This window comes from Ipomoea nil, unplaced genomic scaffold (genome assembly GCF_001879475.1).
Source record: "Ipomoea nil cultivar Tokyo-kokei standard unplaced genomic scaffold, Asagao_1.1 scaffold3054, whole genome shotgun sequence".
NCBI lineage: Eukaryota > Viridiplantae > Streptophyta > Magnoliopsida > Solanales > Convolvulaceae > Ipomoea > Ipomoea nil.
The window spans coordinates 862,238-934,326 of record NW_017619482.1 but is presented as its reverse complement, the minus strand read 5'-3'; the positions used below and the strand labels follow the sequence as shown (position 1 = coordinate 934,326).

At 42.5% G+C, this 72,089-nt stretch overlaps 2 protein-coding genes and 1 long non-coding RNA gene across 3 annotated transcripts; 2 read left to right on the top strand and 1 right to left on the bottom strand.

Moving 5' to 3' along the window:
* Positions 1-25,452: 25,452 nt before the first annotated feature.
* On the top strand, positions 25,453-33,131 carry LOC109164009 (3-hydroxyisobutyryl-CoA hydrolase 1-like). Its single transcript, XM_019312753.1, has 14 exons — positions 25,453-25,588; positions 25,953-26,033; positions 26,717-26,785; positions 27,273-27,336; positions 27,613-27,692; positions 27,785-27,868; positions 29,843-29,927; positions 30,155-30,240; positions 30,736-30,857; positions 31,450-31,510; positions 31,628-31,726; positions 32,459-32,560; positions 32,637-32,678; positions 32,768-33,131. Exons 1-14 carry the CDS (start codon positions 25,553-25,555, stop codon positions 32,903-32,905), a joined length of 1,149 nt encoding a protein of 382 aa, XP_019168298.1. The 5' UTR covers positions 25,453-25,552; the 3' UTR covers positions 32,906-33,131.
* A 20,579-nt stretch (positions 33,132-53,710) lies between these two features.
* On the bottom strand, positions 53,711-56,166 carry LOC109163954 (ent-kaurenoic acid oxidase 2-like). Its single transcript, XM_019312686.1, has 7 exons — positions 55,674-56,166; positions 55,124-55,601; positions 54,746-55,021; positions 54,551-54,640; positions 54,277-54,462; positions 54,050-54,171; positions 53,711-53,966 (listed from the first exon to the last, which is right to left on the bottom strand). Exons 1-7 carry the CDS (start codon positions 55,904-55,906, stop codon positions 53,855-53,857), a joined length of 1,497 nt encoding a protein of 498 aa, XP_019168231.1. The 5' UTR covers positions 55,907-56,166; the 3' UTR covers positions 53,711-53,854.
* Positions 56,167-61,788: 5,622 nt separating this feature from the next.
* Positions 61,789-63,288, top strand: LOC109163953. The gene is made up of 2 exons (XR_002051364.1): positions 61,789-61,976; positions 62,891-63,288. It is a non-coding gene; the product is annotated as an uncharacterized LOC109163953 (long non-coding RNA).
* The last annotated feature ends 8,801 nt before the right edge of the window (positions 63,289-72,089 follow it).

Here is a 72,089-nt window from a genome sequence, read left to right as displayed (position 1 = left end):
CGGAACATCTAGATCAAAATATTTTGGGAAATGACGATGATCTGGTTGATGTCAATATAGAAACGGTCATAAATTTTGTTGATACAGGAGAAACATATAATAGAGATTTAATAGTCGCCGACGACACTTTTGCCTATGCAGTTGCCTGTAATATTCCACAAAATAATCTGGATCCAGAACCAAAGTCAATAACCGAGTGCCGGAAGCGCTCTGACTGGTTGAAGTGGAAACAGGCAATTGAGGCAGAGCTCAAGTGGCTTAATCAAAGAAAAGTTTTTGGTCCCACCGTACTTACCCCAAAAGATGTGATCCCAGTAGGATCCAGATGGGTATTCGTACTGAAGAGGAATGAAAATAATGAGGTGGTTAGATACAAAGCGAGATTGGTAGCTCAGGGGTTCACGCATAGACCCGGAATTGATTTTGATCAAACATACTCTCCTGTTATTGATGGCATCTCATTCCGCTATTTAATATCATTGGCAGTAAGTATGAAATTAGATATGCAATTGATGGATGTAGTGACAGCTTACCTTTATGGGTCACTAGATGCTGATATATACATGAAAATACCCGAAGGTATTCAAAATTCCAATATGAGGGATAAAGATCGAAACATGTATAGCATCAAAATTCAAAGGTCATTATATGGCTTGAAGCAATCTGGTAGAATGTGGTATAACCATTTGAGTGAATTCCTCCTGAAGAAGGGATACGTTAAAAATGATATTTGCCCTTGTATATTCATTAAGAAGTCATCTAATGGCTTCTGCATTATATCTGTCTATGTCGATGACATGAACATTATTGGGACAAAGAAAGACCTTATAGAAGCATGTTCATGCTTAAAAGCAGAATTCGGAATGAAAGACTTGGGAAAAACCAAGTTCTGCCTCGGCCTACAGATCGAGCATCTTCCAAATGGAATTTTCATTCACCAAGCCAACTACATTAATAAATTATTGGAGAAATTCTATATGGATAAATCTCATCCCCTTAGCACCCCAATGGTGGTTCGATCCCTTGAAGCGGAAAATGACCCATTTAGACCTAAGGAGGATAATGAGGAGGTTCTAGGACCTGAAGTTCCTTACCTAAGTGCTATTGGAGCCTTGCTTTACCTGGCTAATTGCATAAGGCCTGATATTGCATTTTCAGTGAATTTACTTGCTAGATTTAGTGGCTCTCCAACCAGAAGACATTGGAGTGGAATAAAGCATATCTTTAGATATCTCCAAGGGACAAAAGACCTTGGTCTTTATTTTGAAAACAACCAGGACATTACTTTGACAGGGTATTTAGACGCTGGTTATATGTCTGACCCTCATATTGCTAAATCGCAAACTGGTTATGTTTTTGTTTGTGGAGGTACAGTTATATCTTGGAGGTCCATTAAACAGACCTTAGTTGCTACCTCATCTAATCACTCGGAGATAATTGCTTTATATGAAACCGCACGCGAATGCGTATGGTTGAGATCACTAATACAACATATCCATCGCTCATGCGGAACAATGAGCAATGTTGATTCCCCAACAGTCCTATATGAGGACAATGCAGCATGTGTTGCACAAATGAGTAATGGGTACGTTAAAGGAGGCCTTACTAAATATATCGCTCCTAAATTCTTTTACCCACATGAACTCCAGAAGAGTGGTGAAATACTCATTGAAAAGGTTCGCTCTAGTGAAAATCTGGCAAATCTGTTCACTAAGTCCCTGCCTACATCCACTTTTGAGAAGTATGTTTATAAAATTGGGATGCGGAGGCTAGGAAAACTGTTGTCTTCAGGGGGGAGCGATAAACTCGGTCTAGGAGACTTTTAAATCATGAAGATGATGCCCGGAAGGCTTATGGTTGTACTCTTTTTCCCTTGGCTAAGTTTTTTTCCCACTGGGTTTTCTTAGGCTAAGGTTTTTAACGAGGCAACTGATGCAACACATGATTGATACTACATGTTCTCTTTTCCTCGACTAGGTTTTTCCCACAAGGTTTTTCTAGCGAGGTTTTTAACGAGGCATGAGTATAATTATTTAATGGCCAAGGGGGAGTGTTGTAAATATTTATATTTATGGCCATTAAACTATTTAGACTTTTCACTTGCTTAGCCTTTCATCATGTATTGATGTTGTGTATTTGAAAGGTTGTATATGACCACTATATAAAGTGAGTGAAGATGAATGAAAGGGACACACTTACATGATTGTTATGCTATAGCTTGGTGTTATTATTCTCCTTCCTTTTCCCCCTCTATGCACCTACAAACACACATACATATACATACGCAATTCCGGGTGTATAACCGTGCAAGCATCACGCTAGAACCAACGAGCGAATAGGCCAAAACTTAACAGTAATGTAATTATAATAAAATAAGACTTCATAAATAATCGTGGCCCCAACATGTATCATTGTCATTATCAATCCAATATAAAAACTTTAATCACAAACATATGTGCTGCTCTGAAATCCAACCATTAAAAATAAACAGCACATTAAAAGAATGTTTTCAATGAAAAAAAAAATCAAACTAATTTCTAGAATAATAAGCTAGTAACAATAAGCAAATGAATCCAAGGTTCAGGTGAAGCACCATGCTTCAATACATAGGATCAATCTATATCCCCAACTACCTGAACCTAAAAATATAGCACCATGAAATTATAGAAGCTATAAATAGAGCCATTAGCACATATGGGTATTGAATTCACCAAAAATGTTATGATCCCATATACTATCATTATTAATACATAAACCAGGTAATGTAAGTATAATAAAATAAGGCTTCCTAAATAATCATGGCCCCAAGCATCTATCATGCACTTGAAAACACAAAACTGTGCACTTGAAGGCACAAAAGTGTGCACTCGAAGGTTAAATTTTTACACTCAATGGCACAAAGATATGCATTCAAAAGAGAAACTATGTACTAAAACAAAACAGATGCACTCGAAGAAAAGAAATATGTGCTTGAAGAAGGAAACATGTGCACTTGAACAAAAAAAATTGTACACTCATCAAAGACAATCTATTTTACTTAATCAAAATTACAATAATGCCACTGCGCGTTTTTAATTTATCTTCAATTTAGTCCAATTGGACTATATCTGTGGTTGTGATTTATCCCTTTTTTTTTTTTTTTTTACCTAAACACTTTCTTTTCATTTGAACCTAAGAAAATTAATTCTTAAATTACCATAATAATATTTAAATAATTATATTAATATTATGCTATTATACATACATGCATACATATACATATACATATATACATAGAGTTAATTCTAGCAATGGTCCTCTGACTATGCTGATTTTTCACAATTGGTCCTTAACTTTTAATTTGGACAATTTATACACTTGACTTTCGCAATCTTTTCAATATTAGTCATTCCGTCAGTTAAATGTTAAGTAGATGTTAGTTTGAGGGATAAAATAGTCATTTGATCTGCTTAGTATAATCCACCGTCTGTCTCCCTTATTCATTCTCTACCGAAAAACCAGGCAAAAATTACAGGAAAAAATATTTGCACCGACATTCCAAGCTGTGATTCTTAAGTATTTGAACTTAAAGTCCCTTACAGAAGTATCAAAATTTTTTATCTCTGGTAATCTGGTATTGAGGCTAATTTGCCAATGTCACACAGTCATGCTCCAACCTTAAAGCTTGAAGGAATCTCAGTCAAAGTTGCAGTCCCAGAAGCTCGAGGAATTTGTTTGAAAACATACACTTTTATACTGGATTTAGTTGACAAGGTAATTTTTGAAAGTGTTAGCTGCTTTGTTAATGATGATTCCTTGTATGTTTTTTTCATTACAGTAGAAACTGAAGGACGGATTGCCGTCATTATTGGAAGTGAGTGGTGCAAAAGTTTCTTCTGTAGTGGAAGATTTCTGTCCCAATATCCAGGTACATGCTTCCTTATCTGCCCATTCATTCCTCTATTATGTCTCCTAGGATTCTAACTATGGTGGGTTGCCCTTTTGCTTGCATTTGAATAAGAACAAAAAATGAGAAGTAAGGCTATTTCCGGCCACAAATTCCGCTACGTTCATCAGCTTCTCGTACGCGTAGAATTGGAAGTTCACGTAGTCAATCATGGCGCCGTAATTCCTCCACATCGCCCGGTAATTTTCGGCCACTTCGCCGCCGTCCTCGAACGGCGCGATTGACGCGAAGGAAATCGCGCCGCTCTCCTTCTAGATCAACTACATGACGAGTTTTCCGATGCATTCTGCAAACTCCTCCGGCGTCGATTTGAAGTGTTCGTAGTCGATGTCGATCTCGTTCGCTTTGTACTCCTCAATCACGGCGGTCGGGGATGAGACAACGTTTTTCACTTCGCCTAGTAATTTTCGGCCACTTCGCCGCCGTCCTCGAACGGCGCGATCGACGCGAAAGCCAAGACAAATAAAAAGGGTAATTGAACCCAGTTCTTGCCTAGAAAAAGAAAAATCTTATTCCATAAATGGACTCACCGTCTCATCAGCGTTCCATCCTCGTTAAAAGTAATGCTTTTATAACTAAATATTTGTTATATGAGTACTTTACCCCTCAAACTAACGTCAACTTAACTTTCAACTAACGGAATGACCAACATTGGAAAGATTTCGAAAGTCAAGTGTCTAAATTGTCCAAATTAAAAGTCGAGGACTAATTGTGGAAAATCAATATAGTCGGAGGACCATTGTTGGAATTAACTCTATATACATACATACATACATACATACATACATACATACATACATACATACATACATACATACATACATACATACATATATATATATATATATATATATATATATATATATATATATATATATATGTAGAATTAGGTTCTGGTGCGGTTAGGGTGCCCAGGTTCGGTTGTGCGGTTTAATCTGGGCTATTCATCTCGCTTAAATCAACGTCCAGGATTATCAAAAATTTTTTAAAAAAAAACGCGGTGGCAATTTTGTAATTTTTGCATCTAAGTCAAACTTAAGGTGAGCGGATCTGTGATTAATGTGCATGAGTTTTGTATATAAGATGCGTGAGTTTTGTGCATAAGGTGCGTGAGGTTTGTGCTTAATGTGCGCGGGGTTGTGCTTAACGTGAGTAGTTGTTAAAACTTAAAGTCTGTGAGTTAATACTTAAAATGCATGGGTTTTGTGCTTAATGTGCGTGAGGTTGTGCTTAATGTGCATGGGTTTTGTACTTAATGTGCGTGAGTTTGTGCGTAATATCAGTAGTTGTTGAAACTTAAAGTCTGTGAGTTAATATTTAAAGTGCGTGAGTTTTGTGCTTAATGTGCGTGAGGTTGTGCTTAATGTGTGTGGGTTTTGTACTTAATGTGCGTGAGTTTGTGCTTAAGATCTAACACTTAAGGTGTGTGTTTCTATCACTTAAGGTGCGCCATTTTTAGCTTATGCTTCTTTCTTCTAGACACAAATTTTTTTTTTTTTTAAATTTTCATTGATTTGAGCCGTTGATCTAAATTTGATCAACGGCTCAGATCTAACCACACGAGAAGCTATACCCGCACCTGAACCTTTCCCTATGCATGACATTTGTCCACGCGTCCTGATTTAACGGATGAGAAACACTGATTTAAAAAAAAATGTGGTGACGTTTTCGTAAATAATTGAACATCGAAGTGCAAGTAAAATATATTACAAGTGCAAGTATCAGTTTCATATTGTGCGCCTAAGTGCAAGTAAAATGTATTACAGGTGTAAGTAGAATTTACACTGGGTGTACTCCCCATTTTTACTCTCAGACTTGTACTCCCACACACAAAACCTTGATGTAGACACTTATATTGAGACCCAAATGAAAAAACTAACTTATCAGAGCCCACCACATCACGAAGTAAGATTTGGGAATATGCAGTAGAACTCAAACTTAAAAAGTAGGAATAAGGGTCAAATAGGCCACTGAACTGCACACCAAACTGCACAAACTAAAAAAAAAATGCAATTGGATCCCTGAACTACACAAATTCATGCAATTAGGTCTAAAATGACCTGTTTACCTGATACTTTGCTGACGTGGAGATTGCGATTTTAAAAATAATTTTTTTTTTTTTTTAAAAAGGAAGTCTGGAGACGAAATCCGTCCTTGTCTCCATGGCTAGGAGTAGAAGGTACCTTCGTCTCCCTGGCTAGGAGAAGAAGGTCCCTTCGTCTCCCTGGTCATGGAGACGAAGACGGCCGCAAACGAAATCCTCTCCGGCCGTTTTTTTTTTTTTTTTTTTTTTTTTTTTTTTTTTTTTTTAATTCTAATTTTAATTTTAATTAATTTTTTTATTTAAATTATTTTAAAAATTATTTTTAAAAAATCTGTAAACTACATGTCAAGTAAACATGCTATTTTGGACCTAATTGCATGAATCAGTGTAGTTTATAAACCCGATTGAATTTTAATTGTAATTTGGTGTGCAATTCAGTGGCCTACGACCCTTATTCCTAAAATGGAGTTTTTTACACTTTTGGTCCCACGACTATTGTAGTATTATCAGAATTGATTCATGACTTTTAAACCTTGCAATTTAGGTCCACGACTATTGTTTTTTATAGTAAAAATGGTCCTACCGGCGCTTTCTCCATTCACTTTTCGTCGAAAAAAAAAGTACCTCTTTATATCAGGGTTAGAAAATCATTTTATTTAACCCAGATCTGCTCTCAAGAATATTGTGGCAAGAGTGTAGACCACATCAAACATAAGTTTAGCGAGGCCCATGCAGGGGTGACCGCAGTCCCGGTTCTCAAATGGACAAACCGAAACCGAAACCACAAAGTACAGTTTTGGTTCCGGTTTATGAACTGGCGGTTCCGATTAGAACCACCGATTTTAACCGGATTAAAAAAAAAAAAAAAAAAAAAAAAACCTAACTTTGGTCTTTGCCTCTTTGTGCCACTGCCCACTACCCAATGCGACAGTATGCTGCAGGCCTACGGCTTGCAGCCATTAATATATATATATATATATATATATATATATATATATATATATATATATATATATATATATATATATATATATTAATGGCTGCAAGCCGTAGGCCAGCAGCATACTGTCGCATTGCCGCATCGAACGTAACGTAAAATGTAATTGGGCCACTCAACTAAAAAAAAGTGCAATAAGACCATTCAACGTAGTAAAATCATGCAATTTGTCCCAAGTGACCTGCAATGGTAGGTAATCAACAAGTAATTGATTAAAATTTTTAAAAAGAATTAAAAAATTATTTCAAAACAAAAGAAAAAAGAAAATAAGAAAAAAGAAACAGGGGGTCTCCGTCCCCGGAGACCACCAAAGAAGGGACAACTGGTTCCGGCGAGGCAGAGCAGGTGGCGGTAGATGGTGAGTATCTCCCGGCGAGGTGAGGCAGTGCATAGTAGCGGCAGTTCGGCGTAGGCAATTTCTGGCGGAGCAGTGGTTCCCATCGGCAACAACATCCACACAGCAATTCCAGCGATGGTTTCTCCTCTGGTGAAGGCTTGATGCGGCAACCTCTGGTCTTCTTCCGGTCCGGCTGTTCTGCAAATCGCCGATTGGCTAGCGTTGCGACGATGGACGGTAGGCGGCAACCACGAGGCGAATGACGACGGCGACAGTAGTAGGATGTTCGGCCATGGCGATGGTGCTACTCCGATCTCCAGCTCGGCTCGGGGTGGTAGCGCTGATGGCGGTGTTTTGGGTGGGAGAGAAGGCGGAGTGTTCGATGGTGGCAAAGCTTTCGGCCGGTGACCATGGCTGTCAGCGTTCGTCTCTCTCTCGTTGTTGCCGTTGCGTTGGTCTTTAGTCTCCAGATCCATGGAGATGATACATAGATCTCCTTTTGTTTCTTTAAACAAAAGTTTTTAACTAATTACCTGTTGGTAACCTGCTACTGCAGGTCACTTGGGACAAATTGCATGATTTTACAATGTTGAATGGCCTAATTACACTTTTTTTTTTTTAGTTGAGTGGCTCAATTGCATTTTCATGTTACGTTCGATGGCTAATTTGACCCTTATTCCATATATATATTGGTAGGGAATACCCCGACCGACATGCCTTCATCTTTCTATTCTTGTTTGTGCAGGTTACAGGTCGGATTCTCTTAGAAGAACCCAGTCGGTTGTCGACCGGGAATCACCTGACCGATGCCCTTGAATCCCGATCGATGACCCTTAGGCGAAAGAGCCGCGGAGATACACGTGGCAGCATTACGCACTGATAGGCAGAGCTCCCGGGAAGAGGACACATGGGGGACATGCTGAACGGCCGGACTTGTGTCTCCGGCCCAGCGGCTATAAATACCCGCGGTTGCAACAGTGTGAGGGACTTTTGGACGATTGAAAGGCTATTGTTAGAGCATCCCGACCGCAGTCAGTCGGCCCTCAGAATAGCCAGTGTAGATTGTACTTAGGACCTTCCCCTTGATCAATAAAAGAGTTTTATTTGCTTTAATTGGTCTTGTGTTATTTTATTTACCGCTTACATGGGAATTAACACTATCATTTTGGCGCCGTCTGTGGGGAACCATGCAAGTAAGCTAACGTTTGACAAACACCCGTCCTTTCTCTCATCATGTATCCATTCGCATACAACCTCTTCGGCGACGATCAAGCGGATGCGGCGAGTTCATCCGACCATCATCCGAACCAATATCAAGGTCAGACCGTCGAACTCAATCTCAACCTCTCACCGCCCCATCCAACAGCTCAATACCCGGCCGCCCAATAGCCGGTAAATTATATCCAATCGGGATATCCAACACCCGGTCAGCAACTCCAATATCCCGGGCAATATCCATACCCGGTCCCGCCTCCACCATATGGATACTGGCCCGGTCAGCCAATGTATTACATACCACCAGCCGGTTATCCCCCTTATACGCTTGCGTACACGGCTCCAGCCGCCGCCGTTCGGATTTACCCGACTGCTCAAGTAGAGCCAGAGCTTCAGCCCACTTCCCGGGCTCGATGCTCAGCTCGTTCGCGGTTGGGGTCGCAGGGTGTCGTGGCCGTGGAGGTACCACGGCAGGCTAAACAGGTGCAACCGGAGGTTCTAGCCCAAGCGGAGGACCCCGAAGAAATCAACCGGGCAGCAGTGTTCGAGCGGCTCCGACCAGGAATGCGGCAACGATTGGGACCGCAGGACCCGAACCGACGCTCAGTAGACGTGTCGATGCAAGAGGCTAGCCAGGAGGCTTCATCCGGGCATAGTGGGTCGAGATCACACCGTCGACGACGCGCCCGGGAGACGACCCAGGCCTAGATGGCCGAGCTTAATGAGACCCGAGGACTGCTCCATGACCTCCAAGCGGAGTTAGTTCGGTTTCGAAACGAGCACACAGTGAGGCCCCCGGTCGACCAGTCAGCCTCCTTGTTGAGGACACCCTTCACGGCGGAGATTATGGCCCAGCCATATCCGCTCGATCTACAAGTCCCGGGGAACAAGGGTTGCGATGGCCGTACGGACTCTGAGGTCCATGTCAACACCTACTACGGTAACATGATGATGATGGGCGTGTCAGACGCCGTAATGTGTAGGGCTTTCTACTCCACATTGGTCGGTCGAGCGGCCGAGTGGTTTCGCACGTTGCCGCCAGGTTCCATTTATGATTTTGCTACCCTGGCGATGAAGTTTATGCGAAAGTTTGTCACTTCCAAGATTGTAAGGAAGCCATATATGTATTTGGAAAATGCCAAGCAGCTTGAAGGGGAGAGCTTGTCCGATTTCCTCGTCAAGTGGAAATTCGCGGTCGGGGAGGTCGAACCGGTGGATGATGCCACCGCCACCCATATGCTCCATATTTCTCTCTGGGCGGGTTACCTCTATCAGGATTTTATCCTCCATCCCCCGACCACTTATGAAGAGGCCCCGAAGGGTAACGGGTTACACTAATGCTGGAGAAGCGAATGCCGTCAAAAGATCGCAAGAGGTCGGGACTTCATCCCGTAAGCCAGCCGGCCGGGCGGAAGATCGGTCGGGTGAGGACCATCCCCGACCCCGCACCAGGCCTAGCGAGTTTACGACCTTGAACCGATCCGCGGCGGAAGCCATGCAGTACGCCCAGTCTTGCAATCTCATCCAACTCCCTCATCCCGGACAGGACGGACCAGACAAATCTAAGCATTGTGCTTACCATTGGTGTGCCGGGCATGACACAGAAGAGTGCACGCACTTATGCCAGCTCTTGGAGGATTTGTTAAGTATCGGAAAGCTGGATAAGTGTGTGGGGAAGAGAAAAGAAACGAAGAAGGCTACCGATCGGAGAGATCATCGACGCTCTCATCACCGCTCTGATCGCTCCGATCGTGCTGAACGTTCAGACCGGTCGGGTCATGACCACAGAGATGACCGTCGGGACCCTGACCCTCCATCCAGTAGCCGACCAGCAAGCAAGCCGACCATCCACGTGATTTTTGGTGGATTGGATGATGCTTCCTGACCGAGGGAGAACTGCCCGGTCGCGATCGTAGACTCCCGTGATACCGGGAAAAGACATAAGATGGAACCCATAACCTTCGCCTTGGAGGATCAGCCTAACAGTGGTGACCACAGGTTGGAAGCCCTCGTGGTTACGATCGACGTAAATGGGACCGATGTCCAGAGGGCTATGGTGGACACGGGGAGCAGTGTGAACGTCCTTTATTTGGACTTGTTTGAAAAGCTTCATCTGGACAAAAGTGAGCTAATTCCGGTCGGTGTACCATTGTTTGGATTCACCGGGGCCCTCATTCGCCCCGAAGGAAAAATTGTTCTCCCGGTCGAGATAGGCACTCCGCTCAAGTCTGTCAAGACCGAGTTAGAGTTTGTTGTGGTCAATCTGCACTGTGTCCACAACATCATCTTAGGTCGACCAGCAATAATGAAGATCGGTGGGATAATTTCCATGCCCCACCTATGCATGAAATTTTCCACCCCTAATGTAACACCCCGACATTTTAAAACTTTTGAAACTTATATAATAAAGGTAAAATTCTCATTAAATCCCAAAACGTAACATAAGAGTACAGGGTGCTATGCCACACCCGAGCTAGAGAACTCAGGTGCACAGGCTAACTAACTAATATCCTTGATAATGTTAACACATAAGCATGGCACGCAGGCCGAAAGGGAAGACTATCTACACTACGCTTCAGGTTTCTAGCGCGCTCCAGTGTTTACTCATTTGTGCCTGAAAGCCAAATATATCTGTTCAGCGAGAGATGCTGGTAACCCACTCCAACGCGTTGAAATACATTATAGATAGATATATAAATATAGATATACGAAAACCATTTTGAAGCAGGAAGATATATACTTAAGAGACACTAGTTTAAAGCCAAGAATAGACTCGACAGATAGGGATAAACACATTCAACAGTTATAATCAAGCATATAAAGATACTAGCATATATCCTATGGTCACAGATTCACTTCATCTCATTCATATCATCATTCCAATTCGTATTTCATCACACACAAGCACACTTTGGTGGCGCCACAGGACCAATCGCATGCCCATACATCAGGGTCAGCGCATATAGCTCTGACACGGCCCCGCAGCACCCTGCCTCGTATCGCAATACGAAGGGGTCGATCGCAACCGACCGATGAACCGCAGCTCATCATAATGTTTGATCGCAACCAAACAGTGGACCGCAGCCCAAGAGTAGTCATCTGACCGCAGCCAGGAATATGAACCGCAGCTCATGTAAAACGTTTGATCGCAACCAAACGGTGGACCGCAGCCCAAGAGTGATCATTTGACCGCAGCCAGGAATATGAACCGCAGCTCATGTAAAACGTTTGATCGCAACCAAACGGTGGACCGCAGCCCAAGAGTGTAATTCTGACCGCAGCCAGCTTCTGAACCGCAGCTCAGGAATAACCAATTTGATCGCAACCAAATTGGGGTATCATGCACACATAACACATAGCAAGCACATGCAACTCATATTAGCACATTGGGAAAAGGGAGGAAACGTATAAGAAACCTATGCGTGGTCATCCACAAACTAGGAATAGTCCTAAGGGGTTCATACTTCTTTCACCTAGGCCAACGGGATACCAATTCAACTAGAATGCTATATATAAGACTCATTTATCCTACGAACGGTACCCGAAACATTAAACTAGACTTAGGCACGATAAACGGAGTCCGTTGGGACACCACGAGGGTCGAGGAAACATCAAACGGGGAAGCCGGAGTCCCGAGTTGGACAACTTCCAGCGGGTAGCCGGTGGGTGGAGGACCACCCGCCGGCTGCCCGTCGACGACAAGTCTCTGGGCAGCGGGTGCCCGACGGGCAGTCGGGTGCCCGGCGGGCAGTCGCCTGCCCGCTGCCGGCGACGCCCTTCTAGAGCAGCGGGTAGGTGGTGGGTCCCCCTACCCCTACCTGCCCCCTACTGACTCTTTATCAAAATAAACGTCCCGGGATCCGTTGTGGAACCCGAAACCATGCTTAGACACTTTTAAACGCAATTGATGACACCACGTAGACAATTAACGGATCAAAAGCAAGAATCATATAGCACATATCCTATCATGACTTCTAAACATAATCAACACCCGAACATGCGAAATCCCACCCAATTATATCAAGAATAACACAATACGAAATTCTCAATTTTAACCTAGGGCTCTAATCATATTCAAATCAATAAAACCATAGTTCACCTTTTAATCATCAAAACATCAAGATTCATCAAGAACATCACATAATCATCAGGAACCTCTTATCATCATCAAGATCACACATAAAATCATCTCACAATCATCAAGAACATATCATCAATATCATAAATGATCCATCAAGACACAAGTATAGAGAGGAGGCCAAAGAAGATAATTATAGTAAGGAAAATAGGTTTTGTTGAGACATGGGTTACCTCTTAGCCTTAATTAATTTCCTTGGCTATGAAGGGTCTTTCTTTAAGATTCCTTCTTTCTTGATTTCTCCTAGGGGGATTCTTGGAACTTCTTGTATGGTGAGAGATTATTGTGGTTTGGGTTCTAGGTGCCTCCTATGCCCCCTATTTATATACTTAAGGGTCCCTAATTAGGGCTAGTTCTATTCCATCTAGGACTAGGGGATTGGGTTTAAGGATAAGGGCCCATGGACTATGGCGGGCCTTTTTCCAATTAATTATTGGAATTTAGTCTTTTCTTTTGGGTAAATGATTAAATGATTAATTGGTTTTAGGGGTCGTAACACGGGGTGTTACACCTAATGGGGTCGGCGTAGTTCGCGGAGATGTTCAATCCACGCGGAAGTGTTATACCCGGGTCGTTAATAAGCGCGATACTGGCACGTCTTCCCGGGTGAACACGATCGTCAAGGAGGCAAACAGTGACCGGAAGGAACAACCCGAGCCTTCCGAAGAGGTTGAAGAAGTTCCCCTGTCCGACCGGACAGGAAGATTAAAATTGGCCGGGCCCTTACCCCTGAGCTACGGTCAGAAGTGTTAGCAATTTTTCGCGAATTTGCTAATATCTTTGCGTGGGGGCCCGAAGACATGCCCGGGATCGACCGAACGGTCATTTGTCACAAGCTTGCTGTCGATCCCGCAGCCAAGCCGGTCGTTCAGAAGACGCGGCATTTATCTTCCGATCGCCGCGAGTTTGTTAGGGAAGAGGTCAAGAAAATGGCGGCGATCGAGCACATCTGACCGGTGATTTATCCCGAGTGGGTGGCAAATATTGTTCTTGTTCCTAAGCCCCCAGCTTGGAGGATGTGCATAGACTTCACCGACCTCAATAAGGCCTGTCCGCTCGACCCATATCCGCTCACGACCATCCATCAAATGGTCGACGAGACGGCCAGGGCCGAGTTAATGAGCTTCATGGATGCTTTCAAAGGGTATCACCAGATAATGATGCACCATGAAGACGAAAGCAAAACGGCCTTCGTGACCCCGGACGGACTGTATTGCTACCGAGTGATGCCGTTTGGCCTCCGCAATGCGGGAGCGACCTATCAGAGAATGGTCAATATGCTCTTCGCTGATCTATTAGGCCGAACGATGGAAGCGTATATTGATGATATGCTGGTTAAAAGTCGGGACTGATCCGACCACACTCGGGACCTCCGGGAATGCTTTCAGATTATGAGGAGGTATCAGCTGAGATTGAACCCGACCAAGTGCACATTTGCGGTTCAAACCGGGAAGTTCCTCGGCTATGTGATGACCAGGAGGGGGATCGAGCCCAACCCGGCCAAGGTCAAAGCAATTTTGGACATGCAGCCACCTACTACCGTTCGGGAGGTCCAGCAGTTGATCGGTCGGTTGGCCGCTTTAAGCCGTTTCCTCTCCAAATTAGCCGAGCGCGCTCTACCATTCTTCATGGTATTGCGCAAGGTGAACAGATTCGTTTGGGATGACGAGTGCGAGCGGCTTTTGACGAGCTAAAAGAATATCTTATGTCACCAATTGTGCTGTTGAAACCAGAGCTCGGGGAAGAGCTAGACGTGTACCTCGCCGTATCCGATCGAGCAGTAAGCGCAGTATTGTGCCGAACTGATCCGGAAGGGGTCCAGCGACCGGTGTACTATGTAAGCCACGCGCTACATGGTCCCGAGCTCCGGTACTCCCGGCTAGAGAAGGTCGTCTATGCCTTGTATATTGCCGCGAAGAAGCTAGCTCCCTACTTTCAAGGTAGAGTCATTCGTGTGCTGACCGATCAGCCGATCGGCCCAGTCCTTCGCACTGCCTCATCGTCCGGTCGCCTAGTCAAGTGGGCGTTAATGCTAACCCAATATGCGATCGAATATCGATCGAGACCAGCCATCAAAGGTCAAGCCCTTGCAGATTTCTTGGTCGAGTGCACTGCTCGAGACACCCGACCTCCGGAGGTCGAGAACCCCGAGGCGGAGTGGTGGTCGCTGGCAACAGATGGTAGGGATGGTAATTGAACCCGTCCCCGACGGGGAAAACCGACCCCCGCGCCGACCGGGGCGGGTTCGGGGATTTTTTTTCGGGGATGGGGGAAGTTTTCCAATCCCCGTCGGGGACGGGGGTGGCATTCCCCGCCCCGTCCCCGTCCCCGATCCCCGATCCCCGCCCCGTCCCCGAATACCCGATTAAAAATAGACTTAAGTATTTATATATAATATAATCTATAATATTAAAAATATTAAAAAATTAAAAATATTAAAAGTGTTGATTAAAAGTTAAAAGTTAAAACTACCGCAGACTTCTACAGTTCTACAACTCCTCTGCCACTCTTCCACGTTCCAACTTCCACGGACTGTTCTACTTCTACAACTCCTCTCGCCATTTGCCATTATACAGAATTACAGAGCTCGCAATCGCCATTCGCAATCACAATCGCCATTCGCCATTCGCCATTCGCCATTCACATCCCTATATACAGTCGCTCGGGACGCCACCTCGCCCCATCGCCGCCTTGCCGGACAATTTTGTAGAAGGTCAGATTCCGCACGGTTTCATGTTTTTCTTATTCATGAAACTAAAATCCCTCATTATTTTTTTAAATAATCTCTGCAAAACCGGGTCTACATGCATTCATTCTTCCCCTTATTTGTTGTGCGTGCTTCTCCTACATACATACCAGCCTGCTTAGTTTCAACTCAACCTTACATTTTATATTCGTATTTTTAACCGCAAGTCAATTGTAGTTTAAATCGTGGTAGAATGGGTACAAGCAGAGTGCACCATAATTTGGTTATTGAATTTGTTTAATAGCCTGCAATTGAGTTGCATGTATGGATTGGCGAAGCCTGTGTGTTTAGTTTGGTTGTATTAATTCTGCTGAAATTAATACAGCATCCCTGGGGAATAGAGTGCACTGCACAATGATACTACCATTTTATATGTACTGTTTGGTTTTGTGACTGTAGCTACGTTCTGTGCAAATGTGCAATATATCTTTGGGGATAACATGATTGGTGTCTCACCTTAAGTCATACTCCTTAAGCAACTTTATTGGTTTGATAATGTTTATTCATATTTCAGAAACAGTTTAATTTGTGTAGTTTAATTAATTTAATCTTTTAATTAGTTTATTCTTTAGTTTAATTAGTTTAATCTTTTCATTAGTTTAATTAATTTCTTTCTTCTTTTGTTCATATATTATTACTTATTAGAATGGAACGTGATGATTCTTACATAGGCGCCTGTGACTCATTTACTCCAACGCCTATGGGTTCACCGGTAGAGTACCCTAATTCATCTCCCGTGGATTCACCTAGTCCTAGTGCTAGGAATGAAGAAGTAGAAATTCAAGAAACTCGAATAACTACCCAAACTATTGAAGGTGAGCTTGAATATTTTTGTAGTTATTAAATTTACTTTTTGTTTATGTTATTATTTTGATTTTGCACTTGTTTATTTATTTATTTATTTTGTTTGTTTTAACCGTTGAAGGTGAGCCTAAAGTTGGTGAGAAAAGATTAAGGTCGATTGTTTGGGATCATTTTACAAAGATTAAAGTTGATGGCATATTCAAGGCAGAATGTAATTATTGTAAGAAGCTACTTGGGGGGGGGGGGGGGGGGGGAGTAAAAATGGTACAAAACATTTGCATGATCATAACAAGATTTATAGAATGAGGCCTCACCAACACCTTAGGCAACAAACACTGACCTTAAATAAAGACAAGGATGGGAAATTGAATGTAAACAGTTACACATTTGATCTCATAGCTACTAGACAGGCATTTGCTCGTATGATTGTTAAGCATGAGTATTCACTTAATATGGTTGAGCATTCCGGTTTTAGGGAGTTCATGGGTTTTGCTCAACCTTTGATGAAGCTGCCTAGTCGGAACACAATTAGAGCGGATATTATAAAGATTTATGAGGCTCAAAAGACCACACTTATTGAGTCTATGAATAGAAGCTCTAGTAGGGTTGCATTAACTACAGATACGTGGACTGCAAATTATCAAAAGAAAGGATACATGGCTATTACAGCACATTTTGTCGATTACAATTGGAGTCTACATAATGTGGTTTTTCAACATCAACACCTGCAAGTAAACGCGTCCAAGTGGATGAGACCATGACTCAAGGTGACCCAGTTAGGGATAAGTTGAAAAACTTTATGGAGGTTTCTCACACGGGTGCGAGTGAGACATTGGAGTTGGATTTGTATTTAGAGACTAAGAGGTCACCATTTGATGATGATTTGGATGTTTTTATCATGGTGGCAAGTTGAAGGGAAGAAATATCCAACTTTGAGTAAGGTTGCCAAGGATGTATTAGCTATTCCAGTTTCTACCGTTGCTTCAGAATCCGCTTTCAGTACTAGTGGTAGATTGGTGTCACCTCATCGTAGTAGACTCCATCCAAATATTGTGGAGGCATTAATGTGTTCTCAAAGTTGGCTGCTTGAAAGTAAGAAATTTTATTTAAACAAATTATTTTTAATTGATTATTACGTCTTTACCATACTAAAATAATATTTGTAGGTGATAGCACTCTGGAGGATTATGAAATTAATGAAGATTTACTCCTTCCTCATCAATTAGAAGCAGATGCTTAGAGGTATTTATTAAATTATATTGTTTAAAAGTTTAACTAAATATATATATATCATTATAATTATATTATTCAAATTCTTATTATTTTTCAAGTTATTGAAGAAGTGTTGAGCAGTGAGGACTGAGGACCACTACGACACAATTATTATTTTAGTAATTTGAAGTTTATTTTGTTTGTTATGTACTAATGTACTTATGTAATAAGTAATATGTCTAGACTTTGGACTTTGGAGGAGTTTGAAACAATTTGAAGTGTTTAAACATTTTATGATTATTATTTATGTTTGAAAATTGAAAGTTGGAACTTTGAAAATTGTAAGTTGGATATTTGTAGGAATTTTAGAGTTTGAATATTTTAATATTATTAATCTTTGTATTTTGAATTTGGACTTTGTTTAAGGATTAATTATATAAATTTTTGATAATATTAGTCTTTATTTTTTTATAAAAAAAATTGTCTTTTTTTAAAGTAGGCATAAATAAAAACGGGGCGGGGATTCCCTGTCCCCGAAAAATCCCCGCGGGTACGGGGAAGGGGAATACCCATCCCCGTCGGGGAACGGGGCGGGGACGAGGAGTGGGGAAAGAATTCGGGGGCGGGGGCGGGGGCGGGGACCCCATTCCCCGCCCCGCCCCGTTGCCATCCCTAACAGATGGGTCTAGCAGTAAGAAAGGGGCAGGAGGAGGAGTGGTGGTTACAAGGTCGGAGGGATTCAAGGTCTACTTCGCTTTAATGTATCAGTTCCACCCGACCAACAACGAAGCCGAGTACGAAGCCTTTGTCAATAGCTTGCAGTGTGCTCGAGACTTGGGGGCTAATTACATCCGGGCTCAAACAGATTCCGCGCTCGTGGTCGGGCAGGTCCTGGGGGATTATGAAGTGAATGGTGAGCGATTACAAGTCTACCGGGACCTCGCAATGGAGAAGCTCGCCTTGTTCCAAGGATACCCAGTTCGACATGTACCCCGATTGGATAATGCCGATGCGGACATCTTGTCCAAGTTGGCTCAAGACGCCCCGGAACATATGTCAAAGATCGCTCGGATTTTGGTGATCCCAAAGCACAGCATCACCGATTGCCGGTCGCACCTATCCAACCGGCAGAAGACAACTGGATCACCGATCTGATGGAATTCCTTGAGCACGGTCGGCTCCCAGAGGACCCCCAGCGTGCTCGGAAGGCCAAGCTCATAGCTCCAAGGTTTCAGGTCCAAGACGGTCGCCTGTATAGGCGGTCGTATGGAGGACCTCTCATGCGCTGCTTGACCGCGTTTGAAGCTGATTTGGTGATGAAGGAATTGCATTCGGGCATCTGCTCATCGCATCAAGGAGGCCGATCGTTAGCACGTCGAATCATGCTGATCGGGTATTATTGGCTGTCTCTCCAGTTAGATTGTGAGAAGCTTGCACGGGATTGTGAGACGTGTCAGTTGTTCGCTCGGATGTCCGGACGACCAGCTACGTTCTACCAGTCGGTCACGACTGCAATTCCTTTTGCAAGGTGGGGGGTAGATATTTTGGGGTCATTCCCACAACTTGCCGGTCGGAGAAAGTTTGTCATCGTCGCTATCGATTATTTTTCTAAGTGGATCGAGGCCGAGCCCTTAGCCACGATCACTTCCCAACAATGCGCTCGGTTCCTATGGCGCAATGTCATTTCCTACTTTGGTGTGCCCGTGCATCTCATCAGCGACAACAACCGCCAATTTGTAAGTCAGTATTTCCAGAATTTTCTTGCCACGATCGGGACAACCCACATCCGGTCGTCAGTGGCTTACCCACAGGGAAATGGATAAGTAGAAAACGCTAATCGGACAATCTTGGAAGGTCTGAAAAAGAAGTTACACTCGGCTGGTCGTAGTTGGGCTGAAGAGTTACCTTATGTCCTGTGGACTTATCGAACGACCCCGAGGGAAGCGACTTTGGAGACGCCTTTTGCCCTGGTCTATGGGGCCGAAGCTCGACTCCCGATCGAGGCATGGATCCCGACCGCCAGAGAAAGGACCTACAATGCAGAAGAGAACGAACACTCGATGGTCGTGGATCTCAACGGGGTTGAAGAAAAGAGGGAGCTAACCGCTCGGCGTATGGCCAAGTACCATAAGCGAGTGAAGAGTTCGAAGGATGTCAAGGTCAACCCTTGGTACTTTCAGGTCGGGGACTACGTCCTACGCCGACGGGAAGTCAGTCAACCTTTAGAAGGAGGAAAGCTAGCTCAAAACTGGGAAGGGCCGTATGTCATCACCGCTATAATACGGCCGGGAACCTACCGACTGGAAACGACGACCGGTAGGCAGATCGAGGGCACTTGGAATTCTGAGCACCTCGTTTTATTTAGGCATTAACCTGTATATTGTAATTATTGGCGAAGTGGGGGCTTAACCTGCGAGTGGGCTCTGTTCATCGTTCAAATGTTTGTAAATTATTTGTTGTAAATACTTTCAACCATCTGCGAACGGGAATTCTCAATGTAAATATGATCGGTGATTGCTCGACCGTTTGCATACGGCGACCCGATCGGTTTTTTAATTCTCTTACCATGAAGTAGGTTACTTTGAATCTGCTCCCTCAACTAGGCGTGCTCGGAATCTACCCGATCGATTCTCGACATCAACAATGAAGACGGGCTTTTCGCCCAACACAACACCTCTCCCTCGGTTCCAACCGATAGGGGTGTGCAACAAATTGGCTCTAATAGACATATACTTAAATGGCTCTAATAGCCGTATACCTAATTGGCTCTAATAGCCATCTATCGAATTGGCTCTAATAGCCGTTTACAACTCAGTCGGGCGAATTTATCGATCGACCAATGCGCTCATCTTCGGCGGACATTCAGGTCACGCCACTGATTGGGAAAGCCAGAGCTACAGCAAAATTTTCGCGATCCGTCCAAATTTTTTCCATTGTCGCACTCACTCGTGCCTCGTGCGCACAACAATGTGGGGGCTAGGATGAAGGAAGTGCAAGGCCAAGTGCTCGGGAACAACCAGAGTGAGAAGGCCAAAATAGTTTACGAATTTTTTACAAGGCCAAATGGTCGGGAAAATCCCGACCAGACAGGGCTAAATAGGTTGATAGTTCAAAGGGCCAAAAGGCCAATCGGTCGGGAACGCACGACTAGGCCATTGGGCCAAAGGGTCGGGTAATGAATGGCCAGCATACAAGCAAAAATGAATGTCATCAAAATAAACCGAGCAATAGAAGATGGATAAAAATTAATTTCATTAATTGTTAAAACGTGCCCGGTACAAAAGCGGGACCGGGCTCCCGATCGAGTTCACTTACATCAAAACAAAGAAGAAAGCAAAACCTAGCTACTTCTTCGCAGCACTGCTCGGTTCGACGACTTCATCCTCGTGGCCAAAAGGAGCCAAGCCGAGGTCAGGAATTTCTGCTGGGAGGGTCGTTAAGACCAATTGGAGATCATCGCCCTCAAGCGCATGCTCCATGTTCTTTTGCGTCCTTTCCCGCATCCTTCGTTGGCTGGACTTGAACGCCCACCGACCAAACATCCAGACCAGTTCCTCCCCGACCTTTGTCTTCCGGACCTCCCGGAGGAACTGGGTGCCCGACTCTAAATCCAGGAAAAAAAATGGGGCGAGTTCGCCCGTGTTGTTCAGTCGGGATTTCAGCTCGGCCGCCTCACCGACCGCTTGCTGGGCGACCTTCTCAGAAAGGTCCCGATCTTCTTTAGCTTTCTTCAGCTCCTCCTTGGCCTTCTTGAGCTCCGCCTGGAGGTCTTTGGCTTCCTGTAGTCGCCGATCGGCGACCTTCTTCAAAGCATCGGCCTCAATGGCCAGCAGTGCTTGGTGTTGAAGGAGCTGGGTCGCTCGGGAGATCTGCAGAACAAAATACGATCGGGATTAGCCCGAGCTCAGGCACTTGTATGAAAACAACGAAGAAAGAAGAAGGGTTCTTACCTCGGCCAGGTCGTGTCCAATCTTCTCGGCCACCTAGGTCGGGGTGAGTTGGGTCAAATCCTCCTTGACCGGCCCGCAGTTGTCAATCCGGGCGAGGATCGACGAATCGCCCTTAGTGACCCCGACCGGAGGGCTCGGGCTGCGTTGGTTTCTTCGGCGTTTCAGCGCGCTGGTCTCCTCCGTCCCTTTCTCGGACGCTTTTTCCTTGCCCTTGGGGGCAGTCACCCGAGTGACAAGGACGTCCGAAGCGTCGACCACATAGCCTTCGGCTGTGGTGACGGTTGTTGATGCGCCCATCGGTCGGGCGGTCGGGATTTGTTTCTCCCCGGCCGGCTTGATTTTGGGCTTCTTTTTCCCAAGCACAATCTTGGATATGGGGGCTTGGGGCGCTTCGTCTTCATCAAAACCTGCCATTTCTGCAAACAAATAAGAAGACAGTTAGATCGGGACTATGGGGTGATCGGGAAGTCAGGGTCGGCGATGATTGGTTAGTGTTAGACCTTCGTCAGCCGTCTTGACCGGAACGGCCGCCCTTGCGATTGTCACCCCCATCGGCTTGGGCAAATACTTCTCCGTCAGGTCGTACTGCGGCGGGGGCAATCGGGCTTCCTCGTAAAGCTCGGCCGTGCAGAAGATTCTATACTCGTAGATCTCACTCGAGATCTTGGCAACGACATCCCAGAGAGCTTGAGTCTCGACGGGCATCACTTGTTTCCTATAATGGGTGCTCCACACCCTCTCAACCGGGAGGATCCAGGGGTCATACTTGACCGAAAAAATCCTATTTTTCCACCCCCGGTTGTTCCCGGGCAGGTTGTCGATCGAGCATAAATCCACCCGAGACTGGATCATCAGGAACCCGCCTCCATACTTGGCCGGGAGAACCTTCACTTGATAAATGAAGTTAAAAAGCTCCATTGTGCAGGCCACTTCGAGCCGGGCGCAGATCTAAGGGAAACAGGCGGGGATCCTGTATGCGTTCAGGCAGATCTGGGCCAGGACGACCTGGTAGTAGCCCAGGAATGCCGTCAGGAGGGCCGGGAAGGGGAAAGCGATCGGGGCCATCAGGGAGTCAAAATGCATCCCGATCCACTTTCCCCGGTGGCGATCGATTATATTCCCGAGCTGGCGACTTGTGTCGAATTCTACACGACCGTTAAGCCTTGCGGCGATCTTGGCCGCTTCTCCTTTTGTTAGTTTGCTCATCTGCTGCTCTACGTTGTCACGGTTCAGGAATGCGAATCCGTCGGCAGCCGGTGCGGCCGGGTCCTCCTCGACCGGCTCCGGCGTATTCTCCCGATCATTCGCCCGAGGTGTAGCCTGAGGATAGTCCCCAATAATCCTGGTAGGTGTTTCCCGAACGCCACCGGTCGGGGAGCCTTGCCCGCTTGAAGAGGTTTCGCCACTGCGGCTGCTCGACCCGCTCGAGCTCGTAGACCCTTCCGAGCTTGAGGACCTTTGTTGCTCGGGAGCTCTTCGCGGTCGCTGAACGACCTCCGGCGAGGACGCTTCGATATCTATTTCTTCGCTTATCTGCTCGACCGCAGCGTCGTAATCCGCGATCGAAGCATTCTGGCTATCAATATCTGACATGGTGACTACCTAAAGGGTGGTTGGAACGTTGTTAGGGTCGGGTACGACCCGGTTGTGGTTAGTTAAGGCCTGTAGTTGGCCATCGCTAAGTAATAAAAAATGAAAGCTAAAAAGTTAAAGAAGAAGGACTTACCGAGTGGTTACAGTTGGTGAAAAGTCTTAAAGTTCTAGCTGCTCCGACCGAAGTTCTGAATGGCTCGCTCGGGATGCTCTGAATGCTCCGATCGACTCAGGAAGATTGGTAAAAGTTCAAATGAGCTTCATGAAGGCCTATTTATAGGAAAGCATTTGGGGGGGAAACAGCCCACTTGCGTGACGCGACCGCTCCAAACTCCGAGGTGACTATTGGGGTCACAGAAGCCAACAGAGGTCGACACGTGGCGCAAGGGAATGACAGCTGGCCGGACGGTTTGGAGGCGGACGGTTGGACTTCTTCATCCCGTCTCGTTTTTTCCCGGGCGGTCAAAAAGGCCCGGGTTGGGGGGCTCTTGGTAGGAAATACCCCAACCGACATGCCTTCATCTTTCTATTCTTGTTTGTGCAGGTTACAGGTCGGATTCTCTTAGAAGAACCCGGTCGGTTGTCGACCGGGAATCACCCGACCGATGCCCTTGAATCCCGATCGATGGCCCTTAGGCGAAAGAGCCGCGGAGAGACACGTGGCAGCATTACGCACTAACAGGCAGGGCTCCCGGGAAGAGGACACGTGGTTGCTACGTGGGGGACATGCCGAACGACCGGACTTGTGTCTCCGGCCCAGCGGTTATAAATACCCGCGGTTGCAACAGTGTGAGGGACTTTTGGATGATCGAAAGGCTATTGTTAGAGCATCCCGACCGCAGTCAGTCGGCCCTCAGAATAGCCAGTGTAGATTGTACTTAGGACCTTCACCTTGATCAATAAAAGAGTTTTATTTGCTTTAATTAGTCTTGTGTTATTTTATTTACCGCTTACGTGGGAATTAACACTATCCTATATATATATATATATATATATATATATATATATATATATATATATATATATATTACGGTTTGGAACCGAAATCTTATTGGTTCCGGTTAGGAACTAGAACCGGAACCGTACGGATAGTTTCGGTTACTACAGTGCCGGTTACGGTTCGAATTGAACCGTGGTCACCCCTAGGCCCATGTAATGAACACTGACAATCGAGTAACCCCTTTCTAAACAATTCAAAATCGAGACCATGGGAACAAATGGTTTCTTCTCATAATTGTGGTCGACAAATATCATCTAGTGAAGCCTTCTCTCTGGATGCATAACCACCATGAAAACCGATGTCTTAGCACTTCTGGTATCATCGTCCCCCTTGAGCACATGTCTTGGTCGCACCACGGGCTGGGGTGTGGAGTCAGGGCCAAGCAAGGGGGAAAGCTTAAAAAACATCCAATAATGGCACTCACCATCCATAAAACCACAGGCCATCGGAGGAGATGTTTGCTTTCTTGATTGAAAAGTTTAGATAGGTGAGTACCTAAATTGCTTCCAGAACTTCATGTTTCCTTGCACTATCAATCTGCAAGATTAGAAGAAATTAATAGTAATTAAGAAAATAAAAACAGAATGGAGAGTAGCACCGCGATAGCGACCCTATCGGAAAAAATGGTACTTACCATAACTTAGATTGCATCAGGGCATAGAACATTATTGATCATGACCCGACAAAAGAAGAATAAAAATAAACTTAAAAAGCATTCTACTTTGAGTAAATTCTAACATCACTCATTAAAAATGTAAACTTTAAAATGTAAGAAACTCATAGAAATCTTTGAATCAAGGTAATTCTCCAGAAAAGAGAAAATTTTCAGAAAAACTGTCAAAATTACTTTTAAAAAAAATTGCAATTTTTAGTTTCATGGAAGAAAATGTCATGGGGAAACTACAAAACAGCTAAACAGACTCGAAAGTGAAAGAGTAATTAACTGGGAGTAAAGTAATCATATGAATAATTAGCTTTTCATACTCATCTAGGTAAGCAGGCCACAGGCCACTCCATCTTCTTGGTCACTCTAGAAATTTGAGCTTAAAAGTCCAAAAACATGAATGACAAAGAAGGTGAAGCTCTTACGTGTGGGTGTATGGACGCTATTGTTGTTGCAATGAAAGAGCATGAGAGCTTTCGTGTTCCAACAGGGCATCCTCAACACTCCGGCAAATTCATTGATGCTAAATTGTTAATTGTTGACGAAGATAAAAGATGAGAGAAATAGGGTGGTAAAATAAAAAAAGACAGTTTTACCCTTATTATATAAAGGTAAAATATTAATTCCGACGAAAAGTGAACGAAAAAAGCGCCGAAAGGGTAATTTTTGCTAAAATGCAATAATCGTGGACCTAAATTATAATGTTTGAAAATGATAGATTAATCTTGATAGTACGGGACCCAAGTGAAAAAAAAAAAAAAAAAAAAAAAAAAAAAAAATCTCTCCTAATTGCACGGATAAGTTGATTCACCTAACTTAAAAACAGACGTTTCTCTTTCGTTCTCTTTCCAGTCTCCAGTTGTGAGTTTGGGCTCATCTTTCCACGCAGAGTAGACGAACAGAAGCATGGCTTCACTCTCTTCCAACAGTGACACCGATCAGGTTACTCTAATTCGTTACCATTGCACTTCCACATATTCGTTGGACTGATTGATTGCTTTAGCCCGCTTGAATTTCGCTCTAAGATGCGATTATCATTTTGATTCTGATAGGAAATTGATTTCAACAATTTCTTCTTTTGTTTCGGGAAAGAAGTACAGAGTTGTAATCTTTAAGTTCAATTGATATCCGTTTTGTTAAGGAAAAGCTGGAACTCTGTACTCTTGATTACCTATCATTTCACGAGGATGAATATCAGATATTTGAAATAGAACTGACTGTAAATCCTTTTATTGTCGTTGTATGTGTATAAATTTTTAGAATTTCTGTTCAGTTTACGCATCAGTTACCGCTTTTGGATGGTTAGGTCCTGGTAGAGGAGACCGGATGTGTGAGAACGTTCATACTAAACAGACAGAAGCAGTTGAATGCGCTTTCTTCTGCAATGGTATGTTTCAAAGGGATCAATATATGCAACAGTGCAACATTACTAATTGAGCTCCCAAAGCTGTATTGTATATTTCCAGTATTTATGATTTGGTTGCTCCCATCAGGGACTACTTTCTTTTTTATAACTAGTTTTGTGAAATTGGGAGAAAATATTACTTTTCTGATTGACTGATTAAATTGGTCAATGAGTTCAGTCAGTGTTATATTATCAATTACGAATTTAGGGAAGAAAAGATATCTGCCATCATCATATTGTTTAAGTTGGTCTTTTTGTGTTCCGAAATAGAGTCTTTAGTTTGAGTGCTCAGTAAGCATGTGGTTTAAGCTGCATTTAATTTCTAGGATTTTTGTGCAACTTCTCATTCTATTCAACCAGTTTCCTCATCCTTATGATGCATCTAAAGAATGACATTCATGCTTACACTAGCTAAACGACTAGTGCTGTGGTATTTTTAACGTGTTGTCCTTCCTTCTGTCCAGATTCTTTATTAATATACAAGATTCTCTCTTCATTTCTTTTCGTTTTACTACTATTTTACTGGTCATTTCCTAGCATGTGTCTTTCCTCATGGCTTTTTCCTGTGCATAAATTAATATCTTATCATTATTTTAATTTAAACTAATTATTATATGCTGACCTAGTTTTGTAACTATTTGCTCAAAGTTAATTGTTTAATCCAGGTATCTCGCTTATTAGAACTTTTCCTAGCCTGCGAAAAAGATTCAAATGTCAAGTTGATTGTTTTGAAGGTATGTTTTGGCTTCATATTTATTACATTTACTCTACCAGACTACCAGTGCAACTTTTTTCCACTGCATGTCTGAAGATAGTAAAATTTGGATGCTTGATGTGTTGATTAGCTATATCTTATAGCTTTATAGGTAAAGAACCTTTGATATAGGCTAGTAAAATGATTTTTGTTCATGAACCTACATCCTTTTCGTTTTTCATTTTTGTGTTATTTATTCTCGATTATATATATATATATATATATATATATATATATATATATATATATATATATATATATATATATATATTATTTTTTTTAAATTGATTTTTTTAAATAGAGCTTTAGTACATCACTAAGAGAAGCATGGAACCATGTACTTTATCTGCTCACTAATCCACTATTTGCCCACTAATCCACTTATAAGTTTATATTTCCTATTACTTTAGTGTTTTTGTTACTCATGGAGACTGGAAACCTACATCTAACATATTATTTATTAGCAGAGCAGTGGAAGAGCATTTTGTGCTGGTGGTGATGTTTCAGCTGTAGTTCATGATATTAGACAAGGTAAGTCATTTTATCATAATTTATCGCTAACTAGATTGTGAAAGGATGTTTCTATAAGCATATATCTATCCATCTATGCATATATGTATGTATGCATGTATATGTTCTTCATCAATTTGATTTGTTTGCTTCACATGTTTCTAGATATTATTTTCCTATGTTTCATCTATGTGACTCTTGAACTTCTGCATTGTTTATTGATTAAATTAGTTGGAGCCAGTGTAGGCGCTGGTCCTCTGGAAAGCTAATGACCTTCCTATTGCTTTTGTGTATCAGGTAACTGGAAATTGGGTGCAGAATATTTTAGAAAGGAGTTCACCATGAACTATGTAATTGCGGCTTATAGCAAACCCCAGGTTTACTTATGATTTATGTACTTTCTTTTACTTACCCTAAATTCCCTTCCTTTTGAAAATCATCTTACAGTTTCTTGCAATGGCATGTGAAGGTTTCCATTCTTAATGGAATTGTCTTTGGAGGGGGAGCAGGTGCTAGTATACATGGTAGATTCCGAGTTGCTACAGAGAAATCGGTATTTACCTCCTTAGCCTAATAACAAAACTGAAATACCCCTTATAGTTCTTGTGACATCTTTAAAGTATTGTTTTACACTTTTACAGTTGTGGGAATTTGAGACAAAGTGATCCTATTATTGGGAGGAGTTATTTTGATACTTGTCTACTTGATGATGGGACCTTTTACTCTATAGTTCTGATCTTGTATGCCGAAATGTATGCGTTTAATTTCTATGGACTATGGTTGAACCTCTAATGTAGTTATGCATTAGTGGAAGACTTTGGATTCTGTGAAAACCAATCAGATATGAAAAATTTATTTTAATGGATTATTTATTTTCCTGAATAATTATTTGATGTCTTTTAGAGTAGGCTATGTGTTAAACAATAAACTATCTTGTATATTTCTGTATGTTCAGTGTCTCTCACCTCATCTTACTAAGCTGAGACTATACAGTATATATAGGTACAAGGATGATTTCATAGCCACAACTAACCCAAAGAACTCTAACAGAAACCTTAGGACTCTAACAAGACTAACAAACTCCAAATCATTCTAACACTCCCCCTCAAGTTGGAGCATCCAACTTGTTACATATGTATCACATGAACCATAGGACCTAGACTCATAACTTCCAAGGCTAACGCCCACATCTTGAACCACTCGAACAACCTTCGAACCATGCTGTGCCAAACCAGTCCACAACGCACCTTGTCGCACCAACAACACTTCTACGGAGCCAACAAAAACTAGGCCAATCACCACAGCACCGCACCTGCCTCTCACTCCCCACACCCTTATCACCACTGCCTAACACCACAGTGTACCTGCCTCTCACTCCACAAACCCTTGGCGCTGCTAGACCACAGTGCACCTGTCCCTCTCACCATGCACCCTTATCAACGCTACCTAACACTACAGCGCTTCCCTGGTGCATGCACGTAAACTGATTCACTCTGAATCATTCTTCAGCCGTCGGCCTTCCCCGCGGCATATGCCAGGTCCGCCCCACTCCTGCAGCACCCCTGTTTACGCACACTGAACAAGCTGCACTTGACTCCACTCAAACTCTAGAATTGCTCCCATACCAAATCAATTTAGAGCGACAAACTATGATAAACAAAATACAAAGGTCAAGACTTATTAATACGAACACGATAAACAAAAGAAAACTACTGCCTAATTATTTCTCAGCTTTGTGGACCTCAGACCACCCAGCTTCATGGACCTCGGACCACCCAGCTTCATGGACCTCGGACCACCCAGCTTCGTGGACCTCCCCTACCATCTCTCTCGGTTGTCTCTCTTTCTCGGCTGACACCAGACTGGTGAACAAACAAATCCTCGCTGCCATCATCGGGGGTTACGAACCCAAACCCCTCACTGAACCACTCGACGCAGCCCTCTATCCTCTGCTCACTCTCAGCCATAATAGACAAAACAGACCAACCTGAAAACGCAGCAGTCCAAAAATGCAGCAGCCCAACCTGAAAACGCAGCAGCCCTTCGCAACACCGGAGTACACCACCACTGCAGACACGTTGGGTGTTCAGAGACGAGCCCAACGGTACCGGCCGCGACCGGAGAAGACGCTGGAGAACTGCCCACGCGCCGGTGCGTGAGGACTCCGGTGGCTGCTCCGCCTCTCCCGCCGGCGTCGCCTCCTCTTTCCGACCAACACCCACTACCCAGTCACCTCAATCTCGCTTTGATACCATGTTAAACAATAAACTATCTTGTATATTTGTTAAAAAATAAACTCAACTGTATATTTCTATATGTTCTGTGTGTCTCATCTCATCTTACTAAGCTGAGACTATACAGTATATATAGGTACAAGGATGATTTCATAGCCACAACTAACCCAAAGAACTCTAACAGAAACCTTAGGACTCTAACAAGACTAACAAACTCCAAATCATTCTAACACTATGATTTACAATGTCGTACTGGAAATTCATGAAGTGTCTTTTTGTTTTCTTTCATGCAGGTTTTTGCTATGCCTGAAACAGCTTTAGGACTCTTCCCGGATGTAGGTGCCTCCTACTTTTTATCAAGACTTCCTGGGTTCTTTGGTAATTCCAGTAGTATCCTTGTTCCTCTGTGTACATTTATTTCAATATCCTGAAATAGTTCTGGTTAAAGCTATTTAAGTGCAAGTATTGTTGTCATTGCCTCCTCTTACTATGGTTTATGATTATTATTATTCAGTATAAGTAGGACCACCAACATAGTAAGCCTCTTTTTCAGCCACAAATTTCAGGTCTGCTTTGTTTAACTCCATTAATATCCTCCTTGGCAGGAGAATATCTTGGGTTGACTGGTTCTAGGTTGGATGGTGCTGAAATGCTTGCATGTGGTCTTGCAACTCATTTTGTCCCTTCAGAGGTAGCCCAATAAGGCAATAATCTCAACATTTAGAACGTTGGATTCATTTCTTGTTTTCTATTTGACAAACCAAATTTTGTTAAATCTTATTCAAATGTTTTCTTAAATTGCATTTTATTACAAGAGTTTATTGTCAAGAAAGTAAATTTGTATTATGGTTTGAATAACACATGTGGCATTCGAAATAACTAGTTTACATAGCCTATCCTTGTAATTTAATATATTGTAGGGAGTTGGTTTAATCTGGAATTCTGGATATCAACATCAAAGCCCCAGATATATTGCTATTGAAATGAATAGGCTTTTAGTAATATATCCCTGTAGCTTGTGTGGCAGAATGTCCTGTTAAATTTTATTTGAATAAATATTAGCGCATTCAACTTGCCCTTAGACAATGTTCACAATTCATTATAACTCTGCTGAATTGGCCATGCCTCACTATCCTCTCCTATGAGCACCACTTATTTTGTATGCATATTTTGTCATATTATGCAGAGGTTGTTACCATTGGAAGAAGCACTACATAATATCAATTCAAGTGATCCAACAATTATTTCTGCCATTATCAGTGAGTTTTCACAAGTACCAAAATTGAAAGAAAAGAGCCCGTATAACCAGTAAGTCCATTTTCTCTCTCTGTTTATATATGGGTTTGAAGGCTGAGATTCTGTAGCCTTCTGTATTAAGTTGTTATTATACCAAGAAGTTTATAATGATCATAAGTGTATGTGAAGTATTTCCTCGGAATAATATTTTTTTGCAGTGATTTTACTGATTGATTCAATGCTTGTTCTCTCTCTTCTGTGTGCTGCAAGAATTTATTTTTGCCTTTGATTTTTCTTACTTTAACATTGAACTAGATTTGGTGTCTTATTTTCTGGAGACCTTAATGTATTAAGTATAATATGCCATGTTTAAACAATGATAATTTTTGCTGTCTATTTTCTTCTCACCTTAGAACACTATCTCTTTCAACTGTTCTTGTGACTTAGGTATGTGCTATTATTGTTCAGTCCCACTGAGTGTATAAACTTAACAAAGTTTCAGTGGTTACCCAACCTCAAAACCCAACAAAATAAATAAATAAAAGCATTATCCATAAGGTGGATAACCTTCTGTTGGAAACACATTAGTAGTGTCTTCAGAAGATCTCTCTGATTGAGCTTTTGACTAGTCGAAGTCTTGTCTTCTGCAATTGTGTATGTACAGTTTGAAGATTATTGATCGCTGTTTCTCTCGAAGAACCATTGAAGAAATCATGGTTGCACTTGTAAGTAAGCAAGAATAAGAGTAGCACTTATTATATGCTAAATGTTGCTTCCTTGGTATGTACTTCTCAGCTGGAAGCAAAGAATGATTTATGAGAATTCCATAATAACATCTGTAGGAAAGTGAAGCTGCAAATTACAAGGATGATTGGATTTCTTCTGCAATTCAATCACTGAAGAAGGCATCACCTACAAGCCTTAGAATTTCTCTAAGATCGGTATGTTACAAGCACTCTCCAATACAGGAACAGCCCTACTGATTGAAAGTCAGTTATTTAATTAATAGTTAGGCTGTTTATTGTGAAATTTGGGAGAATAATACTTGAAATTGTGAACATATATACTGTTAGTGGGGTACTAAGTTAGAAAGAAATTATCACATGCTAAGTTCTAACTAGGATATTAAGTGTGCCATGACATACCTAGCTAGGTGCGTTCCGACAATGTTGTATGGGAATAATGCTTATATTCTATTATAAAGATGTTCATATTAATTTTATAGCAACGATGTTTGGATTAAATCACAATAATTTTAAGAGTATGATTTGGCCATCTTATAACTGCTGATAAAGCCTTTAGAAAATTTTATAGCTGCAGTTTCTCTAGTAATAATCATGGCAATCAGGAAACTGTAGAGATTCCTCCCCCACCTCCTAAGGAACACCTCTGTCCTGCACACACTAGCAACTCTGATGAAATAATTCCTGGCTTTTGCTTTATTTGAATATGCTTTGTTCTCTAGAATACTGAATTTGATTGAAGAATTAATGACATGGATCAGAATCATTATGGAATTTGTGTCCACATGAAAAGGTTGATGTCACTGACATGGAACAACCAAAATAATAAGTTGAAAGTTTGATTGTAACATTATTTGTATAGAAGTTGGATGTTTAAGATGTTTAATTAGTTCAAGATTGTTGTGAATGTGATTTACTTTTGCTACTCAGATAAGGGAGGGGAGGCTGCAAGGTATCGGTACATGCCTCATCCGTGAGTTTAGAATGGTTTGCCATGTGTTGAAAGGAGAGTTTTCCAAGGATTTCGTTGAGGTAAGGAATCCTCGGCTTTTTGTATTGTTGCCTATGCAGTATGCGAACTTGAAACTAAAGCATTGATTTAAATCAGGGTTGCAGAGCTATACTCTTGGACAAGGATAGAAATCCCAAGGTTCATTACTTTCATCTACTACATAATCTCGTTACGCAGAATCCAAAACTTGAACCTTAACTTCTGCTTCTTTTATGTTTTTTGTTTAGTGGGAGCCATCCAAGTTGGAACTAGTCAGTGATGATATGGTCAGTCATTACTTCAGTAAGGTAGAAGATAAAGATTGGAAAGATCTGCAGCTGCCAGGCAGACCATGCTTGCCTTCTTATGCCATTGCAAAGCTCTAAGCAATTAATTATAATAAAATATTTTATTTTATATACATTTTGTGGTGGCATACACCAAAAGTGAATAAATACTTGTTACTGTGTGAGGAACATAAGCAGCGAACAAAATATTGAACGTTATATGTGAATGAACGTAACTCACATGTTAACGTTCATTCTGGTGCATATCAGAATGGGCAATTTGTATATCAAGCCATCAGGCTTACAAAGCTTGGTTCATCCTGTATAGGCTGTATTTTAAATTAAATGAATATGCAGTTTGATACAAATGAATAATATTCCATTTTATTCTAGATCTGTGTTCAGTTTGTCTAGTTAATAAATGAACAAGTAGTGCAAACTAAATAAACATTAGGTTTATTCTTGATAAACTTTGATACTAATGCCAGGGCTATCATCTGTTTTGTCACATAATGTGTGCACAATGGATATTGTTACAGTGCAAAAAACTTTTCAAGTCATTTGATTTGGTAATAAAACTCTTTTTATTTATTAGTTATTGTGAATTAGTTGATTCACCGTGTTTTAAAAATATATATATAATTTGGTAAAAATTTGTTGTCTGCATGATCCGATGTCCAATATATCATAAATCTTGTATCGATAGCTTATATGGTATTGTTTGTTAGGGCTTTAATTATTATCTATAGCATATATAAATTATAGGCTAATGTGGGGTTAATTGACTTAATTCAGTAAGCAATAGAATATCAATGGTGCAGTAAAGTTAATAGAATAAGAAATCCCTCTATTTTGTTTTTTTTTTTTTTTGACCATTTCCACTACACTAGTGACATAAGAATAAAGAGAAAATATTATTCATCCTTTATTGATACAGTAAAGTTAATAGAATAAGAAATCCCTCTATTTTGTTTTTTTTGTTTTTTGTTTTTTTTTTTTTGACCATTTCCACTACACTAGTGACATAAGAATAAAGAGAAAATATTATTCATCCTTTCAAAAGTGAACTTTCCGTTAGGACTGGGCATTTCGGTTCGGTTTACCCGAACCGAAGCACTTCGGTTCGATTCGGTCCCAAACCGAAGTATCGATCTGTACTTGGTTTGGGTAACCGACCGGTTCGGTTCGGTTAAAATCCGAACCGAACCGAAGAACCGATCGGTTTTTTATTTTATTTTTTTATTTTTTTATATAATAAATATATACAATATACTTAGATGTCTTAGAGCATCCACATCAAAGCATAATATGGAGTTCTTAGTACAGTAATATGCACATCAACAGATGGGAAGCAAAGATAATACCAAAAATAATTCTCCTGCAAATGTGAAGATAGGCAGGAAAAAAGAAAGTCCAACGCCTTCTAAGCACAAAGCCCACCCCCAACTAATGTAGATGCTCTTAAGTGAGGTTTGAACACTTGACCACCAAATTTGAAATCAAGAGCTTTACCCATTAAACTAAAGGCACAATTGTGTTAATATTTACATTTGTATGTTAATAAAGGTATATATTGTTTTATTAAATGTTGTAAACTTCAATTGTAATAGACAAAATTATCCCTACTACATTATTGTTAGACTAAAATTCCCTTATACCGTTATAACACCGTTATTATTTAATTTTAAAACTTTCATAATTCTATCATTATTATCATACACCTATATCTAATTATCTATGATATCTTTTTCCTATTCTTTAATTATCATTTTATTAAAATCATTATATAATTAGTTTAATTGTTGATTATATTTTAATTAAATTTCTATAAATAGTAAATCATATATGTGTGTATATATATATATATATATATATATATATATATATATATATATATATATATATAGGCACGCACACGCACTAATATATGTAACCGTTTACTAGATTAGTAATATATATATATATATATTTTTATTTATTTATTGTAAAAAAAAAGTATAAATTATATCAAAATTGTTTACATTATTAATAAACAAAATATCAATTTTGTTCATCTTTATAGTTTTCAAATACGATGATTAAAATTTACTAATTTAAAGAATTGTGAAATTTAATTTGAACTATAATTTGTAATTACTTGCATTTATCAATTTTTTAATGTTGGGCATAAATTTTCGCGCATCACTCGTACAAAATGCTAGTATTATATATACATATTATAATAATTAATAATTTTAACTCCTCAAGTCCTCATATTTCAACTCTAAGTCGTAAGTCTCAACATTTAGCATTTTAATAATTCTTATTTTTCAAATATTAACTATAGATGGATGATTCTTTATATTCTCATCAACAAAACACTTCAAGTGGCACTCCAAGTGAGCCAACTGAACAATCGGGCAGGTAAAAAAGGAAACGTTTATTTAGTGGACTTCTACCAAAACCGAACCGAAACCGAAACCGAACTCTTTTTTAAACCGAATGGTTTAATTTTTTTAAAACCAAAAAACCGAAACCGAAAAAAACTGAACCGAAACCTGAAGTGCCCAGCCCTACTTTCCGTGGACAATTCCAACCAAGTTAGTTAGATTGTCGATTTGATAACTACAATCACAATGTTACAATTTCGATTTGGTTTGAGCTGGTCAGTTATGACAGCCAAGGTTAGTTTACTTCGTTGTGGTCCTATGCCGGTTAAGGTCACAAGATAGGATTTATTCCGTGCACACATTTAGATAGTGGTTGCGGATTTTCGTCACTAAAATAAATATATATAAATAAATAAAACTGAACCTTGTGCACTAAAATTGAATCTTTAAAGTTATTAGTTCATATACTGAAATTGAGGATTATGTTAGTGGTCTACCTTACAAGAAGATAATGGTTTACTGTATAATGATTGGTTTTTATTAGGATAATTATATCAATTGAGTTGGATACTTAGCTTCCAAAATCTAGTTTGTTGAACATAACGTTGACATCCATTACACACACACGTATGTGTGTGAGAGATAATAAAACTTGTATGTTTGCAAGACAAATGTTTAAATAAATTTAAAATTAAAACCTAAACAATTAATATCAAATTATGTAAAATATTAAACAAAATGTATAGCATTATTTGGATATATAAACATTAAAATCCCCTAAATTTTAAATACAGTTATTACATTATATGCTATATCTCAGATAAAATTGTAAATCTAAGTAAATAATGTATAATTCATATGTATTGAAAATTAAAATAGCACACGGAAGAAATCAACTACTAACAATTTAATTTGAAATTTAAATTATAAATTATAAAATAATTCTTTGTATACAATATTTTTTTTCGAAAGATAAAGTTGCAATATATTAATGAATAAAAGCAACAATAGAATCACGAGGGACAAAGTCCCAGTACAGGGAAGTTGCCTAATCAAAGGCTGCCGCAGCAATAGTATGAGCATGGAAATTTAAAGCTCTTGAAATTAAACTAATAGAACTCTAATCAAAAGAGGTCATAGCCGCTCTACACTGATCAATAATAATCGCAACGTAGGACCGGGCCGACACCTGTGCGAATAACAAGCTGCTACGAAGCTCCGAACAATCCGTGAATAAGTCTACCATAACAACATTTCGATCCTTCAATCAAGATAGTACTTCCTTACAGGCTAGGGACTCCGCCATAATGGGTGAGAAGCACACAGGAAGTTGACCGTTACACGCTGCCAAAAAGCGACCGTCGTGAGCTAGAAGCACTGTTCCATAAGAAGCCGTCCCCGTAGCATGCCTGAAACCCGCATCGACAAACCACCTGGGCCGGAGTGAAGGTTGCAGCATCACGGCAGTGCATGGCACCAGTTGATGTGGCTGCTGCACTTGTCTCCAGCTCAACAACGCCGAAGATGCTCTCCTCCAAATCGCACTCGGCAGCGGCAAAGATGACTCCCACACGGACTGATTCCTGGCCCACCAAATCTGATATATAACACTGCCACAAGAAGTTCAACATGATCCTTGTGCATAAAATATTACGCATCCACATGGAAAAAGAATCTACTACAATATTTATATATGTTGGGCCGGGGATGGAAGACTTATGCCAAACAAGACTAGAGTATTTACACAAAATCAAAGCATGCATAACATTTTTATGATCAAGACCACATTTTGGACATGCTGAATCAATGTTAACTCTCTTTAAAATCAAATTCATAGTGGTAGGAAGAATATCATTAATAGCTGATAGTGTTAATTGCCACGTAATACGGTAATTAATAAATGCGAGACCAATTAAAGCAAGTAAATGTCTTTTATTGATCACAGTGAAGGCCCTAAGTACAATCTACTTGGTTGCTCTGAGTACCAACTGACTGCAGTCGGGAATCTCTAACAACAATCTATCGATCGTCCAAAAGTCCCTCACACTGTAGCTATCGCGGGTATTTATAGCCGCGGAACCGGAGACACAAATCCGGCCGTTCGGCATGCTTCCCACGTAGCCACCACGTGTCGTCGTCCCGGGTGCCCTGCCTGTCAACGCGTGGAGCCGCCACGTGTCCCTCGTCAGCTCTCTCGCCTAAGGGCTATCGCTCGGTAGTCGACACTGCCGCTCGGGCAACTCCCGGTCGGACCCCAACCGGGTTCTTCACAAGAAGCCCGACCTGTTACCTGCAAAGACAAGAAGACAAAGACAAAAGGCACACCGGTGGGGGTAAAGTTATGCCGGTCGGGATATTCCCTACCAAGAGCCCCCCAGCCCAGGCCTTTTCGACTGTCCGGGAAAAAACGGGACGGGATGAAGAAGCCCAACCGTCGGCTGCCAGACCGACCGGCCAGCTGTCATTCCTTCTCTCGCCACGTGTCGGCAGCTGCTGGCCTCTGCGACTGCAACGGTCACCTCAGAATCCGTGCGGGTCGTGTCACGCAAGTGGACGTGTTTCCCGCCTAAACGCTCTCCTATAAATAGGCCCTTGAGGCCCGCATTTGAAATTTCTCCAATCTACTACTTCGATCGGTACCCTTAGAGAGCCCCGAGCAAAGCACTTCAGTAGAGCAGTCGAGCAAAGAACTTTCAAGCTTTTCAAAGCCAAGCACCTTCAACCGGTAAGTCCTCTAGTTCTTAGCTTTTACTTATTGCTTTACATTCGTGTGTAGGGTCGGTAGATTGCAACTAACTGTCCCGGACGTCTCAAGTCCCATACTAACCCGACCGACCTTTAGGTAGATCGAAATGACAGACTCCGATAGTCAAAACGTCTCGGTCGCGGACTACGACGAGGAAGTCGAGCGCATCAGCGATGAAGAAGTGGACATCATGTCCTACTCACCCGAGGTCGTCCACCGACCGGAACAAGCCCCCGAACGGGCCCCTGAGCGAAAGGAAGCATCGAGCTCATCCGGGACATCGGGGTCCAGCTCAAGCGGGTCGAGCAGTTCTAGCGGAGATGACGAGGGAACCTCGACGAGTGGGCGAGATCCGGCCGAGGGCGTTAGGGAAACGCCAACCCGGGTGATTTGGGGATCACCCGGAAACCGTCCCTCGAGTGGATGATCAAGGACACCTTCCCGAAACGATCGAGGAGGAGACCACCGAGCCGGCCGCACCGGCAGCTGATGAGTTCGAGTTCTTGAACAGCGAGAACGTCGAACAACAGATGAGCCGATTGACTAAAGGGGAAGCGGCCAGGATTGCCGAGAAGATTGGGGGTCGAGTGGAATTTGACACCAGCCAGAGGCTCGGCAATATCATCGACCGGCATCGGGGCAAATGGATCGGGATGCACTACGACTCCCCGATGGCCCCGATCGCTATTCCCTTCCCTCCTCTTCTGACGGCTTTCCTAGGGTAATACCGGGTCGTTCCGGCTCAGATCTGCCCCAACTCGCACAGGATCATCGCTTGCTTTCCTCAAATTTATGCTCGGCATGAGGTAGCTTGCACGATGGAGTTATTCAACTTCATCTACCAGGTCAAGACTCTCCCGGCCAGCTACGGAGGTGCCTTCCTGATGCTACAGTCCCGAGCAGACAAATGTGCAATCGAAGGGCTGCTCGGGCAACTCCTGGTCGGACCCCGACCGGGTTCTTCACAAGAAGCCCGACCTATTACCTGCAAAGACAAGAAGACAAAGACAAAAGGCACACCGGTCGGGGTAAAGTTATACCGGTCGGGATATTCCCTACCAAGAGCCCCCCAGCCCCGGCCTTTTCGACGGTCCGGGAAAAAACGGGACGGGATGAAGCCCAACCGTCGGCTGCCAGACCGACCGGCCAGTTGTCATTCCTTCTCTCGCCACGTGTCGGCAGCTGCCGGCCTCTGCGACTGCAACGATCGCCTCGGAATCAGTGCGGGTCGTGTCACGCAAGTGGACGTGTTTCCCGCCTAAACGCTCTCCTATAAATAGGCCCTTGAGGCCCTCATTTGAACCGTACAAGAAAGCTATTGTCTTGACGAGCACCCGATCACTCATCAACCGTGTATCCGTGGGCACAAAACCTCTTTGCCGATGACCAGGCGGATGCAGCGAGCTCATCCGACCACCAGGCAACACAACAACAAGGTCAGACAATGGACCTCAACCTCAATCTCTCACCACCACATCCATCCAACACATACCCGGCCGCCCAACAGCCGGTGAACTACATCCAACCGGGGGGTACCCAACACCCGGTCAACAATATCAGCAGCAGCCAATGATGTATCCCGGCCAGTATCCATACTCGGTCCCACCTCAACCGTACGGGTATTGGCCAGGCCAACCGATGTACTACACGCCCCCGGTTGGCTATCCACCTTACACGCCTGCGTACACGGCTCCAGCCGCCGCCCCTCCAGTTTTCCCGGCTGCACAAGCAGAGCCGAAGCATCAGCCCGCTTCCCGGGCTCGACGCTCGGCTCGTTCGCGATTGGGGTCGGGGGGTGCTGATGCGATGGAGGCACCACGGCAAGCCCAGCAAGCAGCGGAGGTTCCGGCCCAAGCGGAGGACCCCGAAGAAGTTGCCCGAGTGGTAGCTTTTGATCGTCTTCGACCGGCGATGCGACAACGTTTGGGGCCCCAAGACCCGAACCGGCAGCCAGAAGATGTACAGATGCAGGAAGCCAGCCAGGAGGCTTCATCCGGGCATAGCGGGTCGAGATCTCATCGACGACGACGCGCTCGGGACGCAGCCCAAGCTGCCCAAGCCGCCGAGCTCAACGAGACCCGAGGATTGCTCTACAACCTCCAGGCAGAGTTTGCGCAATTCAGGAATGCGCACCCTGCAACACCCCTGGTCGACCAATCGTCCCTGCTCAGGACACCTTTCACTGCCGAGGTAATGGCTCAGCCCTACCCGCTTGATTTGAAGGTCTCCGGGTAGAAAAGTTACGATGGTCGTACGGACCCTGAGGTCCATGTCAATGATTTCTATGGCATCATGATGTTGAAGGGAGTATCAGACGCCGTGATGTGTAGGGATTTTTATTCCACGCTCACAGGTCGGGCGGTGGAATGGTTCCGAAACAGCCGGGCTCAATTGCTGATTTTAACACCCTGGCGATCAAGTTCGTAAGGAAATTCATCACCTCCAAAGTGGTGAGGAAGCCCTACATGTACTTGGAGAAGGCCAAGCAACTTGAAGGGGAGAGCTTGACCGACTTCCTCGTCAAGTGGAAGGCGGCGGTCGGGGAAGTTGAGCCCATGGATGATGCGACCGCCATTCACATGCTTCACATCTCCCTCCGGGCGGGTTATTTGAACCAGGATTTTATCCTACACCCCCCGGCTACATATGAGGAGGCCCTTCGAAGGGTCACGGACTATGCCAACGCCGGCGAGGCGAATGCCGTAAAGCGCTCGCAGGAGGTCGGGTCTTCGTCCCGTAAACCGGCCGGCCGGGCGGAACACCGATCGGGTGATGATCATCCCCGATCCCGCACCAGGCTTGGTGAGTTTACAGCCTTGAACCGATCCGCAGCGGAGGCCATGCAGTACGCTCAGTCCTGCAATCTCATTAAACTCCCCCATCCCGATCGAGACGGCCCTGACAAGAGTAAGCATTGCGCTTACCACCGATGTGCCGGGCATGACACTGAGGAGTGTACCCACTTGCGCCAACTGTTGGAGGACCTGCTCAATCTTGGGAAGTTGGACAAGTGTGTGGGGAAGAGAGAAGACACAAAGAAGAATACCAATCGGAGAGACCACCGGCGCTCTCATCACCGTTCCGATCGCTCTGATCGTGATGGACGCTCCGATCGGTCAGGTCAAGACTGAAGAGACGATCGAAGAGACGATCGTCGTGATGACCGACGGGACCCTGACCCTCCATCTAGCAGCCGACCGGCAGGAAAGCCGACCATCCACGTCATTTTTGGTGGTTTGGACGATGTTTCCCGACCGAGGGGTAATTGCCCAGTCGCTGTTGTAGATTCCCGGGACACCGGGAAGAGGCAGAAGATGGAGCCCATAACCTTCACCCTCGAAGATCAACCCAGCAGCGGTGACCATGGCATGGAGGCGCTCGTGGTCACGATTGATGTTAAAAGGACGGATGTCCAGAGGGTTATGGTGGACACTGGGAGCAGTGTCAACATCCTTTACTTGGACGTATTCGAGAAGCTTGGACTCGACAGGAAGGAGCTGACTCCGGTCGGTGTACCACTGTCGGGATTTACCGGGGCGCTTATTTACCCCGAGGGAAAAATAACGCTCCCGGTCGAGATCGGCACATCCCCGAAGTCGATCAAGACGAAGCTAGAGTTCGTTGTGGTCAACCTCCATTGCGTCCACAACATTATCTTGGGCCGACTTGCAATCATGAAGATCGGTGGGATAATTTCGATGCCTCACCTCTGCATGAAATTCCCCACCCCCAATGGGGTCGGTGTAGTCCGTGGCGACGTCCAATCCGCCCGGAAGTGTTACACCCGAGCGGTCAATAGACGTGACTCTGGTCAGTCTTCCCGGGTGAACACTATTGCCAAGGAAGAATCAAAAGACCGGAAGGAACAACCCGAGCCTTCCGAGGAAATAGAGGAAGTTCCCCTGTCCGAGGACCGACCGGACAGGAAGATTAAAATCGGCCGGGCCCTCACCCCGAGCTCCGAACGGAAATCTTGGCCATACTCCGGGAGTATGCCGACATCTTTGCATGGGGGCCCGAAGACATGCCTGGGATCGACCGATCAGTAATCTGTCACAAGTTGGCTGTCGATCCCGCAGCGAAGCCGGTCGTGCAGAAGACCCGGCATCTTTCGTCCGATCGCCGAGAGTTTGTCAGAGAAGAGGTTAAGAAGATGGCGGCGATCGAGCACATCCGTCCGGTAATCTATCCCGAGTGGGTGGCAAATATTGTTCTTGTTCCGAAGCCCCCAGCTTGGAGGATGTGCATTGACTTTACCGACCTCAACAAGGCCTGTCCGCTCGACCCGTATCCTTTGCCAAGTATCCATCAGATGGTCGACGAGACGGCCGGGGCCGAGTTGATGAGCTTCATGGATGCATTTAAAGGATATCATCAAATAATGATGCACCATGAAGATGAGAGCAAAACAGCCTTCGTGACCCCGGACGGGCTGTATTGCTACCGAGTGATGCCGTTCGGCCTCCGTAAAGCGGGAGCGACCTATCAGAGGATGGTCAATATGCTCTTCACCGATCTGCTAGGCCGAACGATGGAAGCCTACATTGATGACATGCTGGTCTTGGTCGGTATTCGATCGCGTACTGGGTCGGCATTAACGCCCACTTGACTAAGCGACCAGATGATGAAGCAGTTCGGAGGACTGGCCCGATCGGTTGATCGTTCAAAACGCGAATTGCTCGACCCTGGAAGTATGGGGCCAGCTTCTTCGCAGCGATATACAAAGCATAGACGACCTTCTCTAACCGGGAGTACCGGAGCTCGGGACCATGTAGCGCGTGGCTTACATAGTACACCAATCGCTGGACCCCTTCAGGATCGGTTCGGCACAATACTGCGCTTACTGCACGATCGGAGACGGCGAGGTACACGTCTAGCTCTTCTCCGAGCTCGGGCTTTGAGAGCACGATTGGCGACATGAGGTACTCCTTCAGCTCATCAAAAACCGCTCGGCATTCTTCGTCCCAGACGAACCCATTAACTTTACGCAATACCTTGAAGAAAGGTAAAGCGCGCTCGGCTAACTTAGAGAGGAAACGGCTGAGGGCTGGCAACCGACCGGTCAATTGCTGGACTTCCCGAACGGTAGAAAGTTGTTGCATATCCAGAATCGCTTTAACTTTGGCCGGGTTGGGCTCGATTCCTCTCGTAGTCATCATGTAGCCGAGGAACTTCCCGGTCTGAACCGCAAATGTGCACTTGGTCGGGTTCAGCCGCAACTGCTACTTCCTCATGATCTGGAAGCACTCCCGGAGGTCCCGAGTGTGGTCGAAGGGCTGCCAGAGAACAACAAAGGGTGGAATAATCGTATTTTCTCCATCAAATACGACCCTTGGATCCTCCCAGTTGAGCGAACTTGGAGCACCCATTACCGGAAACTTGTTCTGCCAGTCGAGACACAGTCGCTCAAGGACGTGGCCACTCGGATCTCGAGCGAGATTCATGAGTACATGATTTTCCAGACGGTCGAGAGTCTCGAGGCGGCTAAGCTTCCGCCCCCCGTGTACGACCTGCCAGAAAAATATCTGCCCGTGCCGATGGGCGTAACGGTCGCGAAAGCGTCCAAACGGAAGAAGAAAGGTTTACCAACATCTAACTCCTCCTGATCCTACCTTCTCGAGAGATATCTCACTTCCCGACCTAACTGACTTTTTTATTTTTGCAGAGATGGCGGAGTTTGGAGACGATGACGCTCCTCTTCCCCCGCCCGCAAAGATTTCACTGGACAAGAAGAAGCCCAAGAGCCAACCAACCGGGCAGAAGGAGGTCCCCCTAGCTCGACCGATTGGGACCTCAACTATCACCACGGCCGAGGGCTTCGTGGTTGAACCGACCGACGTCTTGGTCACCCGGGTGGAGGTCGCCCGGGGAAAAGAAAAGGTGCCCGAGAAGGGCATGACCGAGGCTGGCGGTATCAAACGCCGCAGGGAGCAGCGCAGCCCTAGCCCCTCGGCCGGGCGGAACAAGGACGAGGCGTCCATACTGGCCCGCATCGGCAACGCCGGGCCAGTCAGGGAGGATCTGGGGAAGATGACCCCGACTCAGGTGGCTGAGAGGATCGGCCACGACTTGGCTGAGGTAAGCGTCTTGCTTTCTTGATTTTTCATACAAGTGCTTCTGTCCGGGCTAACTCTGACCGTCTTTTGCATTGCAGATCTCCCGAGCGGCCCAGCTTCTGCAAGGTCGGGCCGTGCTGGCCGAGGAGGCCGACCGCCACAAGAAGGCCACCGCTCGATGCCTTCAGGAGGTCCGGGACGTCCAGGCGGAGCTGGAGAAGGTCCAGAAGGACCTTAAGAAGAGCGAAGAAGATCGGGTCTTGGCCGAGAAGGTCGCGCAGCGGGCAATCGGGGAGGCTACGGAGCTGAAGGCCCGATTGGAGAACCCGGATGAGCTAACCCAATCCGTGTTTAAGGACAACGACACGGGCTCAGCGTTCCTTACGGCGGCCCGGAGGACGAAGATCGAGGAGGACCTGATCCTCTCATTCGGTCGGTGGGCCTTCAAAGCCGGGCAAAGAAAAATGCTCGAGAGGGCCCAGAAACGACTGGGGCAAGCTCTTGAAGGAGACGACCTTCAGTTGGTTTTGTCTGCCCTTCCTCCTGACCATGCTGACCCCGGTCCCTCCCCGTTCGCCCCAAAGGAAAGTGCGGCTGAACTGAGCGGGTCTACGGCGGCCACCTTGGGCGGGAAGGAACCTTCCAAGAGGAGTGAAGCCGAACCAGCGAAGAAGTAGACACAGATTGCACTCCTTTTGTTTTTTTTTTTTGTAACGTGACATTAATCGGGAGCCCGGTCCCAAGTTTGTACCGGGCACTTTTCTAATTAAATGACATCCATCTTTTTTTGTAACTTATGCCGTTCGTTCGTTTTCCTTCTTTGTTCACACTTCTATTTTTAGTTATGCATGCGCCGACCCTTAATGCTCGACCTCATGGCCTTCTGGCCCGGTCACGCATTACTCGACTTGTCTGACACTCGATCCTGTGGCCTTATGGTCCGGTCGTGCATCCGAGGTTTCGACATCGAACTGTCCTGCCCGATCAGGTTTACCCGATCTCTTGGCCTTGTCGAAATTTTGAAAATGGGTAAGCCTCCACGGTCGGGGTTTTTTCTAAGCGACAGGCCTTCAATACTTCATCCCAGCCCCCACACTATTGTGCCCTCGAGGCACGAGTAGGTGCGATAGTGGAAAGAAGTTGGACGGATCGGGAAATTATGCTGGGAGCTCTGGCTTTCCCGATCGGTGGCGTGAGCCAATTGTCCGCCGAAGAGGAGCGCATTTGACCGTTCGACTGACTCGCCCGGTCGATGTGACTTGGTAATGAGATGTCCTGCATGCAATGAAGGTAAAGAAAATAACCGATCGGGCCGCCGTGTGCAAACGGTCGAGCAATCACCGATCGTATATACATTGAACCTTCCCGCTCGCAGGCGGTTGAATAAATATTTACAACAATGAAATTGAAATATACATGACGACCGGGACTAACTCCTAGGTCGAGCCCCCACTTCGTCCAAAAATTACAAAAAATAGGCTAATGCCTAAACATAACGAGGTGCTCGGAATTCCAAGTCCCCTCGATTACCCGACCGGTTGTCGTCTCCAGTCGGTATGTCCCCGGTCGTACGACCGCGCTGATTGCGTACAGCCTTTCCCAATTTTGAGCTAGCTTTCCACCTTCCAAAGGTTGGCTGGCCTCCCTACGTCGTAGGACGTAATCTTCCACCTGAAAGTAACGAGGGTTGACCCGGACATCCTTTGAACTCTTGACTCGCTTTTGATACTCGGCCATACGCCGAGCTGCTAGCTCTCTCTTCTCCTCGATCCCATTGAGGTCCACGACCATCGCGTGTTCGTTCTCCTCTGCGTTGTAAGTTCTTTCTCGATCAGTCGGGATCCAGGCCTCGATCGGGAGTCGGGCTTCTGCTCTGTAAACCAGGGCGAAAGGGGTCTCCAAAGTAGCCTCCCTCGGGGTCGTTCGATAAGTCCACAATACATATGGCAACTCATCGGCCCAACTACGACCAGCCGAGTGTAGCTTCTTTTTTAGACCTTCCAAAATCGTCTGGTTGGCATTTTCTACTTGTCCATTTCCCTGCGGGTAAGTCACCGACGACCGGACGTGGGTCGTCCCGATCGTGGCCAAGAAGTTTTAGAAATACTGGCTTACGAATTGGCGGCCGTTGTCGCTGATGAGATGCACAGGCACACCAAAGCAGGAAATGACATTGCGCCAAAGGAACCGAGCACACTGCTGAGAGGTGATCGTGGCTAACGGCTCGGCTTCAATCCACTTGGAAAAATAGTCAATGGCGACAATCACGAACTTTCTCCGACCGGAGAGTTGAGGGAAGGGACCCAAAATGTCTACCCCCCACCTAGCGAAGGGAATTGCAGTCGTGACCGGTTGATAGAAGGTTGCCGGTCGTCCAGGCATCCGGGCAAACAATTGGCACGTCTCACATTCCCGAGCTAACCTTTCACAGTCTAGCTGGAGGGATGGCCAATAATACCCGATCAGCATGATACGACGAGCTAACGATCGGCCTCCCTGATGTGAAGAACAAATGCCCAAATGCAACTCCTTCATAACCAAATCGGCCTCAAATGCGGTCAAGCAACGCATAAGAGGGCCTCCATACGATCGCCTGTATAGCCGACCGTCCAAGACTTGGAACCTCGGGGCTCTAAGCTTGGCCTTCCGAGCACGTTGGGGGTCGTCTGGGAGCCGACCGTGCTCGAGGAACTCCTTCAGATCGGTGATCCAATTGTCTTTTACCGGTCGGATTGGATTGACCGGCAGGCGATGGATACTGTGTCTTGGGATCACCAGAATCTGAGCTATCTTTGACATGTGTTCCGGGGCGTCTTGGGCCAATTACGACAAGATATCCGCATCGGCATTATCCAACCGGGGTATGTGTCGAACGGTGTACCCCCGGAACTGAGTAAGCTTCTCCATGGCCAGGTCTCGGTATAGTTGTAGACGTTCTCCATTCACTTCGTAATCCCCGAGAACCTGCCCGACCACGAGCGCGGAGTCCGTTTGAGCTCGAATGTATTCAGCCCCCAAGTCCCGAGCACACTGTAAGCCATTGACAAAGGCTTCGTATTCGGCTTCATTGTTGGTCGGATGGAACTGATACATGAGGGCAAAATAGACTTTGAATCCCTCCGGGCTCGTGGCCACCACTCCTCCTCCTGCTCCTTTTTTGCTACTCGACCCGTCAGTAGCCAGCGACCACCACTCAGCCTCGGGATCCGCAACCTCGGAAGGTCGGGTATCCCGGGTGGTGCACTCGACCAAGAAATCTGCAAGGGCTTGACCTTTAATGGCTGGTCTTGGTCGGTATTCGATCGCGTACTTGGTCAGCATTAACGCCCACTTGACTAAGCGACCGGATGATGAAGCAGTTCGGAGGACTGGCCCGATCGGTTGATCGGTCAAAACGCGAATTGCTCGACGCTGGAAGTATGGGGCCAGCTTCTTCGCAGCGATATACAAAGCGTAGACGACCTTCTCTGACCGGGAGTACCGGAGCTCGGGACCATGTAGCGCGGCGTGGCTTACATAGTACACTGGTCGCTGGACCCCTTCCGGATCGGTTTGGCACAATACTGCGCTTACTGCATGATCGGAGACGGCGAGGTACACGTCTAGCTCTTCTCCGAGCTCGGGCTTTGAGAGCACGATTGGCGACATGAGGTACTCCTTCAGCTCATCAAAAGCCGCTAGGCATTCTTCGTCCCAGACGAACCCATTAACTTTACGCAATACCTTGAAGAAAGGTAAAGCGCGCTCGGCTAACTTAGAGAGGAAACGGCTGAGGGCTGGCATCCGACCGGTCAATTGCTGGACTTCCCGAACGGTAGAAGGTGGTTGCATATCCAGAATCGCTTTAAATTTGGCCGGGTTGGGCTCGATTCCTCTCTTAGTCATCATGTAGCCGAGGAACTTCCCGGTCTGAACCGCAAATGTGCACTTGGTTGGGTTCAGCCGCAACTGGTACTTTCTCATGATCTGGAAGCACTCCCGGAGGTCCCGAGTGTGGTCGGATCGGTCCCGACTCTTGACCAGCATGTCATCAATGTAGGCTTCCATCGTTCGGCCTAGCAGATCGGCGAAGAGCATATTGACCATCCTCTGATAGGTCGCTCCCGCATTACGGAGGCCGAACGGTAGCACTCGGTAGCAATACAGCACGTCCGGGGTCACGAAGGCTGTTTTGCTGTCATCTTCATGGTGCATCATTATTTGATGATATCCTTTAAATGCATCCATGAAGCTCATCAACTCGGCCCCGGCCGTCTCGTCGAACATCTGATGGATACTTGGCAAAGGATACGGGTCGAGCGGACAGGCCTTGTTGAGGTCGGTAAAGTCAATGCACATCCTCCAAGCTGGGGGCTTCGGAACAAGAACAATATTTGCCACCCACTCGGGATAGATTACCGGACGGATGTGCTCGATCGCCGCCATCTTCTTAACCTCTTCTCTGACAAACTCTCGGCGATCGGACGAAAGATGCCGGGTCTTCTGCACGACCGGCTTCGCTGCGGGATCGACAGCCAACTTGTGACAGATTACTGATCGGTCGATCCCATGCATGTCTTCGGGCCCCCATGCAAAGATGTCGGCATAGTCCCGGAGTATGGCCAAGATTTCCGTTCGGAGATCGGGGGTGAGGGCCCGACCGATTTTAATCTTCCTGTCCGGTCGGTCCTCGGACAGGGGAACTTCCTCTATTTCCTCGGAAGTCTCGGGTTGTTCCTTCCGGTCTTTTGATTCCTCCTTGGCAATAGTGTTCACCCGGGAAGACTGACCGGAGTCACGTCTATTGACCGCTCGGGTGTAACACTTCCGGGCGGATTGGACGTCGCCACGGACTACATCGACCCCATTGGGGGTGGGGAATTTCATGCAGAGGTGAGGCATCGAAATTATCCCACCGATCTTCATGATTGCAGGTCGGTCCAAGATAATGTTGTGGACGCAATGGAGGTTGACCACAACGAACTCTAGCTCCGTCTTGATTGACTTCGGGGATGTGCCGATCTCGACCGGGAGCGTTATTTTTCCCTCGGGGTAAATAAGCGCCCCGGTAAATCCCGACAGTGGTACACCGACCGGAGTCAGCTCCTTCCTGTCGAGTCCAAGCTTCTCGAATACGTCCAAGTAAAGGATGTTGACACTGCTCCCAGTGTCCACCATAACCCTCTGGACATCCGTCCCTTTAACGTCAATCGTGACCACGAGCGCCTCCATGCCATGTCACCGTTGCTGGGTTGATCTTCGAGGGTGAAGGTTATGGGCTCCATCTTCTGCCTCTTCCCGGTGTCCCGGGAATCTACTACGGCGACCGGGCAATTACCCCTCGGTCGGGAAGCATCGTCCAAACCACCAAAAATGACGTGGATGGCCGGCTTTCCTGCCGGTCGGCTGCTATATGGAGGGTCAGGGTCATGTCGGTTATCACGACGATCGTCTCTTCGGTCCTGACCTGACCGATCGGAGCGTCCATCACGATCAGAGCGATCGGAACGGTGATGAGAGCGCCGGTGGTCTCTCCGATCGGTATTCTTCTTTGTGTCTTCTCTCTTCCCCACACACTTGTCCAACTTCCCAAGATTGAGCAGGTCCTCCAACAGTTGGCGCAAGTGGGTACACTCCTCAGTGTCATGCCCGGCACATCGGTTGTAAGCGCAATGCTTACTCTTGTCAGGGCCGTCTCGATCGGGATGGGGGAGTTTAATGAGATTGCAGGACTGAGCGTACTGCATGGCCTCCGTTGCGGATTGGTTCAAGGCTGTAAACTCACCAGGCCTGGTGCGGGATCGGGGATGATCATCACCCGATCGGTGTTCCGCCCGGCCGGCCGGTTTACGGGACGAAGACCCGACCTCCTGCGAGCGCTTTACGGCATTCGCCTCGCCGGCGTTGGCATAGTCCGTGACCCTTCGAAGGGCCTCCTCATATGTGGCCGGGGGGTGTAGGATAAAATTCTGGTACAAATAACCCGCCCGGAGGGAGATGTGAAGCATGTGAATGGCAGTCGCATCATTCATGGGCTCAACTTCCCCGACCGCCGCCTTCCACTTGACGAGGAAGTCAGTCAAGCTCTCCCCTTCAAGTTGCTTGGCCTTCTCCAAGTACATGTAGGGCTTCCTCACCACCTTGGAGGTGATGAATTTCCTTACGAACTTGATCGCCAGGGTGTTAAAATCAGCAATTGAGCCCGGCTGTAAAGTTCGGAACCATTCCGCCGCCCGACCGGTCAGCGTGGAATAAAAAGTCCTACACATCACGGCGTCTGATACGCCCTTCAACATCATGTTTCCATAGAAATCATTGACATGGACCTCAGGGTCCGTACGGCCATCGTAACTTTTCTCCCCGGAGACCTTCAAATCAAGCGGGTAGGGCTGAGCCATTACCTCGGCAGTGAAAGGTGTCCTGAGCAGGGACGATTGGTCGACTGGGGGTGTTGCAGGGTGCGCATTCCTGAATTGCGCAAACTCCGCCTCGAGGTTGTAGAGCAATCCTCGGGTCTCGTTGAGCTCGGGGCTTGGGCAGCTTGGGCTGCGTCCCGAGCGCGTCATCGTCGATGAGATCTCGACCCGCTATGCCCGGATGAAGCCTCCTGGCTGGCTTCCTGCATCTGTACATCTTCCGATTGCCGGTTCGGGTCTTGGGGCCCCAAACGTTGTCGCATCGCCGGTCGAAAACGATCAAAAGCTACCGCTCGGGCAACTTCTTCGGGGTCCTCCGCTTGGGCCGGAACCTCCGCTGCTTGCTGGGCCTGCCGTGGTGCCTCCATCGCATCAGCACCCCCCGACCCCCACCGCGAACGAGCCGAGCGTCGAGCCCGGGAAGCGGGTTGATGCTGCGGCTCTGCTTGTGCGGCCGGGTAAACTGGAGGGGCGGCGGCTGGAGCCGTGTACGCAGGCGTGTAAGGTGGATAACCAACCGGGGGCGTGGAGTACATCGGTTGGCCTGGCCAATACCCGTACGGTTGAGGTGGGACCGGGTATGGATACTGGCCGGGATACATCATCGGCTGCTGCTGATATTGTTGACCGGGTGTTGGGTACCCCGGTTGGATGTAGTTCACCAGCTGTTGGGCGGCCGGGTATGTGTTGGATGGATGTGGTGGTGAGAGATTGAGGTTGAGGTCCATTGTTTGACCTTATTGTTGTGTTGCCTGGTGGTCGGATGAGCTCGCTGCATCCGCCTGGCCGTCGGCAAAGAGGTTTTGTGCCCACGGATACATGGTTGATGAGTGATCGGGTGCTCGTCAAGACAATAGCTTTCTTGTACGGTTCCCCACAGACGGCGCCAAAATGATAGTGTTAATTGCCACGTAATACGGTAATTAATAAATGCGAGACCAATTAAAGCAAGTAAATGTCTTTTATTGGTCACATTGAAGGCCCTAAGTACAATCTACTTGGTTGCTCTGAGTACCGACTGACTGCGGTCGGGAATCTCTAACAACAACCTATCGATCGTCCAAAAGTCCCTCACACTGTAGCTATCGCGGGTATTTATAGCCGCGGAACCGGAGACACAAATCCGGCCGTTCGGCATGCTTCCCACGTAGCCACCACGTGTCGTCGTCCCGGGTGCCCTGCCTGTCAACGCGTGGAGCCGCCACGTGTCCCTCGTCAGCTCTCTCGCCTAAGGGCTACCGCTCGGTGGTCGACACTGCCGCTCGGGCAACTCTCGGTCGGACCCGGACCGGGTTCTTCACAACAAGCCCGACCTGTTACCTGCAAAGACAAGAAGACAAAGACAAAAGGCACACCGGCCGGGGTAAAGTTATGCCGGTCGAGATATTCCCTACCTATAGCTCTCCAGAGAAATGTCTTCGGGAGGAACATGTAGCTTCCATATAAAAATTCATTTATAAAACTCCCCGGGGCATCCTCGTAATTACCATTAATATGCCTATAAGGCTATAACCTCCTTTCACTGTAAAGCAACCCCTAAGGTCCTTATACCAAAACCATGAGTCATTATAGTCAGTCAAGACTGACTAGGATCCTAGAAATACTAGTCACATCCTGGGGATAAAAAATATCAGATAAAATATGGGGTTCTAAGTACCTGGATCAATTAATCCTAAAACCATAGCTCCACTCAGTTCATTGGGCATAGCAGTTTGAATTAAAGGACTTGGCTCATCAGGAAGCCAAGGGTGTTCCAAATTAAAGTAGCCCTACTTGTGACAACCCAAAATTTAATTTTCTAAATTCTATTTTACAATATTCCAAAATAGCAATTTTTCATTCTTCAAAGGCGACCAACTGGACTGCCTTCTTACCGGAGAAGGCCAGAGTTTTTTTTTTCTTTTATATATATAATATTTTAATTAATTAAATTTTTAATTAAAAAATTATTAATACAGTCTCGTAAATCACATTTGACCAGAGTGGTATAAATAGTAATATGAACACCCCTATATCTATTTACACCACCTATAAGATTGTTGAATTTTGTGTCATTTTTACAATTCTAATGTGATTTACACCTACCTTTTAACTAGAGGGTGGTACAAATAGCAACACCCTTATTATATCACTGCTACAAGTTTATTAAGTTACGACTACAAATTTTTTAATTACTTTATGTTAGTAAATAATGCATGTTCATTAAATTACTACTACAAGATCATCAATTTACTAGGTTATCAACTCACTATTTTAGGTACGTAAATTACTGTTGTAAGTTCATTAAGTCACTACTGCATGTTTATTAAAAAAAAAATAAAAAATCTCAACATGATATTTTAACAATAACCCATTCAGCTTGTTTCAAAATCATGTTTATATTTGTGTTTTAAAATTCTTAACTTATTACACTTAGGGGGCGTTTGGTTCAAGTTATATAACATAACCAAGGGAATGTGACATTCTAAATGTCACATTCCTATGTTTGGTTCATAGTATCTTAGGAAATAAAACATTCACAAGGAATGTCACATTCCCTCCACATAGGATTTTGAAGAGAATGTGATTCCCTTCAATTTCTTAAGTTATGTAAGATAACCTTGGTTATGTTAGCTTATATATATATATATATATATATATATATATATATATATATATATATTTATTGTAATTATATATTTTTTATTTTTATTATGTTATGTTAGCATATAAAATAATTTTGTTTCTTAAGTTCAAGATTTTAATTAATATTTTAAAACCATATATTATATATGATATTATCTTATTTATTTATTTTAATTTTTAAATTTATTAAAATATATGAAAATATGTTAAGGATATTATAGTGTGTATAAAAGATAACCATAAACCAAACATAGTTATATTACATACCCTAATTTTAACCAAACATAGGAATCTAACATTTTCAATAATCTAACATTCCCAGCAATCTAACATTTCCTAAGGTAATCTAACATTCCGTGAACCAAACGACCCCTTAATATATTCGTGTTTAGTTATATTGTTCATGTCATTATTGTGTTTGTTTATTAACGAATTTGTTTACAGAAATTTATAGGTTTAAGTGGATTTGAATTTTAGATGACACAAGGTTTTGTAAAATTTTCTATGGCCCTTATTTTGGACTGTGCCATTAGTAAGATTAAACACGAATCTGACTATAAACACAAGCACCCCTAATTAGAAAGGATGATTGTCCATTTGTTCTCCAATCCAAATTGTTGAATACATTTGAACATTTGAGTTTGTTGAATTGATTAACATGTCATCGAACATGCAAATACTTGATCAAATGAAATGTGGATAGGTAGTCATCATTTGTGGGGTTAAGAAATCATCCCAACACTAATTTTTTATTGATAGGAAACTCAAATTGAAAAAGCTAAGGAGGACAACAGAAACTAATTTTCAAGATAGACCAGAGACTAAAGACCAGATACAACTTTGAGGTTGTTTGTTGTCTAGACAGTTGAAGATGATGAGACTGATCTTTTTATTCTACCCAAACAGTTATCTTTAGGCCTCGTGTGTGGTAAATACATGAGAGGACAGTCAGGATTTTTCCTCTCCAGCCTGCAAATCAAACCAACAACCCTGTCAGCAAAATTCCCAGAAACCAACCACTCCTACAAAGCAAGCAAATGAAATAAACTCACTCATAACCCAGTAGAAAATGGTGAAGAAAAATGGAGATTTCGAGTTTGGCAAGGTCGTTTCCTGGGCACAGTCTGCTTCCTGCTCCAAATGGAAGAAATGTTCCTGCTTTTGGTGTAAAATTCTACACCAATTGCAATAGTATCAGTCATACATTTCCAATAATATAATAATGTGCTGTTGTGCCTGTGGTAGGTGGGGAAAAGAAAAGATGGATTGATAAACTTACTTCCCATCTGGATGGATTGAATGTTAATGGGTCTTCATATATCTCCTCATCAAAGTGAGGACCTCTAAACCACGTCAAAACTTTCCATCCCTCTGGAATTATATATCCCGAAATATTCACATCCTTCTTTGCCTCTCGAAACACCATCAGAGAGAATGTTACCAGACGAAGTGTTTCGTCAACCACCTTGCAGAACAAATAGAGAATTATATATTATATTTATATATTATATATAAAATAATAGCATGCATGAGAAAGGATAAAGGAGATTCACCATAGACAGATACTCCATCTGTCGGACCTCTTTCAGTGTCAAACTCTTTTGACCAGGAGGCATATTTCGCCTGATTTCCTCTTGCTCTGCCTGCATTATTAGCATATATATGATGAGAAAATAAGTAACATCTTTGGAAGAAAAGAAAATGATTATATTATATTGTCCAAATTAAATAAAAATTTCCAAATAAACCTTGGCTTTTTTGAAGGCCTCAGGGTGGCTCTGCAGAAACACAGTAGCCCACATTGTGATATGGCCTGATGATTCATGCCCAGCATTTAAGTACATCAACATAACATCAATTATTTCCTCATCATCCAACTTCCTCCCATTCTCATCTTTAACGTCCATTAGTCTATCCATCATGTCTAGTTTCTTCTTCTCATGAAAACCGTTAGGGTTCTTCCTTCTCTCCTCTCTTCTTTCATCCACTACGGATTGAAAAATCGCCACGAGCCTCTTTCGCGCCTGCCACAAATTATTCAAAATCATAACAAATTAAAATCTTTCCAATAACATTAGCTAGCTAGAAATGGATTGGAATTATTGAACAATATAATATATACCTACCCTGAGACTATTATAGTAAGCAAATCCTGGAAGGTTAATTGCCAAAGCTCTAACCCCATAGTTGAGAGTTGTGTATTCCCTCTCCAAGGCCTCCGTGACCTGTTCACTCTCTGAGCTCAAGAAAATGTACATAATTATGGTAAACGTGAGCTTCCGCATTTGTGTCAAGAACTCGATTTCTCCCATGGAAGCCCATTTCTCCAGTGCTATCTTCACAATTTTTTCGATGTAGTCAATGTAAAAAGACAACGCCTCATGCCCATTCACGGGGGCAGCTGTCAGCTTGCGCAAACGCTTGTGCTCTTCGAAAGAAATGCCAATGAAAGACTTTCTGCCCATGAGTTCCATGGTGGATTCCGGCCACCCTGGCTGGAATGCTTCATCGTCTGATAGAACTCTCCGGCAGCCCTCCGGTGTTGTAACGATGATACTCGGGCTACCAAACATGAAGACCTTGTACATCCCAGTTGCTCCATATCTGAACGCAAATTAAATGTAACATTAAATGTATATATGCAGCAAAACCTAAATCACCTGGAGAAAGAGATACCTGGAAACAAATGAGGCGATGAAGGAATCTGGGTTGGAGGACTTGAAAGCTCTTAGGAAAGACCACATGTTGCCAATGAAAGGCCAACCTAAATCACCTGGAGGCAAACTTAGTCTCTTCTTATCACCAAGCTTCACTCTCTCATAATACCAACAATTCACCCTTCCAAGCACCCACCAAAAGCTGCTTAAACCCAGAACCCCCACCAAGAACACACCCAACCCCAACTCCATTTTCACTCCAACACAACCTATTTGTGAGAGAATGGGTCAGGGGATTGGAGAGAACAGTACGTGCTTCCTCTCTTCAATTTCTCAGTATTTATAGACTCTACAATTAAATTTGTTGCAAAAAAAAAAATAATAATAAATAAAGATGAGCTGATATTTTCACCAATTTCGAAGGGTTGGTAATTGGTTCCGCCGGAATATTGGGTTAAGTGCATGAGCTGATTCTAGTGTAAACTTGGGGACTTGGAAGCATTGGACCATGTGTTAATAGTTGGGCAAATTATACTATAGGTATAAACTACTCTCCACAATACATAAATAAATAAATATTTATTTATTATATACTGAATACCAAATAATGGATTTCAGTGCACAAAAAATAAGCATTTAATTTATTGGGAATAAACTTCATATTGTTATAAATGATATTAATAATGTGGACATTATGAGTAGCTTTTGTAACGGTTATAACGCTCATATTTATATCTATCATTTACTGCTTTCTGTTACAAATGTATTATATATATATTTCTTCCTTGTACTCAAATGTAGGGTTGGTATAATGAAATTTTTACTCCTCTTTCACCCCTATCTCTTGTTCTATATTTTACTTTTATCTTTTATATTATTGATACAAATGCTACAACTCACCGGTTAGGAGCTAAAGGCCAATAGGCACAAACAACATTACAACACATCAGTGATATTTTATATTTTTACTTTAGATTTTTAGTTGGAGCCTATTTCCATATCTAATTTTTTTGTATAGAAAAAGATTCAACTAACTCTGTGACTTTTCACTAAACCATTACAATTTTTTTAAAAATTAATCCTATATATATATATATATATATATATATATATATATATATATATATATATATATATATATATATATATTTATTTATTTATTTATTTATTAATAATGAGATGTGTAATTTATAATATGTTTTTCTATTAAATTATTTTATTAAATTAATTATGTTTTATATTTTGTTATAAATATTTTTATAAAATTTTGATATGTTTTATTTTTTGCTTATATCTAGTATAGGTGTTTAATTTTTTTTATGCTATCTCTTTTATTTATTAAAATATTTCTGATCCCCCTTCAATATCCGCCGTGGGCTACGACGGAGTAGAAGTTACCGGAGCCGTCCGGTACTGGCAGCGTGGTTATTCGCAGCTTACACGTGTGCGGCGCTTCAGAATCTTCTCCGGATCTTTAATTTCCGCCTGCAAGAGAACAGGCGGCGTGTATCTACTGTAAAGCTCCACCAGGGTGCCGTAGAAAGGAGAGAAAAGGAATGGCCTTTGGCTATCAGAATTCCTGTTCGGATTTTACGAGGAATGGAGAGCCTATTCTAGCAAGCTAAGGTCTAACATTCTAAATCCAGTAATTCAAAGTTGCCCAGAAATGAGAACAAGCGGCATGCAGTTGCAGACCTCCGCGCTTCGCCAACCACCACCGTCGACCACCCTCTCTCTCCGTCACCGCCATCTGCTGTGGGCAGTCTTCTTTGGTTGGTGGATATGGGCGACGGCCCTGTTAGTGGTGGATGTGGGCGGTGGGCATGGCTGCAAGTTCAACAGTGGCCACTTGGATTGCATGGAATGTGATTGGAAGTGCACTGTACTGGTTTGCAAAGACAAGAAGAAATGAATGGTGGAGTGTGGGCGGTGCGTTGGAAAGAGCAAAAAAGAAGACAAATCAAAGGGGTGGATGGTGGCTGACAATATGGCATTCTGCGTATGAATTGAGTGGCTGGTATATTTTCGTGGGAGCATATTTTCAACCCTATGACCTTAAAAGTTTCTATTTAATATTGCTTTCATTTAATGGTTACAACTCTTTGAAATATTAATTCAATTAATATAAAAGCTTCAATTCAGTATGAAATTGTCAAGAAAAATAGTATCCTGTATGCCCACTTATCCTGTTCTAAAACCCATAATTCACTGCTGAAAAATTCGCTATTTCTGACCAACCTAAACATTAGTGGATTTTTCTTGAAAAAAAATAAACTTTTGGATGAAAAGAGAGTTGAACGTAAGTTGGTCAGAATTACCGATCAACATATAAAACAGAGACTTAGAAATTGTGGCAATCAAACGTGTCAAAAGAGAAAACCCTAAAATTACTCCCCTATTAAAACATCTTGATATTCCGACGAAACTCTTCCAACTTCTTCTGAATGTTCTAAGTGGAAGAAAGGAGATACTTTGCAGGCCGCCTGTTGGAGATACCATCTTTGGTGCCTAACCCTTTGCCATTCGGTGCGAAGGAAGCTTCGTCGCCACCACACTCAGCTATTTACCGACCAAAAATCCCATTTACCATCTAATTTTCATTGGTCGGAAACTGTGAGATTTTCAGCAGTGAATTTTAAATATGTTTGAGAGTTTTTAAGGAAAAAGAAAAAAGACCAACTATATACTAATTTTCAATTAACAGAGTCATTATGGTTTTATTTATATTTTCTTTATTACTAATGGTCAACCGAAAGGTGAAACTATTCGAAAGGTTGTGGAACCTTCGAAAAGCAACCTGAGAAGTACTCTGAGTACTATATAGAACAAACCAAGCAGTAGTAGATCGAATGGTCAACTTGCGAATGTTTAGCTTAAGAAGATGAACCATTCGAAAGGTAAGCCAAATAAAAACCCGAGAGGTAACCATTCGAGAAGAAGACCAAATCGTTCTTCAAATGAAAAACTCAAAAGGTTGAACAAACCCCAGAGGTTCACTAGAGGACCAATGGGGTATATCAGAAGGTTATTTCCTTCTAATGATGGTTTGTTTATAGTCCGAACAAAAACCCGAGAGGTAACCATTCGAGAAGAAGACCAAATCATATTTTCCACGTACAAAATGCTTGAAACCTCCCTCCAAGAACTTCCATCACATTATCACATGTATTTATCCACAATTTCTTGCTAGGATATGCATTCGTTGATCCTTGTTTTAATTTGTGGTGGAGCACTGCCCTCCCCCCCCCCCCCCCCCCCCTCGTGTATCGTCCAATTATGTGATTCTATCGCTCTAGTGATATGGGCACATAGTTTTTTTGTATCAGTCCCCATAGACAACGACAATGTTGGTTTTACAACTACCGGAGGTAGTCAGTCGGTGGGCCAATATGACCGACTAGATGAGATGTGAAATATGAAAGAGCAGAAGAATAAATAATTGAAAAGGGAAAATAAATGAGACACAATATTTTTAACATGGAAATCAAAAAGGTGAAAACCACGAGCATTTTTGGGCAGTGCTAAGACACAATACTGAAGAGGACAAAGGTCTTTCAGTTCCGATCTCATATTGAAGAGGACATAGGTCCTTCAGTTCCGATCTTCGGTTACTTTGCTTTTTAAATTGTACCGCAATCATGTATGTGGGTTGGTCGTGTGATAAGTCCAGTTAGGTTGGTCCTGTTACCACCGGCGCTCTAAGTCCGGTTAGGTTGGCCTTACCACCATCGGTGCTCTAAGTCCGGTTAGGTTGGCCTTACCACCATCGGTGCTCTAAGTCCGGTTAGGTCGGTTATGCCACCACTGGCGCTATAAGTTAGGTTAGGTCGGCGTCGCCACCACCGGCGCTCTAAGATCGGTTAGGTCGGCATTGCCACCACTGGCACTATAAATCCGATTAGGTTGGTATTCCCACCATCGACGCGGTGAGCCCGGGATCATATCTCGGCTTTAAGCCCTACGAGGTAGGCAGTTGAGTCCGCAGGGTCAGACTTCCTACCCCCGGGCAAATCCAATCTTTTGATTGGTAGTTTGATCACCTGATCACGTTCAAAACACGATCGGTTGATTGGTAGCATGCAAATCCTCTATCACGTTAGAGGTTCGATCTCTCGATCGGTAAGTTTAGGCTTCGTAAATTCCCAAAGTCCTATAAGTTAGGCAAATCAATCGGTGATACATCGGCATCGTGAGTTCAATCGGGTCACTTCCTGATCACAGTCAAAGTCGAAAACAAACTCGGGAAGCCATCGTATCTACTCCCTAATGCTGATGATTCTCGCAACTTAGGGAGTGGGAGGCTACTAATAGGATTGTAGGGAAACTCCCTCAGCCTACGGAGCTCGTTCGTTAAAGCGTTTCCCGATCAAAACGACCTCCCCGATTTCGTTATCGCTGGACCTTCGGGCCCCCTAGCGCTTCCCGAGCAAAAAGACCTTCCCTGTCTCATTATCGTTAGACCTTCGGGTCTCCTAGCGCCCCTACGCTCGGGGGCTATTTGTTTGTAAACCGAGCACAGAAGGAGAAAGCTCCCCATTCCCTAATTATTGTCTTTTAAATCACATCTCGCTATCGTTAGACCATCGGGTCTCCTAGTGTCCCTCCGTCTGGGACTCTCAGTACGTAAACTGAGTGTGAAAGGGGGAAATCGCCCCGATCAGATAATTTTTTGTTTTAAAAAATCAACCGTGATTAGTGCGGTAATCAAAACCAACCAAGCGTGATTGGCTAAAAACGATCTAACGATCTTTTAGTCGAGTAATTTAGGTCGGAGTTTGACCGAGCTCAAACCAGCCACGATCAGTTAGCCCGAGTGAAGCGCATTGAGAAAAGCGCTAACTTGCCTCATTGTGGGGCATGGCACACGCGGGTTTTGACCCACTTTAATAACCCTAAGTACAACAGGATCTTAAATTACATCTAGATATGTAGTAAATATTATTGACCAATTTTCTATCTCAATTATAATCCTCAATAATGATGCATGCCTCTTTTTTTTTTTCTTTGTTTTTTTAAAAATATATATTACTATATTTTAATAGATTTTTCATGTCTTGTTTGTAATCTAACTCCTAGAAAAAATAACAATAATATATTAGAAATTAAACAAAATTCCTATTAAAGTTTAATGAACCAAACAACTTATTTAATTTTGTTAGATAATATAATTTTTATATTTCCAAGATAAAACTAAATTCCTTGAAATATTTTATTTCAGAAATATAAGGGAAAATGACACTTTTTCTCCCTGTGTTGTTTATTAATAGCACATTTCCCCCCTGTGTTGTTTATGTAACCACTTTATCCCCTCAATTGTTTTTGAAGTGGCTATTTTTCCCCCTCTCCGTTAAGTAAGTGTTAGGGTTGTTAAATATGAGGGTAAAAATGACATTTTACTTCTTTTTTTTTATTATTATTATTATTATTATTATTATTATTATTATTATTATTATTATTATTATTATTATTATTATTATTATTATTAATGGACGACCCCACCCAATGCCCTAATATATTGTAGTACTCCACGCTTAAATTGCACAGTTGTATTGCAAACCAAATTCATTAATAATAATAATAATAAGTCTCACCCAACGCCCTAATATACTGTCGTACTCCACGCCTAAAATGCACAGTTATATTGCAAACCGAATTCATTAATAATAATAATAATAATAATAATAATAATAATAATAATAATAATAATAATAATAATAATAATAATAAGTGAAATGCCATTTTTATCCTCATATTTAACATTCCTAACACTTATTTAACGGAGAGGGGGAAAAATAGCCACTTCAAAAACAATTGAGGGGATAAAGTGGTTACATAAATAACACAGGGGGAAAATATGCTATTAGTAAACAACATAGGGAGAAAAAGTGCTATTTAACCGAAATATAATTTAAGAGAAAATATTAGACCTTTTTCTTGAGTGATTATTAAATTTAAAGGAGGGGGAAATTATTTTCTACCTGTTTTTTTTTTGGTGGCGAGAATATATAGTCATGTGATTAATATTTTACTAAAAATTAGGTGGGATACAACACTATCCTAAATTTACTGTGAATAGCCGAGTTTCAATGGGGCTTTGTGTTTTTTTGTGTTTTTTTTTTTTTTCTTTCTTTCATCGTGTTTTACGACAAACGGTGTAAGAAAATTTGACTTTGACCATTGGTCAAAATTGAACTCCATATCTGTTTATCCCGAAGTAATAGCAAAGAAGAAGACAAAAGTGAATTTTGATCGATTGATAGTTGATAGGGCCCTCCAACGGTTCTTCCATCGCCGACGAAAGACATCTCTCCAAAATCAATCGGTAATGTTCTCCCGCTTCTGTTAAGTCCGTTTCGCCTCTTGTATTACGATATATATCTGTTGCTAAAAGTTTTTTCGTCTTATTATTATCGAATATCGATGATCATGGGCGTGGAAAATGGTTTGACTTCAATTTCTTCTGAATTATAGTTATGTTGGTTTATGCTATTTTCGATGATGATTACTAATCTGATTACCTAGCTGGTAGATAGTTTTATTGGGATTGAATCTGCTGCCGTTTGGATTTTATAAATGATTTTCGGGTTTCAAGGGTTCGTCTGTTTATATGTGCTTTGGTTTTTTGATCTGTATTCACCTCAAAAGTCGTGTCAATTTTTGTCAAAAATCTTTAAATATGAATACATAAAAAGAAGAGGTCATTAAAGAGTTATGATTTGATTGAAGTTTTAATGTTTTCTGTATGCTCTTCCTTGGCTGTGCAAGGAAGTTTGAGCCTTTAGGTTTATAATTGATGGCTATCCTAGAGAATAGAGATGCTGATTTAACGTAGTTGGTCTATAAAAGCTTTATAATTGGTGTTTTTTTTGGCATTTACATACAATTTCCTAGCACTCTCTGTTATTATTTTCATTGAATGAGTTATTGAGGAGAAGCCAGTTAAGATGGTTTCAATTTTGATTCAAAATTGTGTACTTGGGTGGATGCAGTAAATTTGAATGATAATTTACTAGGAGGGAAAGTAGTGGCCATAATTTTTCCCAAAATTTGAGAAGAACTAATAATGCTTACATATATAACAGAAACAACTAACAAGTTAGCTAATTTAGTTCACCTTGGTTTGTGGCTCAACTCAAATAAGCCTTAGTTGTGGTTGTGTGAGAAATAATAAAAACTGAAATAAGATTTCAGTTGTTTATGTCATTTATGCATTGTCCTGATTGCTTCATGAAACAGTGCATTTATGGATAAGAAGAATCCAGGCAAGAAGGTTTGTGATGAGGACTCGACTCGGGAATCGCTCATTGCAATATCTTACTTAGCACCAGAGAAGGAACCTGCTTCTGGCTACAAACCTGAGGATTTGACTAAGACTAAAAATGGTGAGGGAGATGACATTTATAGATCTAAGCTGATTTCAATATCTTACCAACAGTCACCAGACCCCAAAGATCAACCTGGAGAAATCAAGGGCAAGCTTAACTAGCTACTTCATGTTTAGTCTGTGTGTAAAAACTGTGTTTTCATGGTGTCAACTTCATTCCAATCAATATTACAGAAAACCCAACATTAACTTGAAATCATCAATGTGAAAAGCCTTAGCTTTTTTATTTTTAATAGTTGGTTTTCTTTTCCTTTCTTTTGGCACTGGAAATCCTAAAGTGTAATTGTGGATTAATGGCATATAATAAACCTGACTCTTAGGATTATGCTACTTGTCAAGTTGTCATCATCCACATGGAATATCCAGATTACTTTGATGTGTCATTGAATGCATCAGAAGCTATGGCAGATTTTCATTTGGCTTTAATTTGCTTCTTATCTAAATGACAACTTTCTAAAATTGCCAATGGTGCAGCAATGCGGCGCTTGTATTACATTGGTATCCCACATCTTGTGTGCAGAACTTGAATGAAAAAAGACATGGTGAGTGTACCAACGTGTTATTGATTGTAGTGAGTGGCATCATTATCTTTAACTCTGGAAGTTACAGCCTGACTTCATTTGCTTTTCTTGTACATTTACATGGCCAAACACACAAATTTGAATTTATATCTTCTGTTATCGCACTTTTTCATTTGTTGGTTTAATCTTCATAACATGGGGAGTCAATCAATTTATGGTATCCAATATTTATAAACCATGTTAGAAAGGATTTTCACAAGAAAAAATGTTAAAAGGAAAAAAAAACATTTTCCTATACAATATATGAGTAAACACTCATGAAAAAAATAGGTGCTTAAAGAGAAAATTAGAAACCAATAAAAGCTACCAATCTAAAACATCTAACAGATTTAAAGCAGAAAAAAATGTAATATGTAATAACATTTTTATAAATAACTTGAATTTAACGGGTTGTTTGGTTGGAAGGAAGGAATTATGGGGAAAATGAATTGTAATTCGGGGGAAAGAATAAGGTGGGAATAGAGTAGTAATTCAAATTACGTTGTTTGGTAAGGAGAAATAGAATTTTGGAGTTGTGAAGGAAAGAAGTGGTATAAAGACTAAAATACCCTTATGTAATAATAATAATAGTACTAACAACTAAGGGTAGTAGTGTCATTTCATTTGATTTTCCTTTCTCAAATTCATTGAATTGCAATTCATGGGGGTACTTCATGAATTGCAATTCAACAAAAGAAGGGAATTGCAATTCTGTGAAATTGCAATTCCCTCCAACCAAACAATGTAATTAAGACATCCATTGAATTGCAATTCAACTACAACGAAATTACAGTGAACTAAACGCGCACTTACAAGGCGTTTGGTTGGAGGGATTTTAAATTCCCTTCCCACTTAATTCCCACCTAATTCAAAAGGCCATTAAATTCCGTAGTTTGGTTGGAGGGAATTGCAATTACATGGAATTGCAATTCCCCCATTTTCATGGAATTAAAATCCCATGTCCCCCCTGGTATTTTAATTCCTGGGAAAAAAAGATAGTGATGAGTCAAAATTACCCCTTCCTTTTTTAACATAAAATTAATGTCTAACAACAATAATGGATATTTTTGACTTTATACTACTTATTCCCTTTCAATTCCCATGTATACCAAACATTGGAATTGAAATTCCCAGTAATTCTATTCCTGTCAACAAAACACTGGAATTTAAATTCGCACTTTATTCCCAGTAATTCAACTCCCATGGAATTACAATTCCTTTCTCACATAATTCCCCCCTCCAACCAAACGCTCTGTTAAGGTACACTTATCAACCCTATAGAGTAAAATTTGTAATTTTTATAAAATAGATAAGATATTTTTATCCTTATTTTCTAGCCATCACAAATTTAAAATGGACATTTGAAATTAGTCCACACTTATCCTAGGAAAGCCTTGTTTCAATTTCTATCAATAATAAAACTCCTATAAATATGGTATTGATATTTTATCTATTTAAATTCATTTAAACATTTTACATTAGTTTACTATTTCACCCCTTTGATCTATTTTAAGTAATTATCAACTTGTTCAGTCATAACTAATAAAAGTTTTTAAATTGATGCCCATAATTTAATCTCACAATCTCACCTAAAAAGTGATCTCATACACCCTCATATAAATATAAATATAAATATAAATAAATGAATAAATAAATAAATAAATAAATAAATAAATAAATAAATATATATATATATATATATATATATATATATATATATATATATATATATATATATATATATATATATATATATATATATATATATATATATATATATATATATATATATATATATATATATGTAGGGAAGGGCTCCCGTGCATTTACTCCTTCCCGTGAATAATGAGGTTGAATCTAAGCCTCACGTAGCTCTTGATCGAACGAATAAGATTAACAGCAAAAATTAAGCGCGAATTGCTCATTAAGGGTATTTTTGTCCTTTTGATTATATTAAAAAAAAAAATCTGTTCTTCTTCTTCTTCAAGCGTTTTCAAAATTCACCATTGATTCCTAATCTTCGATATTTCCTAATCTCAGACGAATTTACGATCTCTACGGAATTGGCAATAAGATCTATTCTCTTCGTCGTTCAATATCATATTCGTCAAAATAAACCCTAAACCCATCAAAAACGTCAACCGAACAACAATGGAAGAATTCGATCGAGGTATTACCCAAATTCTATCGCTTTTCTGGAATTAATTTTATCTGCACTTGTATTGGCATCATTCTTGTCTTAATTACACGCACATTAAGCACTACATGCATGCAACTTAACCACCGAATTACTGAGCTACTTTAATTAATCCGAGCCTAGAGCCTTACGCACGTGGATGATTAGGTAGCCGCATGATAATTTTTAAAAATGCACATATTACTATTTACCCCCACACATGTTATCCGTTGAGCACACGCACATTAATTCCTTTCCAGACGCATGTTATGTTACTGGACTCTCTGACGCACGTTAAGTAATGACATAATATTTTAACAAACACTCACGCATGTTAACTGTTCAACATGCGCACGTTAACTATTACCCTGAAGCACGTTAATTTCTCACTTGCCGCACATACTCTTTTCTTTTATAAATCTGCCATATTGACAATGATCTGATTAACTTAACGCATATTAAGTGTTCACATTACGCACGTAGAGGCTTCCAACAACACAATCATAACTTCATGCTTATACGTTACAGTTCCCAGTGACTTTCAATCTACCAACAACCCCAACTTGAGTCCCAGCAGCAGCAGCAATGGTCATACATTGACCATATCTCTTGGAATGACATAGTATTGGACTCCTCACTGTGAAGATGAAATCAGACCAGCAGTAAACATGATTTTTAAAACATTGGATGCTGGTATTGAATTCTATAATCATTATGCTGCCAAAGTTGGGTTTGACACGAGGTCTAGTTCCGTCGTTACAGCACGTGACGGGACAAAAACTCAAAAGCAAATCGTTTGCAACAGAGAAGGATTTAAGAATACAGGAGCTCAACATTGTCACTCGCAGTCAAGTGCAGATGCAGGGGAAGGTCCTTCCCATCCAAAGCGGCGAAGGGTTTCAAACAGAACTGGTTGCAGAGCTAGGATTATGTTTAAGTACATTGGAGCAGCTGGGTACCAAGTTACAACTTTTATTGAAAAACATAATCACAGCATGTCTTCGGTTCTGGCAAGGCAGTTTCTAAAGGGAAATAGAAACATCTCCAGTGTTCACCAGAAGTTTATACTCAATTGCGCTAAAGCAAATATTGGAGCATCAAAATCACACGGTTTATACAGTCATATTGTGGGGGATTACTCTGAAGTTGGGGCGACTGTAGTTGACTTTAAGAATGTTAGAAGGGATCTCAGAGCATACATATTGGGAGCTGATGCACAAATACTGGTGCATAATCTTATTAAGAAACAAGAGATGTGCCCTGCATTTGCTTTTGACTACGAAGTTGATGAAGATGAGCAGATGAGCAGACTGTTTTGGGCAGATCCAATGTCAAAAAAGAATTTTGCTGCATTTGGAGATGTTGTCTCTTTTGATGCCACATACTCAACAAACAAGTATATATTATTCTATTCACATTCTTGCGTACGTTTCATTAATTAATACACATTTAGCATTGCCTAATCTGTTGAGCCATGTTAAGATTTAGACACGTTCACTGTTTTATTGAAAAAGAGTTGAAATATAAATAAGCGCACATTGTCGTTTTATACCACGCATTTTAAACACTACTCTCTCGCATATTAATGTGGAATATCCAGAATTAGACTTCAATTACATATATGTGCTATTTTAAAACTTAATGTGCGTTACTCTAATTCTCTAAGTGCGGCTGTTTGACACCTGTATACTGTGATGACGCTTTTTGTCTTGTAGGTACGATCTGGTTTTTACACCCTTCACCGGAGTTGATAACCATAAAAAATGTATAACATTCGGTGCTGGACTACTGTTGAAAGAAGACATTGAGTCTTATGTTTGGCTCTTTGAAAAATTTAAAAAGGCAATGGGATAAGTAATTTAATAACATATTGAAGCATATATAGGATTGAGACTGTAATTGTAAACTTTTTCATTTAGACATGCACACGATAACATATGGTTTCACAGGCTTTGATTTCAAAAAAAGATATATAAAATAACATCACTTATTAATGAAATGTATAATTAATATCTAAACGTCATGATTTTGTAGATAAATTGTATTGTGAATGCACCAACAGAAGAGATCACTGATAAATTCTACTATAAGTTCGAAAAAGATGTGGATGGGGAGCTTGAAGCTTATGATAATCCTTTGACCCGACATTTGGTATATTATATTCCAAATTCTTTACATAAGATTTGTATTTATTGTTTCTCTGTGCTAACACATTTATAACAAATTCCAACTTGCAGTTCTTTTTTCCAGTTATCCAATTTGATCACATCTATGTAATATGCATTGATATATTCTCTGGGTATACACGGATTGATATACTTGACAATTCCTCCGTTGGTGGTACTAGCACAGAAAAATATGGCAATATACCTCGTACATTGGTAAGTATTGACTCACACATTTTAAGTCATTATACAAACTTTAACATTTTATTATAATTTTTTTTTAAAAAAATAATTTTCTATTTTATTGCAGCAACAATATTTTGCGCGATATTTGAACAGTAGGATGCTGCACACTTCTTCAGAGACACTTAAAAAAGCTCTAATAAAAATAATGGAGATGAGATGTCGAGATTCAACAAACAAGGATGACTGTGGTGTATTTACAATGCACCACATGGAAACATACATGGGCACTGGATCGAACGATTGGGACTGTGGCATCAGGAAGGGAAAGAAAAAAGATCTTGATGATCTCAGAATCAAGTACATTGCAGCGATTTTAAATGCTGAAAATAACCAATTGCCCATTGAGAACAACAAAAAAGCTGGTATTGAAAACAAATAGCCCACTTAGTATTAGTTTATGTAATTAGCAAAAGCTGGTCCTTTTGATACGTTAAGCAAATTAGGTTATATTTTAGCGCACATTACAACTTGCGTGACTGCATATCTTAATGTGCATTCATTTGCATACTAAAAATAACATGGAAAATAATAATTATTAAAAACAAAGAAAAAAAATCAAGTAAATTAATGTGCGTTCATATTCATCATTACGTGCGAGTTACTAACGAACAACGTGCGGGACCTCATATCTTAATGTGCGTTCGTTTGAGTACCAATTGAGATAAATCATTTCTCTCATTACTCTTTTAATATGCATATCATATCTCTTTAATATGCGTCTCGAATATCTTTAATAAGCGTCTCGTATATCTTTAATATGCGTCTCGTATATCCTTAATGTGCGTATCATATCTCTTTGATGTTTGTCCGTTAGAATAATACTTCGGTATGCTTTTGTGTTACTTTATTTCGCGCATTCAACTTAAAAATATCACTGTTCTATCATTTCAAACAAATTTCGCGCACTCCGGTTCTAAGACAACTGAATTAGTACTCCACGAGTACTCCACAGAAATCTTCCTACCTTCGCGTTCTTCAGACTCCAATATCATTTTTCAAAAATTTTACAGATTACAGCCGTCATTCTCCATTCCAAACTTTTTTTAACAACATCGCACGCATGGCGTCGCCCGGGAATGCTCCACAATCTGATAATTCTACTCAAATAGCAGCTACTGTGCAAGGTAAATTCGACCCATGTTCATCCCAATAATATCGTTTACTGATTAATTTCACGCACGGTATGATTTTCATGTTTATCTCAGAATGATACAAAAAAATAAAGTTTAGATGCAAACACAACGTCATACTACTTCAACCATGCTATGAGCTAAATTGTTGCAATATATATACATATATATACTCATTAACGCATACTAGTATCTAATTGTACAAACATGTTTTTTCAACGAATTGAACTTCAAATTGATACATTAGGTTTTTATTAAACACACACCTTAAGTAATGTTTGTATTCAATTTACTTTACGACCTAACGCACAATAAGTACTACAATAGCGCATAACCTGTACTCACCTAACGCACATTAAATTTCAGACTCACTGAATAAGTTATACTTACACGCATAAAGAACTATCCTAACGCACATTAACTTTCAAAACTCCCATATCTTTATGTTACATAACTTATGTTGTTTTCCTTGTGCAAACTACATTCAACTTACTGCACATTGATCATGCATTTACCCATCCTTGCATTTATTTATTTTTTTGAAAAAAAAAACAATAGGTAAAAAACGGAAAAGCCAGCAGAAATTAGATATGGTTATTGTTACATCATCTGGGGGGGGGGGGGGGGGGCTGTACAGGTTGGAAAACAAAGACAGCGATCAAAAAATAGAAACCAAGGAATTTATGACGGTGTGCCTGAAGTTAAGAACAGGGGATCATCAGCTAAGTTGGTTGACGCAATGAAAGATTTTAGCCCTGAACAACGAGCTGCAGTCAATGATATAGGTTTTGAAAGTATCCTTAGCCTACAGATTACCGAATTCCCAATACGGCTGAGCTATTGGATACTCCATAACTACGATCCAATGGACAGAACCTTAACATTGCACTCTGGTTCCAAGCTTGATGTGACAGAAGATGACATTGAATCTGCCTTGGGCTTCCCAAGGGGACCAATTGAAATTGCATATGAGAAAGACAGGTTGTCTCCTACTCTCCCACTGTTCTTGGATTGGAAAGCCAAGATTCAACCAAAGAACCCAACCAAAGTCCTGTATGGTGAGGCTATTAAAGCCATGATGGAGTGCACTGATAGAGGAGAATGGTTCAAGATCCACTTCATGGTGATACTGCTCTATGTACATCGATGGCCCTAAGAATGGCTATGTTGGTCCACGCATCTTAGAGGCATTAAATGATATCACCAAAATCCATGAATTCAATTGGTGCCGCTTCCTATTGCAGCGATTGAATACTGCAGTACTTGCTTGGCAACCAACCCCGACTGGTTATTTCCCCGGGTCCCTCCTGTTCATGCTTGTAAGTCTTACATATGTATTTGTTCTATTTAAAATACAAAACATAGTACCTTATGTTGCTAACATTTGTCATTTGTATTCAGGTACACTATGTTGATCGTGTTCTGTTACAATTCCATAGACCTGTTAAAAGAGCTATTCCAGCTTTAATAGGATGGACAACTAAACATTTAAAAGACCGAGAGTTGGAAGAGTTTAAGTCTTGGGCTTTTGGAAGAGGCAGAATTCATAAACGTAATCCCCAGTTTGTGCCCACTCAAACGTATCCAGAAGAATTTGATTGTACTAATCAACCGGAAATGGAAGTTTTTCATGCTGTCAACGGTAAAAAACAGACTGAAGTACAACCTGTGCCACTTGAAAGAGTGAAGGTGTGTTCTTCATTCTATGACGTTTTTTGTTTATTTTTATTCAAACTACTTTCACTTACATTACTGTATAATTGTAAAGCACATTATGTTTTACCATAACACACACAATAATTCATGTGCTTGCAAATTTAAAATCCTATCCCACGCACATTATGACATAATCGTACGCACATTAATTCTTACAACAGGAATTCTGCACTGGTTATGTATAGTCTCTGCAAAGGTTTTCTGGTGAGATGGTAACCCTGATTGACTACTCAAAAAATTCACCAGCCATGTTTGAAAATAATGAAAATCTAAAAAACTTGCATTCAATGGCTATAAAGGCACTCAGTCCTGTAGCTCAAGGCGTGCAATCATGTCTCTCCCAGGAAGAGCGGGAAGCATTTAGCAGCCAAGACTCCTTTTGGGGCGATCCACAAACATATATTGCAATTGACCTTGCAATACAAAAAAGGAAAGAATATTTGGAAGAACAGCTGTATGAAATTACTAGTTTCAACATTTTAAAACAACAACCCCAAGCCCCACTTGCAGCAATGCTGATAGTGCTACAGTGACCCCCGTTGCCACTTCCAATCCAAAGGAGGCACAGACAGAAACCAGCATCTCAGATGATGTTTTAAATATTGCTGCTTGCTACGTTGTTGATGATCTTCAGCAGACTACTTCAAATGGGAACAAGAATGACCAGTTTAAATCTTGTGACGAAGAGCACCATGCTAACAGTACAAATAAAGAACATGTTGAAACACATAAGACTCAGAATACAAACAAGACAAGTGTTAAAGAAGCTGCAAAAGAAGCATCAACACCTGTTGAGGAGAGATTACAAACACACCGTGTGCAAATCAAAAAGATATATGCGATGGACTATCCATGCTTTACAATGAACCTGAACTTCACTGCACCGCACACTCTGAATGAAATCATGCTCAACAACTGGGTTTATACCGCCAATAATACAAATAAGTAAGTTACATTTGAAATTCCTATATGTAAAATGAGTTTCATAACAAGTTAGTGTTTCCTGTGTGCTATTAAATGTTAGTGATGTGTGTGAGTTTTATACTTAATATATGCCT

Coding starts and splice junctions, on each gene's coding strand:
- LOC109163954 (XM_019312686.1), bottom strand. CDS start 55,906: ATGGAGTTGGGGTTGGGTGTGTTCTTGGTGGGGGTTCTGGGTTTAAGC. Junction 54,172..54,276: donor TCAATCCATCCAGATGGGAA/GTAAGTTTATCA, acceptor CAATTGGTGTAG/AATTTTACACCAAAAGCAGG. Junction 53,967..54,049: donor CATTTTCTACTGGGTTATGA/GTGAGTTTATTT, acceptor TTTGATTTGCAG/GCTGGAGAGGAAAAATCCTG.
- LOC109164009 (XM_019312753.1), top strand. CDS start 25,553: ATGGCTTCACTCTCTTCCAACAGTGACACCGATCAG. Junction 26,786..27,272: donor TCAAGTTGATTGTTTTGAAG/GTATGTTTTGGC, acceptor ATTTATTAGCAG/AGCAGTGGAAGAGCATTTTG. Junction 27,869..29,842: donor GAGTTGCTACAGAGAAATCG/GTATTTACCTCC, acceptor TCTTTCATGCAG/GTTTTTGCTATGCCTGAAAC.